Source organism: Asterias rubens, chromosome 2, assembly GCF_902459465.1.
Source record: "Asterias rubens chromosome 2, eAstRub1.3, whole genome shotgun sequence".
NCBI lineage: Eukaryota > Metazoa > Echinodermata > Asteroidea > Forcipulatida > Asteriidae > Asterias > Asterias rubens.
Genome location: NC_047063.1, coordinates 15,703,362 through 15,775,450, shown reverse-complemented (window position 1 = coordinate 15,775,450; position 72,089 = coordinate 15,703,362). Strand labels below are relative to the sequence as shown.

Sequence of the window (72,089 nt, the reverse complement as noted above, 5' to 3'; positions counted from 1 at the left end):
AAATTAATAAGCATGGAATTCCTCCAATGTTGCTCAATTTATAAGAAACCTAAATATTTCTTTCTTCCAGCAATAACTGTGTCAGCTAACAACAAAAATCATTGTGAAAGTTTATCATTCTTTTGATTAAAAGTTCATTCAACATAATTAGTAATTACCACCAAAAAGAATTTACTAGTATAAGTCCAAAGGCTCACTTTCTGTTATAAAACTCATAACCAGTTCCAATTCTCCATAGAAATATGTCCATAAATGGCCTGACAAAGGCTAATGACACCACAACACACATATGCAACAGAAGCAGTCACTATATCATATAATATCCTTCTTGCTGTGAAGGAGTTTCCAACAGCTAATTCTTTTTTCACAAAAACAAAAGCCTCAGTCAACACATGAAACTCAGTTTTTAACAGTCCCTTTTCAAAATTTCAAGAAAACCTGTTAAGGTGAATTTGCTGTTAATGATTCTGGGTAACATAAACCAACTGTCCAATTCACTATTGTGTATCTGATTTTAAAAGCTTCTTATTTCTATTGAATTTCTATTGAATTGCCATGCAGTACACCAAGGTGGTCTTGCAGCAGCAGTGCTTGATGGAACCCCACTTGGACACTGTCACAGATCGGGAAGATCGAAGGACTCGCCAGATGGAGTGGCCTTGCATGGCTGAACTAACTGGGGCGAACCTACAGGGACACCAAATCACCCCTGCACCAGCCACACAACCCAGGAGAAGTAGGCGGTTGTTACGTCAACGGGCAGTAGCCTACGAGAACTGAAGATCATGATGAAGGAAGAAAATCAAAAGGCGTTTTTAAAGTGTCACTTTGGATGGATGTTGGATGCTGGTGGGGCTTAGTGACCACAGTTCCCCCTGGACCTAGATCCTGCCATTGGTGGACTCTTTCAAGAACAAGACTGAGCAGGACACCTCAAGTGATTGCTGAAAAGTAAAGCACAGTTTCTTCTGTGAAGGTACAGAACATTTTGTTTATAAACATTATTGTAAGCATCTGAGTAACAACCCATTTTTTGTTCCACCTTGCAAGGGTGTAATTTAAAAAAACCGAATATGACTTCTTGTGACAGCTGTACTGTCAAATCAATCTTAATTAATGAGTAATTACTAAATTAGGCATTGAGGCATAACTCACATAACTCATTGAGACTGTACTCAATGAGGAATTAATTACTCTAGGGAAATTAGGCTTCATTCATGAGTAAACATTCTAGTAGTTTTTAAACTTTTCACTTGGCAAAACAAAAAATTCCAGTGTATCTTGATTAGGCTGTATTCCCTATACCCACAAATCTTTGTTGCCTTTAAACCACTATTGCATTGGGCAGCAGCAGCTTCGTGTAATGAATGCGCTAGTAAATCGAAACGTGCTACGGTTACATATTGCGCAGCTGGAAAAGTTTCCCATGTAACCCTTTGTGTATGGGTCGGCATTAATTCAGGTTTGTAATGACTCCTGAGGAACCCAATTTCACTGTCATTGGTCAGACCATGTCTCTGACTCAAACCAGTTTGGTTTAAGATTTGCCCTCAATTTGGACATCGCGTGCCGGACCAACGGGTCTGGCAAATGGATTTAGCAGCATTTTACCATGGGTGTTGCAGGCATTATTTAAAAAAATGTTTTTTCCATTGTGATTACATTTAATATTGATTGGAAAGAACCAAAGGAAGATGGAAATAATCTGACTGTGTGAATGGCATGTAGCAATATAATGACTTTTTGTTAATTAAACGACTGAATACTTTGATTTAAAATATCTGATGCTGTATTAATATTCTCCATAAATCATAAGTTATCAGACTTTAAAGTCACTGGACCATTTTGGTCAATGTCATTGTGAATATTTGGACTCAAATGCTCGTCAAAATTGCACACAATGGAGAACAATGGACCTCAGCTGAGGCCTCGATTTAAATTCAAATATTTTAGTAAGAAATTACTTCTTTCTAAAAGACTATGTTACTTCAATGGGAGCTGTTTTTCACAATGTTTTATAGGCTAAGTAGGCTTGTAGTAAGTTTTTATGCTTACAACTTTTTTTTAGTAATTACCAGTAGTGTCTGGTGCCTTTTAAAACAACTCCTTAACAATTGAAATATGAAATTATTATCAGGGAGTGATTTTGTCTAAAGTAAACATTTTCCTAATCACATGTTGTTGAAATGAATGCCAATATTTCCTTAAGCAAGACACCTTACCGTTGCATTGTCCTTTGGATGGTACGTATAAGCCGTTGGTGTCGTGTGTTATGTAACACATGAAAAAGAGAAGGGGGTTTGCCCTGGTGTTCGTGGCTGTGGCTGCTGAATGCGCTGCAGCACCTCGTAAACCCTTACAAGGTGCTACATAATTGGGTCTGAGAATTCATAACTTCAAACCTTTCTTTCTGTAAAAATGTATACCAAGCACCTTGAGTATCTTATTGGTAGATACATGCCCTTTGTAAGACTTCGATATTATTATTCATTATTACTATTATTATTAATTATTGTCAAAACTTTAGGAAAACTGGAAGTTGGAAAATTAGTTTGAAGTCCATATTTATCCAACTGATCTATTTGATGGAGGTATGCATGAAGGGTAAAATGTTATTAGTGAATAAAATGTTCAATTTCACAGACACATTTCCAAAAAATGGTTAGCAGTGTTATATTCTTATTAGCAACTGAATTAGCCTCAAATTGAATTCAAAAGAATTTTTTTATTAAACACATTAAAATGATTGAAATGTCATGCCAAAGTATTTTCACAAAAGCCGTTTTGTACACCAGCAAACTGCATGCATTATGTACTTCAACTGATCTCACTTGGATGGTTCTGGATTCAACTTTTGCTGAAGTTTCCTACTGTTACTTGTTTGAAAAACTTTATATATTTTAATATTACTAGTGTTTTTCATTTTATATTTTGTGCTTCAGCGACTTCCCTATGTGAAGCTACTGCAATACCTTTCAGCATTGATAGGCGTGACAAGGTGTGACATCTGCACAACTATGCAGATTGTTGTGGGTTCGAGTCCCACCCAATTTGTCTATAAATGTTCTAAGGTATTATTTAAGCATAGCTAGGTTCCTCAAGTACAAAACTTCCCACAGCATGTAACTTATCGAATCCAAAGAAAATTCACATTCAAAAGGCTAAGCATAATTTGTACCCCAAAGACAAACATAGTGTACTTCCGATTCAGACTTATGTAAAAAAGTTAGAGAAAATATGCTTAGTTGTTGAAGTACAAAGTTTTTAGAGTTGTGGCTGTATCACTTCATTTATGCTCTGGACTTAAATGAAGCAAATAGTTGTTTTTACATGCATCTAAAATCAAACCTAATGCTTGGGGATCTGTTATTACATATTGCAACAAGAAAAAAGTTCAAATTCACAGACACATTTGAAAAAAAGGTTAGCAGGGTTATATTGTAATTATCAATTGCTGCTGAACAACTTAAAACGAAACCTGGCCCAAAGTGAATCAAAATGGATCAGCAGCCGATGATTCATATCAGGGCCCAAGTGTTAAAAATTAGTACCATTTATCATGGTGTCTTTATAATTTGTATCAGTTAATACTATGTCAAACTTGACATATCCCCCCCTCCTACCCCCACTGCTGATCCATCAATAAATAGGGCTACTAAAAGAAACATGTCTTGATACTGCAATATCTTCTACTGCGTTTCCATGGTTTAACCATCAATAAGACCATTTAGTGTCAGACAAGGCATCTGGACATCTTCTCCATGCATCCTCTTTAGGATATTCAGGAAAATGGAAGACACAGACTCATGAAAGTGTGTATAGCCTGAGAAACATTCAAAGAAATGTAACAAAATGGCATGTCAGCTTTTGTCCTCATCGTATGTTACATTAAGAATCTCAGTCAGATGAAGGCAATCAGATTTCAAGCACAGTCTTTCATGCTCTGGGAACTGTCTCATCTTCATTATAATGAAACCTGCTTGAACTACTGAAGCATCAGTATCCACACCTTAACCATCGATAGCCAGAAGATGCTGCAATCAGAGAGGGCATTTGTTAGAAGTTACTTCATATCATGTGAAGACATTCCAGAAGTTATCTGTTCTCAAAAGTTTTATCTTTGGTGTGACGGGATGCTAATCACATTGCATCTAATAAGTGGTAGAAGTAGATGCAAGAACTGCAACAAATTGCCACCAACATTGGTTGTTTATTTCATGAAGTTCAGTCACAGAGTGGACTGTATGTCATGTTTGATACTGATGGAGGACTGTCGTATCCAATAAGAACAGCAATGAGCAACCAGGGTACCAGTATGTGTTGATGGTGAAATAACCATTGGAAACACAAGCAATTTGAGGCTCCAGACTCAAGTATAGACGCAAGAACTTCATAATTGATACCAACATTGGTTGTTTATTTCATGAAGTCCAGTCACATAGTGGATTGTATGTCATGTTTGATACTGATGGAGGACTGTAATATCAAAGAAGAACAGCAAGGAGCAACCATGATACCAGTAAATGTTGATGTTGAAATAACAATTGGAAACACAAGTAATTTGAGACTCCAGACTCAAGTTTAGATGCAAGAACTTCATAATTGATGCTAACATCGGTTGTTTATTTCATGAAGTTCAGTCAGTGGATTGTGTGTCATGTTTATTACTGATGGAGGACTGTCATATCTACTGTGGTTTAAGAGTAACAAGGATACCAATGTTGATGGTGAAATAGTCATGGGAAACATTTACATTGGAAACACTTATTAGAAAGAATTATAGATGCAAGAATTGCATATTTGCTACCAACGTCTGTCGTTTATTTCATGAAGTCCAGTCACAGAGTGGTCTGTATGTCATGTTTGATACTGATGGAGGACTATCTAATGTAGCTCAAGAGCAATAATGAGCAGCCAAGATATCAATAAGTCTTGATGGTGAAACAGTAACGGAAAAATGTATAAGTGGAGACTCAAGACTGAAGTACAGAAGCAACACTGGGTGTTTATTTCATGAAATCTGTCACAGAGTGGTCTGTTTGTCATGTTTGATACTGATGAGGACTGTCATATCTAATGTTGTTCAACAGCAATAATAAGCAACCAAGATAACAATAAGTGCTAACTTAATTTGGTTTTTAACTATTTTTACCTTTTTAAAAACTTGTTGAACACTTTTTAACTTTTTTAACTTAACACTTTTTTTTACTTTTTTACTTTTTTAACTTTTTAAAAAAACTTTTTAACTTTTCAAAATGTTCAATCTGTGCCCAATTTTTTAGATCTGCCTGAGGCAACCAAAAAGTAGGTATGCACAATGAAGTTGTGTTTACCAGTTCACAAGCAGAAGTGTCACTTCACAATGTTAAACATTTTTACCTATTCAAAATTGTCCATGAAGAATATTGTTTACATGTGAACAATGTTACAACTTGTGCATTACATATTTTTGCTTAAGCTGTGAGTTTTTGTTACCTTGGCTCATTTCCTGCTGGCCAAGTCTTGGGATGTGAGTCAAGATCCACTGTCATAGTAAAGGCTGTGGTGAACTTTAATGTTAAGAAGATATGGTCAAGTTATGTTGCCTCTAGTTCTGAATGCAGAGTGGTAGAATGTAGGTCAAGATCCATAGTCATGGTTAGGACTGTGGTGAAATTTAAAGCTTAGAAGGGTTGATTGTAAATGGTCAAGTTATGTTGGCTCTAGTTATGATGGCCGAATCATAGAATGCGAGTCAAGATCCATAGTCATAGTTTAGCCTGTAGTGGGCAGTAATGTTAATTGAAGCATTGATTGTAAATGGTCATCTTGGCTCAAGTTCTGATGGCCGAATCTTAGAATGTGGGTCAAGATGTCCACACCATTTACAATTAACACTTCTATTAAGATTAAAGTGCACCACAGGCTTAACTATGACTATTGGATCTTGACATGCATTCTGCGATTCAGCCATCACAATTTGAGCTAAGAAAACTTGACCACTAAACGATCAATGCTTCTAACATTAAAGTTCACTACATGCTTAACTATTACTATGGATCTTCACCCACACTTCCTGGCTCAAAATCTGATGGCTGAGTCATAAATGTGGGTCCAAATTCAATGTTACAAGCGAGTGTTGAATTGAATGGTTGGAAGCATTGATTGTAAATTGTCAAGTTATATTCCAGCTTTATTGGAGCTAGGTGTGCCTCAGATGCATATGTGTGATGCAATGTCTTACATTAAATCCAGTCACAGAGTGGTCTGTATGTCATGTTTGATACTGATGGAGGACTATCTAATGTAGCTCAAGGGCAACAATGAGCAAGCAAGATATCAATAAGTGTTGATGGTGAAACAGTTATGGGAAACATGTATAAGTTGAGACTTAAGACTGAAGTATAGAAGCAAGAACTTCATAATTGACACTAACATCAATTGTATATTTCATGAGGTCCAGTCACAGAGGTGTCTGTATGTCCTGTTTGATACTGATGGAGGACTGTCTTATCTAATGTAGCTCAAGAGCAATAATGAGCAACCAAGATGTGTTGATGGTGACATAGTTATCTGAAACATGTATAAGTTGAGACTTAAGACTGAAGTATAGAAGCAAGAACTTCATAATTGACACTAACATCAATTGTATATTTCATGAGGTCCAGTCACAGAGTGGTCTGTATGTCCTGTTTGATACTGATGGAGGACTGTCTTATCTAATGTACTAGCTCAAGAGCAATAATGAACAACCAAGATATCAATAAGTGTTGATGGTGTAGTTAAGGGAAACATGTGTAAGTGGAGACTTGAGACTGGCGTAAAGATGTAAGAACTGCGTATTTGCCACCAATGTCTGTTGTTTATTCATGAAGTCCAGTCACACAGTGGTCTGTATGTCATGTTTGATACTGATGGAGGACTGTCTTCTCTAATGTAGCTCAAGTGTTGATGGTAAAATAGTTAAGGGAAACATGTGTAAGTGGAGACTTGAGACTGGCGTAAAGATGCAAGAACTGCATATTTGCCACCAATGTCTGTTGTTTATTTTATGAAGTCCAGTCACTGTGGTCTGTATGTCATGTTCGATGAGGACTCTCATATCCAATGTTGTTCAAGATCAATAATGAGCAACCAAGATACCAATAAGTGTTTACTTAATTTTGTTTTTAACTTTTTAAAACTTTTTAACTTTTTAACTTTTTGTTTTACTTTTTAACTTTTCAAAATGTCCAATCTGGGCCAAGTTTTTCAGATCTGCTTTAAGCACCCCAAAAGTAGCTAATGCACAATAAAATTGTGTTAATCAGTTACACGCGAAAGTGTCATGTCACAATGTTTAAAACTTCCAAAATTGTCCATGTATCATATATACTGACATGTAGGCTACAGTGTTACAACTTGTGCGACACTTATTTTGTGTATCACAACTTATATATAAAATAACAAATCTTTGAAAATTTAGGCTCAATCGGTCATCCGAGTCAGGAGAAAATAACGCGAAAACCCACCCTTGTTTCCGCACGTTTCGTCGTGTCATGACATGTATTTAAAAAAAAACTGAATTATTTTCAAATTGACAATTGTTTTAATGTTTTCTCAAAAAGTCAAGCATTTCATGGAATAATATTTTGAGGGAAGTCTTTCACCATTACCTTCTGTAAACCCTGTAAGTTATTTGTAAATCTGTGAACTTTTAATTTTTGCAGTGAATTTAAATGCTTATAATTGATTGTAAATGGACAGGTTATATCGGCTCACAAAATCTAATAATGGCTGATTCATAAAATGTGGGTCAAGATCTGTATTCATATTTAAGCCTGTGTTGAACCTAAATGATAAGAAGCAATGGTTGTAATTGGTCAAGATATCTTGACTCAAGTTCTGATGGCTGAATCATAGAATTTTGGTCAAGATCAATATTCATAGTAATGCCTGTGGTGAACTTTAATGTTAATAGAAGCGTTGATTGTAAATGGTCATCTTGGCTCAAGTTCTGATGGCCGAATCTTAGAATGTGGGTCAATGTCAACACCATTTACAATTAAGACTTCTATTAAGATTAAAGTTCACCACAGGCTTATCTATGATTATGGATCTTGACCCGCATTCTATGATTCAGCCATCAAAACTTGAGCCAAGAAAACTTGACCATTTACAATCAACACTTCTTAGCACTTAAGTTCACCATATGCTTAACTATGACAATGGGTCTTCACCCACATTCTCTGGCCGAGGTTATTATGGCTGAGTCATAGAATATGGGTCAAAATCCAATGTTATAAGCAAGTGTTGAACTTGAATGCTTAGAAGCATTGGTTGTCAAATATCAAGTTATCTTCCAGATATGGAGATGCAAGTAGCTAAGTCAATGGGTGTGCCTAAGATGCATGTGTGTAACACAATGTCTTACTGGATTAGTATTATTGGAAAAAGGTTTGCAAAGGAGCTCATGCTAACTTAGCTCATGCTGTTACAAAAGAGTTCAAACTATTTTCATTTCCACTGGAGGGAAGGATACTCTCTTTGTTACAAAATTGAAGTTGATAATAGTAAAGACAAGCAAACAAAATTAGCCTGAACACAATTTGGAATTTCCAAACTGTTTGAGTATTTTGTTTTAGCATCAGATATTTTGCTTATCAGCATCCAACTGGTGTGGAGAACAATAATAGTGGATTTTATATTTTTAAATGTTTTTAACTTTTTAAACTTTTCAAAATGTTAAATTTTCATTGATCTGCTTCCAGCACACAAAAGTACTTAAGCACGTTGAAATTATGCTTACCAGACTAAGGGTACCAGCAACAAAATCATGTCACATGGACCAACTGCATGTGACTGGTGTGTCACTCATAGAACACTAGAAAATAAAAAATGTTTAGCGCCATTTCATTCTCAAGTAGCTAAGCACAATGAAATGGAAGTGTTTCCCAGAATGAGGTTACTGGCCGTATGACACATGTCATTTGGACCCATGTGACTGATACACTGTCTGCCCTTCCTAAAAATGTGTTAAGCAGTTTTTTATGCTTTTAAAAGCAGCTTTATGAAATTGGGCAATTGGTTTTTGTCAGTAATTCGTAAGATGTTGAGATGGGTAATGAGGAGGTTGGAGTGAACTTCCTTTTCTAAGAGTTTTAATTGTAAATAAAAGTTTTGATTGTAGATAATAGTAAATATCTGAGCTATCTTGACTCAATTTCTGATGGATAGAATGTTAAGCCTATGGTGAACTTTAATGCTTAGAAGCGTTGATTGTGATTTGGACAGGTTATCTTGACTCACAAGTTGTAATAGCTGATTCATAGAATGTGGGTCAACATCTATAGTCATGGTTAGGACTGTGGTGCACTTAATACTTAGAAGGGTTGATTGTAAATGATCAAGTTATCTTGGCTCAAGTTCTGATGGCCGCATCAAAGAATGTTGGTCAAGATCCATAGTCATAGTAACGCCTGAGGAAAACTTTAATGTTAATAGAAGCGTTGATTGTAAATGGTCATCTTGGCTCTAGTTCTGATGGCCGAATCTTAGAATGTGGGTCAAGATCCACAGCATTTACAATTAAGACTTCTATTAAGATTAAAGTGCACCACAGGCTTATCTATGACTATTGGATCTTGACCCGCATTCTACAATTCAGCCATCAGAACTTGAGGCAAGAAAAATTGACCATTTACAATCAATACTTCTAAGCATTAAAGTTCACCACTTGCTTAACTATGAACATGGATCTTGACCCACAATTTCTGGCTCAAGTTGGCCGAGTCATAGAATATGGGTCAAAATCCAATGTTATAAGCAAGTGATGAACTTTATTGCCTTGAAGCGTTGATTGTTAACTTGTCTGCCAGCTTTGGAGCTGGAAGTAGCTTAATCTTCATTGGGTGTGCCACAGATGCGCATGTGAGACGCAATAACTTATTACAGGATTACTATTATTAGAAAACAGCTTTAGAAAGGAGCTCACACTACTACAAAAAAAGTTGAAACTATTTTTATTTCAATTGTAGGGAAGGATATTCTCTTTTAAACAAAACTGAAGTTGAAAATAGTCAAGACGAGCACACAAAATTAGCCTGAACACAATTTGGAATTTCCAAACTGTTTAAGTACTCTCTAGATATTTTGTTATAGCATCAGATAATAAGCTTATATAATCAGCATCCTACTGGAGTTGAGAACAACAATAGTAGGTTTTAAATTTTTTAATATTTTTAAACTTTTTAACTTTTTAAAAATGTACAAATTTCATAGATTCTGCAGACTAAGTTTTAGCTGTAAATAATCTTCATTGTAAATGGCTACGTTATCTTGGCTCAAGTTCTGATTGCAAAGTTTTGTTGAATTACAGTTTAGAGAGTATAATGGCCAAGTCATCTGAGTATTGGAACTCATGTTCTGATGTTCAAGTTGTCAAAATGTGAGTTTTGATGCAGACATTGAAGTAGCTAGGGGGGTTGGGGGCAAGGGGTCAGGACATGTGCCACAGGTTTTGTTATTTTTATTTTTTGTTCTAAGGTTTATTTTTTGGGGGTGGTGAAAGTGTGTGACAGCACCGTCCTTTCATCTTGTCCCCAGGCGCCGTGAACCCTATCTACTTCAATGGATGCATAGATACTTAAAAAAACTTAGACAAATGTACACAATGACAAAATGTTTAAAAGTGTCACTTGTACAAATTTAATGACAACGCTTTGTACTTCCAAGGTAGTTAATAGTAAGCTGTAGATGATGTTATGTGAGAAGGGGTTATATGTTTGTTGCAACTGAGTCAGATGTTTTTAGTAATGTTTTGGAGATGCCCAGTAAATAAACAACATGTTGGAACATTGACGTTTGTACATGTACTATAGTGTGCATGTATGGAACTTTTGTTTTATTAGTTGGCAAGGATATTTATCCAACACTGATGATCGTCAACATCCTCTGTGACTACTCACTGTGCCTCAGCGATAACTAAGAACTGTATTTTATTTATGAACATGTGTCAAGTCACTTTTCCGACTACACATTGGTCGTACAGGTCAGATTCAAAACACTGATTCCAGGATGTTGTTGACAACATGGTTTGTGCAGTTTCTATCTTCTATAAAATTCTATCTTCAGTCAATGTTCAAAACTTCAGAGAGGACAACATTGATGTACATGTATGAGCTTCTTCATCTAAGGAGACTTGAATGAGGCAATGGTGCTTGTGAATCAATACTCACTGTGTGGGGAAACAGCACTGTCTCTACCAAGCTTCTCCCAGTAGTTGACTGGATTGCTGCTCATAAGATGCTTCCTCTTTCTTCCGATGACGCTATTTCTGATGATAAGATGCTGACTCTCTCTTCATCATCATGATCATGTTGCTTGTGCAAAGGTGCTTTTGGATCAGTTAAAAGCACCGTTTTGGGGTGACAGCCACTTTTTTAACTGGTGAAAAGTGAATAATATTTGTCAATGGACAACATTGTTTTATAAGTTTACTTGTTTTATTAGTTTACAAAGTTTGCACTTGAAAGTAGGTTGTTAAAACCCTCGATCGTTCCATATAACTGGGGAGTAGTCAAATGGGATTGAGAGCATGATGGTATTTAACTGTTGGTACATACAGTAACTTTAGGACAAAATTCTTGTTCATGTCATTGTAAATTTGTATACAGATACACAAAATTATGTGCGATGCTTGGCACAAAGCATGATGACAAAGGCATTTCTATAAAGGTCTTCTAAATTGTAGTGTTATAACGCCATTCATACTGTTCATGTATTTCTTGGGAATTTCTTGTTAACTTTGAACAAAATGTTTGTTTTTTAAAGTTTTTTTTATATTATCTTTTTTGTGAAGCCTTTCTTCAGTGGTGAAATGTTGTTCACGAGTCCGCATCCATATTGAGGGTCGTTAAAAATAGATCGTCATCGTCGTCGTTATGCTCGGTTTCGGGCCAATTCGTACTAGCCGGGGCTGCGTTCAACTATTGCTACTTGTACTTTGTGTGGGTGTAGGAACACAAGCCATAATAGACTGCCGTCGTCGTTGTCATTGTGCTCGGTTTAGCGCCAATTAGTACTAGCCGGGGCTGCGTTCAACTATTGCTGCTTGTACTTAAAAATAGATCGCCGTCGTCGTCGTTATGCTCGGTTTGGCGCCTATTCATACTAGCCGGGGCTGCGTTCAACTTTTGCTGCTTGTACTTTGTGTGGGTATAGGAACACAAGCCATAATAGATTGCCGTCGTCGTTGTCATTATGCTCGGTTTGGCGCCAATTCATACTAGCCGGGGCTGCGTTCAACTATTGCTGCTTGTACTTTGTGTGGGTATAGGAACACAGGCCACATTTTTATGTTTTCTTCATCAACTTTGATTTTCAGAACTTGATAGATCAGCTGTCACAAGAAGTCATGTTTGAGCTTTGCTTCTTTTTAGTCCCTCTTGGTGTTTGATAATGTCCTTATTGTAACAACTGTTGTTTTTCATTTAGTTTTAGTAGAAGTATGCTTACTGCATCTAGTGAATTTATGAATGAATAAAATTATTATAATTGTACAAAATAGCACCATGGCAGTACATAAATAAATTTTAACAAGGATGACAATAAATAGGAAAACAAGTTTGATAAACCATTGAAAGGGCAGTGTGAAAATTCAAAGGGTGTTGTGTGAACCCTCTTATACATGCAAGGTGTGTAGGTTTTAAATCATCTCTACCAATGGTCCGCAAACTATCTTAACATGACCGAAAAGTATAGGTATGTACTCGCAATGAGCTCTGCAGAAGGGTTAAGCATGTTTGGGCTTTGGCTTAGTATGTGTCATTTCATGGCCTAAAATTTTGAGGCTCGCCAATTCATCTTTATTTTTGTTCGCTTTCATGTGTTATTGTAATTAATCTGTCAAATGAATGAAACATCACCAACCAACCATAAGATTAGTCTGAGAGAGAGTGAGAACAAATTTTAGACATATTTTTGTTTTCAAAATACTCTTGAGAAAAAATAAAATATGCTGTTTCCAACCTGCTTACCAAACAAAGCGACAATTTTAGATGGCCTGACGTTTCGACCTTATAGGGTCAAAACATCAGGCAATTCAATTTTTTTTTATTTATTACACTTTATATATACAATTTTTCATGTTGCTGTTGAACCCTTTACCAAGAACATTTCTTGTACAGAGAAACATGTTTTTTGTAATCTAAATGGTTACACATCATTTAAGTTGTTTTTATCTTTACATGAAACTCTGACCTGAAGCACAACTGTTTGTTTATTTGCAAACTAAAGAAACGCAATCAGCAACAAGAAGATTCCTAAAATGGGATACACTGAAGGAAGAGAAAGAGATGATTTTTTCTTTGCTCACCTAGACTGACAAGTGTTTTTAAATTTGAATTTATCATCACAAGTATTAAAAAAAACAATTCAAGATTTGACAACAAAATAGTATTCATAAATACCCCAGACAGTTTCACCACTCCTATTGGTGGAGAGCACGTCACGTGGGAGTGTTTAAACAGTTGATAATGACCATGCTGGGGCTTTTTATAACTGGCTGGCTTCCGCGTGTCGGGCCTACGCATACGCAAGTATTATCACGCAGAACGCACAATTCATAGCTATTAGTAATAGACATAATCTAATTCTAAGTGCTCGCACGTACACACACCCACGCGCATCAAACAGATTCTTCACAAAGTTTTTGGAAAAAATACTTCAAACCTTGAACATTCAATTGTCAGAGTGTCTGTTATTGTATTTTTTAAACGTTTTTAACAAAAGGGCATTTATGAATGGGAATAAAAGAGTAGTGACTCGTTCTTAAACATCTGTGCGATAAAGGCTCTTGCCTTCAACTCGGGCCTTTATCACATGGCAACGACCCTGCCGGTTCTAAACGGCCGTTAAAGAACTTGTCGCTACCCTTTTATTCCCTAATTTAGTTACCTTTGGCTACATGTAGATTGCGCTCATATTTGCCCACTTCTTAGAAGGTGCAGCAAATAGACCCTCTTGTAATGGCCGCCATATTTGATGACACGCTGCTAAAGACTCTCAGCCAATGGCTACGTAACACTTTGGACACATTTCAAGGGGTCTGTTGAGTGGAATCCATAATGCAAGCTATTTTAACATCCTTAAACTCTGGTCAATTTAATGCAAAGTGTTTGTGGAGGCTTTGGAAATAAAACCAAAAACTATGGTAAATTTGTTGAGATAAGTAAAAAAACAAATTAAACAGTGTCCAAATTGCAGAGCTGTTTTACAAAAACTTTTTTTCAACAAAAAGTGCTGGGCTGCATGCTCTCTATGATTAAACATGACAACAAAAACACACAATTCCAAAGTTTATTAAGTAATTTTCTCCTTGTGCTGTAGTGAACAGTTTCTGTTGAGTTGCATATTTTGCTTTATTTGTAATGCTTTCTCTTACCTGGCAAGAATTAAGAATTCAGCTCAGATCTAACATTAATGTTCTTGAAGATGTCATAATTTCAGACTTTTTGTAATGAGTAGTCTAGTATGTAGTAGTTATTATACAAATATTACATGGTAAATAGCAAAAATAGTACCTGGCACATGATGATGAATGGACCAGTGAGAACTCGACTCTCTGTCATGAATAGGCCTATGAGGTATAGTAAAATAGGGTAGTACTAGTATAGTTTTCAGTATAGTGCAAGTAGATAAGTAGCAGTATGTAGAAGTAGGATAGTAGTAGGATAGTTTATCAGTAATCATCAGAATTAGAAATATAGATTAGCTGCAGGATAGTTTTCAGTATAGTACAAGTAGATAAGTAGCAGTATGTAGAAGTAGGATATTAGTAGGATAGTTTATCAGTAATCATCAGAATTAGAAATATAGATTAGCTGCAGTATAGTTTTCAGTGTAGTACAAGTAGATAAGTAGCAGTATGTAGAAGTAGGATAGTAGTAGGATAGTTTATCAGTAATCATCAGAAGTAGAAGTTTAGATTAGCTGCAGTATGAATAATAATTACAGTAGGATACTTAATAAGAATCTTCAAGAACATTTTTGTAAAATCTGATCTCTCCTTACAGGTGAGAGAAATAGCTAGAAATATTAAACAAAATATACAACATAAACATGTCACGGGATCTTTTCAATCAGTTTCTTGAAAGCTAAGGAACTGAACACCAAGCTGGCCCCTGTTTAAAAGGTTCCATGTTTGAATGCCATAAACCCCAAACCTACATTAAAAAAACATGTTAAAACTAAAAGCTACATTTAAATTTGCTTCCTAAAGGAGCTCATTCACTTCTTATCAGGCAATGCTACATCAGCCATGGCTGCTTACTGCAGATCTCTGCGCTATAGTCTCATAGATATATAAATTGACACTTCTTTGTGATTAACATTGACTTTGAAGAAAGCATTATTGAAAATGTTGAAGTCTTTTGAACTTGCGTCTATTGAAACAATAACACATCAAGTTATATCACTGAACTAGGAGGGCATACAAAACCATGTGACCAGCCCAGCAAGAAGCCTGTTTTTGGCCTTAGAGAAAATGGCGCTGACTCGTAATACAACAAAGGTCAAACAAGTTAATTCAAACAACCACCATTTTGTTAAAGGACTTTTTGTTTGTAATTTACTTATAAGGATTTATGAGGATAGTGGGACAGCTTGGTCACATGCGTGTAATAGAGCGTGTCATATTGTTGGTAAGACAACGCTCTAGAATTGCAAAGGTTGTGGGATCGAATCCACCTTAAGCACGCTGGTGTACATCAGTGTATATGGGTAATACCAAAATTAATATTTAATATAAATTGTTAACTTCCGTAAATTGTCAATAACTTAAATTGTTTGTTTGTTCGATTGTTTGTTGGGTTGTTTGTTTGTCGTTGGAGTTTCTGTAAGTATGTTTTAGTGTCTTGTGAGAGTTTGTTTGCTTTTGTACGTAAAAATTCATTGTCAAGGTTTGTTTGCTCTGTTTGTTTGTTTGTTTGTTCGTTTGTTCGTTTGTTCGTTTGTTCGTTTGTTCGTTTGTTCGTTTGTTCGTTTGTTTGTTTGTTCGTTTGTTTGTTCGTTTGTTCGTTTGTTTGTTTGTTTGATTGTTCATTTATTTGTTTGTTCGTTGTTCGTTTGTTGTTGGTTCGTTTGTTCGTTTGTTCGTTTGTTCGTTTGTTCGTTTGTTCGTTTGTTTGTTTGTTCGTTTGTTTGTTCGTTTGTTCGTTTGTTTGTTTGTTCGTTTGTTTGTTTGTTTGTTTGTTTGTTTGTTTGTTTGTTTGTTTGTTTGTTTGTTTGTTTGTTTGTTTGTTTGATTGTTCATTTATTTGTTTGTTCGTTGTTCGTTTGTTGTTGGTTCGTTTGTTAGTTTGTTCATTTGATCGTTGTTCGTTTGTTTGTTTGTTCGTTTGTTCACTTGTTGTTGGTTCGTTTGTTAGTTTGATTGTTTGTTCGTTTGATCGTTGTTCGTTTGTGTGTTGGGTCATTTGTTTGTTGTTATTAAAGATTGAATTTTGTTGTTGTATCTGTTTTCAGTATGTATTAGTTTGCTTGTTGTTGCAATTTCTGAGACATTTTTAGTTAGAACTTAATGTTTAGTTAGAGTATCTGTTTGTTTGTTGGGTCGTTTGTTTAGTGGTTCGCTTGTTTGTTTCTTCATTTGTTTGTTTGTTCGTTGGTTGTTTGTTTTATTGTTTGTTCGTTTGTTTGTTTGTTCGTTTTTTTCGTTTTTTCATTTGTTCGTTTGTTTGTTTGTTCGTTTGATCGTTGTTTGATTGTTTGTTGGTTCGGTTGTTCGTTTGTTCGTTTATTTGTTTGTTCGATTGTTCGTTTGTTCGTTTGTTCGTTTGTACTTTTGTTCGTTTGTTCGTTTGTTCATTAGTTCGTTTTCTCGTTTGCTTGTTTGTTCAATTGTGCATTTGTTTTGTTCGTTGTTTGAGTTTCTTTAAGTTTGTTTTGTTTTAATGTCTGTTTTCAGTCCAGTTAGAGTTTGTTTGTTCTTGTATCTGTGTGCTTAATTTCTAAAAATACACGTTTGTTTTTCTATTATTATGTGACTCTTAGAGAATTTTATGGTATTTGAACTGAGTTTTTTTCCAAAAATTGTTTACATTTATCACAATTTGCTTTGAACAATATATTTTATTATTGTAAAATAATTTTTGAAAGTTTGCTTTCATTTTGTGTGAACAATAAAAATAAATAAACATAATTATACTACTTGTGTGTGCCTGTGTTTTATTGACCGAGTCCATGGGAACAATTTATGCATTCACTTATTTATGAGAACAATGTCTGAATTATTATTTCACATTTTGTGGCATAAACTTTTGACAAAGCTATGATAATTAACCATTTTGATGTAAGCCACATTGAAAAGCTAATTCATATTTCTTACTGCCATTTTAACGTGCGTCAAATTGGATTGCTGGATGGGCTGTACTTTAGCTTTAAAACAAATTATACATCGACAAAATAAGCGTAATATTTTAGGGGAAAACAATGGGTGCACACTTTGCTTTTCTAGTGGCATTTCTGGCCAAGATTTGCCATTTTCTTATAGGTAATCCCATGCTCTTTATACAACTTAATTGTATTAGTTAATTCATTTTGGTTAATAAAATAAATTCAATTCAATTTGATTCAACAATTCAATTAAATTCAATTCAAATGGAAATCAATTTAATTCCATTCCATTCAATTTAATTTAATAATTTAATCTAATTAAATAAATTTACAAAGTTATTTCAGTTCCTTAATTTAAAATAATGAGCAATAACTGTTTTAATTTAGTGATAACAAATTACCTTCATAGCTGTATCTAGCTTTGATTAATTAACCAAATTAATTAATTAATTCATTCATTCATTAAACTTGAATTTGCCCTTTACTAATGTTCACCCCCACCCCCCGTAACTTGTCACCTCCCTGTACTGTATGGGTTTTAACTTCCTGAATATTTGTCACCTCCCTGTACTGTGTGGGTTTTAACTTCTTGAATATTACTTGTCACCTCCCTGTACTGTATGGGTTTTAGTTTCTTGAATACCGGTCAAATAGATACTGTCTCAATTCCTGCCCCATGAAAGCCATTTTTAACATGTTTTGTATGCATAGCGCGGTCGTAAATGAACAAGGGACCAGACTAAAAACATATCAGCGATAACTTGTGTTGTTAGGCAGAAAATTCTGGTTCAAACTTTTTGAGAGAAATAAATATTGTAGAATGTCTGCAAAAGGCCGAAATTCCCGCTCGGCTCCTTCGAATGTAAGTAAAAACACTGCTTGTTTTTTTAAAGAAACTCATCACTATTGTGTGACAAGTACTGGATACAAAAGGTACCCGTTTGGTCTCGAAACTATGTAATATTAATAATATTAACTTATTAAAAACTGACGTTTTGCATTGCATTGCATTGCATTGGAGAGCTGTTGATAGTATAAAACGGGTTTCTATAAAACATTGTGGGAAACGACTCCCTCTGAAGTAGGGACGTAGTTTTTGAGACAGAGAGAGGTTATTCCTCACTAAAAAAAATAAAGACTTCTAGCTAGGTAGAAGTCTTTTATTCTTTATCTGAAAGCACTTAAATTCGTCCAACTCCGAGTCCAACAACTTCAACAAGGGTGTTTTTTTCTTTCATAATTTTCTCGCAACTTTGATGACCGATTGAGCCCAAATTTTCACAGGCTTGTTATTTTATGGTTATGATGGGATACACCAAGTGAGAAGACTGGTCTTTGACAATTACCAAACGTGTACCTTCCTTTTATTTAAATTTAATTTAACAAATATTTACTAAATTAGGCCTACTGCAGGGCCACGACCGGTGTCATGACAAAAACTGATAAGTGTCCGCTGAGCACGGACACTATTTGGCATGGGTTACACGACAAATAGTATCCGCCCAACAAATAGTGTAGGGGCGCCATGCTGCGCAATGCTGATTATTTATAATCAAATACAACCAAGAAAGCGTTCAAGAAAATCCAAGCCAAGTTAAAAAATAGACGAACATAACACTTACTCCCAAAAGTAAGATTAGTGCACTTTGAAAAAAATATGGATTGTGCCAAGTTACAAATTATTTATAATAAAATACAACAAATGCTTTCAAACATACAAGTCAGGTCACAAAATATCTCTTTATCTCAAAAGTATGCCACGGATTAGTATTTTACTTAATAGTAATTAAAAAGTGCAGGTTAATAAAATACGAGTTTTGAAGGTGCTAAATGATAAATTATTTGAATATTTATAATCAAATACAAGCAGGAAAGCGTTACAAAAATGTAAAACTAAAAAGTTAGGCAAGGCACGCAATGATGATGTACGCACTGCAGACTCTATGAGCAAGCTTCCGTAAACAATGTGACGTCATAGACACTTGACCAATCAGAAGGCAATATGCTGATGAGCGGACACTTATTGCCAAATGACAGTTTTTGTTGTGACACCGGTCCTACATGTACTTAGCCCCACTTGTGTGGCCAAGGCTAGATTCAGCCAGCCTTGGCCACACAAGTGGGGCTAGTCCTACTAAAAGCTGACAACAAGCCGACAAAGCGGCCAACAAGTCCAGAGCGCCGACAACACGCCGACAACAGGTTTTAAATACCTCAAAAATGTGTGCTTTGTAATATAAAAACAGAAATTCAATGAAAAAACTTCACGAAAAGTGTGAAATTTTTACCAGAAATAAACTTTACTTGCACGGAAAGCGCTCGGACGCCATCTTGGCTTAAAAACCGTGTTTGGACCAGTCCATGACACGGGTAGATTTAGCGCTTATCAACAATGTTCAGAGCTAGGGAGGGCGTCCTGTGAACACCCTCAGTCCACTGCAGGGCTTTACATGACGCCCGGCCCTCTGTTGCTAATTCTGTTTTACCCACATTATAATGGACTGGTCCAAACACGGTTTTTAAGCCAAGATGGCGTCCAACAGCTTTCCGTGTAAGTAAAAATTTTCTCTGGTTAAAAATTTACACTTTTCGTGAAGTTTTTACTTTAAATTTGTGTTTATATTACAAAGCACACATAGTTCTAATTATCTCTGGTTTATTTGCTGTTTTGAGGTATTTAAAATTTGTTGTCGGCGTGTTGTCGGCCCTCTGGACTTGTTGTTGGCGTTGTCGGCTTTTAGTAGGACCCATGACTGCCAACATGGCCAATACTATTGCAACCCAATACTGCTGTGTATAGTGTAGACATGCACATGGTTAAAGGGATGCTGCATTGAAATAAAATAAAACTGTTAATTTTGCTGTCATTTATTTCTGATAATGTATTAAACATCAACAAAATGTATTCCCGACATTATATGACTTGCGTAATTAGCGAATAAGTCATGCCCCCCCTTTTGTGGATTGTTAGCGCCCCCCTACCATCGATGTCATGTCGGGAAATCAAACATATCGTCGGCAAAAAGAGTCTAGTCCCTAACTACACGCGCTTAGGTACCAGGCCACACAGTCCACACGTCTCTATATGCACACAGCCAGGGGGCCCGACGGCTCGGGTAATAGACATGACGTCACGATTATGCAAATGAAGGCTCCCTTTTAGGGGCGGGGCGGGTTCCTCTAATCTCTTGAAAACCATTTTTTAAATACTTGTAATAAAAAATAAAAAACAATATTTCAGGTTTAAAAAGTCATGTTTAATCGTTTAAATGAATAAAAAAAACACTGCAGCCACCCTTTAAATGTACTTCTAGAAATTATAAAAGGCTCCCCCCGTAAGCCTTTAATTATAAGGGGTCTAATATTTTGGGCCTCCTTAACGCTGCGTTTTTAAAATCGGCGTTGATAGATGAAAGTTTTACGACCGTCAGCCACCAATTTCCTTTGTACTAGCATGACTACTACTACTAGTAGAGTACTACACACCCAAAATTTTTCTTACACACTCAATATACAAAAGGCTTGCAATTTGCATTGCCTTTTGCAGTTGCGAAAACGTAACCCTCCTCTCGCCAGCCGCCAGGCTGGAGGGTAACAAGATTCTCTCGAGCAACAAATGACAATCTGGTCCAACACAACTAATTTCGACAGCTAGTCACCAGATTTGCCCCATTTTTACCACATTAAAAAAACATGACACATTTCTAAGGGCACAAACTTAATCCTCAATGTCTAATGAACACTCAAAACACCATTGAGAAAATATTTTTGAAGTAAAAGGACAAAAACTTGCCAGATCCGGGAGCAAATTCACAGGTTCAGATTTTGAACCTGTCGCATCGCTTTGCAAACGTTTCATTTTTTGGTTGGACAAAACCATTTTGTGAAAGGGGTGTTACAAGGCAGTGCATTGCCCGCCGTTCACTCATTATATGGCGCGCATGCACTGCAGCACTTAGTCCCATTATACTTACTTGTGTTGTCGTCCCGTTCCATCAAGAGAGGGCGCTTTACTAAAAACTGTGTTAAAAAGCCAACACCTTGAGCCAAGACTAGGCATACATGGTCGGCAACCAAGATGGCGTAGATTGTTGAGCGGGGAACGGAAAACAAGTTTAAATGGGAATTGTCAACCAAGGATCAAGGGAGAAGCTTTCAGAAATCTTCAGACTGATACAAAAACCGGGATGTCGTGTGTGTAGTTTGCGACAGGAAAATGAAATAATATGCCAGTCGAGGACGGTTCGCACTTGTTGAATTTTTTTTGAACATCTGTCCGTGGAATCCCACAAAAACATTTTGGTAACGAGAAAGAAGAGCACATTGTAATCGTGACATGTAAGAACTGTGGTCTATGTTTCTGTTAATGTTTTGTCTACACTGCAGTTTAAAGTCTGTTAACACGTGTAGCGCTTGCCCAAAATCTGGACATGTTTTTTGATGGGCGGCCCAAAATCCGGACAATTTTCCTCATTTTTTCCTGCGACCTGCTCACATGCCTGTTCTCAATATGCTCAAGGCTTTATGTTTTTGGTCACCAAGGCCAAGCGCTGTACACGCAGGCACCAGCCTTTTGGATTGACAAACTGCCGAGCCAAGGCCGAGTTAGACTTAACCATTCTGTGAAAGGGGTGTAAAAAGGCAGTGCGACAGTGTGTGCAAGCTATCTTGTGAACTACGGGTATGGTAAACGGACAGTGCCCACGCACTGCTGCACTGCCTTGTAACACCCCTTTCACAGAATGGTTTAGTCCGACTCGGCCACAGCTCGGCAGTTCATCGATCTAGCAGGCTTGGTGACCAAAAATACAATATAAAGCGTTGAGCTTATTGAGAAGTCAAAAAAACGGGCGATGCGGCAGAAAAACAACAGTGAGTACCGAGCAGAAAATTGCATTTTTTAAATTCACTCAACAAAAAAGCAATGCAAGCATTATGAATATATATTGAGTGTGTGGGGAAAGTTTTGGTTGTAATAGTACAAAGGAACTTCAGTTATTGGTGGTTATTGGTCGTAAAAATCTATCAACGCTTATTTTAAAAACGTTTAGCGTTAAGGATATTAGACACCTATAAGGCTCATGGGAGCCTTATAGTTTCTAGAAGTAATGGTAATGATGGTAGTGTATGTAGTTAATAATTTGTGTAATTCTAATTTGTGTAAGTATACATTCAAAATGGGGGACTTTTGGGACGCTTGGTGGCAGGTAAAATCCATTGTTTCGGTAACGCGCGCATGCTCAGAACTATGTAAACAATGACAATTTACCTGAGAAGTCTGCTGCTACGGCCCACGTACAGACATAACGTTCCATAGTCTCCCATTATACATCAGAGAAAAAGTTTCTGTAAGGCGCCACCACTTTTTCATTCGATATGAAATAATTTGTTACGGTATATTCAATGAGAATATATCCCTTTTTGTAAAAATAAGTGAAAAAGTGGTAGCGCTTTACGGAAAGTTATCCTACATCCACTTTGAGTTTGACTGTACATGACATTATTTTGTGTAATTTATTAATCTAGATTTTGAACAAGAAGATTCCAGAAAATCCAAGGTACAAAGATGTCAAATCAACATTAGATACCGGTGAGTAGAATTTGAAAAATATTATTGAAATGAAGGAGGTCACATGACTATAATAATGAGTATCGTTCTGCTGCGGACCGGACCGGAACGAAGTTCTAGTGTAGGAGTAAGACTAAAGTAGGTCTATATTAGTACTAAGTAACTTTCTGTATCTGTATCTGTATCTAACTCCCAAGATACTTTGTGTAAGTCACCCGCCAAACCACTATGTCAATATTGGGCAGTTGCACTGCTTAATTACTGCGTCAGCTCTGTGCGCAGGTGGTAAACACGTCACCTGTCTAATCGGAGACTCACCTAGTTCTAAGAACACTCAACGTGATGGATGGTCTCAGTGTCTCTCTAAATAATCTTCATTTTGGAGCACAAAATGTTACCGGTAATACAATTACAATGCGTCATGTTGCATCTTAATCTTAAACATGTGGAGAGGGCTGTCATGCAGTTTTCAAGCTACTTCGTTGGGTATTTTCGTCATTTGGGGCCATTTTTGTGTGTGACAATCATAGAAAATGTTGGTTTTGCATGTGACTTTCAAAAAGTATCTGGGGCGTTAGTAGAAGAACTGATAATGACAAATAATAAAGTAATAATAAAGTTTAAAAAGGAGTAACAGCGCCTCAGTATGATTTTTGTAATAAGTAGAACCTTTTAGATAGAAGTACCTCATTTTGCCTTACCAGAGGGACATTACTGTGCTACTTCAATTCCAAGTGCTACGTTTAAGGGCTGCATTTCTGAAGAGCTCTGCGTACAAAGACTGCGGATTCACAACTGTGTGGTTTGACACGCTCTTCTCACAAAATGACGAACCCTGGGGCAGACAGAAGCCATGTGTGATGTCGGGGCAAGAGGCAGGCCTCAAGTTAACCCTTTTGGAGCTAAATAAATTTCAGAAAGAAAGCTATGTCAGCAAAATATCCATTGCCCTAGATAATGAAAAATTAATGGATTTTGAGGTTCTTGCTTTGAGTTTATTAGCCTGTAATATTATAAACTTACATTTGTAACAAGTGGAGAGCTGTTGATAATATAAAACATTGTGAGAAATGGCTCCCTCTGAAGTAACAGAGTTTTGGAGAAAAAATATTTGAATTTGATTTTGAGACCTCAGAATTAGAATTTGAGGTCCCAAAATCAAGCATCTGAAAGCACAAAACTTGTGCGACAAGGGCGTTTTTTCTTCCATAATTCTCTTGCAACTATGATGACCAATTGAGCTCAAACTTTCACAGGTTTGTCATTTTATGCATGTTGAGATACACCAAGTGGGAAGACTACATATACGAGTACGTGTCCAGTGTCTTTAATATAGTCTTGGACTTAAACTCCTTCAGTTTGCTGTTCTCATTAAAAAGCGAATTAGTCAAATGATTGCTTCCCTCTGCTTTATTATAGGTGCCAGCATGTCTAAATACATGGCCAAGATTGAAGAAATCAGAAAGAGTAAGTTAATTTTTACTTAGCCTATTTTTATTCATCTGTTTTCCTACCCCCCCCCCCCTTCCCCATAGAGTTTCCCATAGACTTAAATATTTCCAATGGAAGTGCCCTTTGCAAAATGAATCTGCCCTTGCCGTTTCTTTGCCTAAGAGGGATAAAGTAGATACTGTACAGCGATAAGTACCCACTACAAAAGATAAAACTCCAGGCCTGCAGTGGGTACCTATCGCTGTATGTATCTACTTTATCCCTCTTAGGCAAATAGAGGGCAAGGGCAGTTTCATTTAGCAAAGGGCACTTCCATTGGAAATATTTAAGTCTATGGGAAACTATTGGGACTGTTGTCTATGAGAAATTACGGGCACCTACTAGTGTAGGTCTATTCGCCCCTTGGGCCTGTGAGTGACCAGAAGAGGGGCCTATTTCCCTCGGCCTTCGGCCTCGGGAAATAGGTCGCTCTTCTGGTCACTCAAAGTCCCTCGTGGGAATAGACGTATACTCGTCACATGTACCTCATTGCCAGTCAATATGTGTATACTAGAAACCCGTACATGTCTTTTCACACGGAAGTAAATATTTTATTGCATATTTCATTTGACTTTGGGCAGATGCCACAACATACGTGTAGACATTTTGTTCAAGCATTGGTCAGTGGCGATTCTTGAGTGTCTTTGAGCAAGGTACTTTATCATAATCACTTCAATCCACCCAGGAGTACAAATGGGTACCAGTGAGAGCTGGGGAGTAACATGCAATAGATGGATTGCAATAGGATGGATTGCAATAGGAGTCATCGGCCGCAATATTTAATGAATTGTGCATGCATAAAGAGCTACCATTGGCTGAGAGTCATGCGCATTGCATACATGCGTGCACTTTCCCATTGTTTTACATCAAAGATGGCGGTCGAAGACTCATATTGCAACCCATCTATTGGCTGGCATCCTGTCTTCTAATGCCAAAGAAACTGGATACTAGTCTTGTTGAGCCACATTGGCCCAATGAACCATCAGACAGAATTTATTTATTTTGTATTTCTCCTTTGTTTTGCTTTTTCTCCTTTGTTTTAGTTATTTTAGTTGTTTTTAAAGATTTTGTTATATCTAATTTTCAGATTACAGATATAAAAAGGATGAGATTTTCAAGAGGATGAAAGTGACCACATTCGTTCAATTGGTAAGCATTAGGTATTCGGTTGGCAGTTTTTTTTTTTTTACACATTGACTGGCAATGAGGTAAATAGTGTACGTCTATTCATCAGAGGGACTTTGAGTGAACAGAAGTGCGACCTTTTTCCGAGGCTGCTTAGAAAGAGAACTATGTTTATCAATAAATTGCTAAGCAAAAACCAAGCAGGTCACTAGTCAAGGGGATATAGAGCTGGTATAACCTAATTCTAGTAAGCAATATTTTGTTGTGCTTAGCTTCTTTTATGTGCAGCTCTATGAAATTGGGCCCTGATTTTAATCTATTACACTGTGCATGTACATTCGAGTAGGACAAACTGGGAGGACAATTTCTGACAGGAAGAATCTTTGTACAAAGCAAGTTAGATATTATCACATTGTGTTACCGCAAACCACAACATGATACCACACCATGCAACCCTCTAAAACACATAAATAGTCTATAATTTCATATTTTGTTGTTGTAAGACCGTTAAGATGTGCATCAGGGACATGAGTTTCATGTCACAAAGGCTGAATTGAGTTTCATGTCACCCATAGGCTGTGTAAGTCTACAAGTATTCAAACGATGGAACCTGTTACTTTGGAGCCCTAGAGCATGTAGAATGTTTAAGCACGTGCAAGATTTACACAGTCTAGGTTTGGTGTTCCCATTAACCACCATCTTCACTCTTTTGTCCCAGTGGGTGTTATGATTCTCAATATAAGATGAGTGATGGTTCATAAAGCTTTGCATATTAATTTTTGTTAGCAATAATTATCATAGCATTTGTTCCTTGTTGTCTACATGGCCAGGCTGGGTGTGTGGATTTTATTTTGAAACTTGCTAAATGCTAAGAATTAAACACATTGTTTTGTGTGTAATATTTGTTTGCTTTTTATAACCTTTAACTTGTTGATGTTTGTTGTGCTTTTTAACTTGTGCGAGCAATGTAATTTCTTGTTTTTGGAGAGAAACATTTCTACAGAGCTTTTGATTGAGAAAAGTGTTTTTCTTTTAGAATAATTAATTTCTTCCCAAGTCTCTTTGGTAAGTAGAAGACTTATCACTCAATTCAAGTCAGGATGTTTCACGTTTTATCAAACTTGATGTTTGTCTGCAGTTTTTCTATTTATTTATAATTGCATGCAAATCATTAAAATACTGGATCACCATGCAAACAGATGATCATCTTTTTGGTATTTGTGTTAAACTTTAGCCTATTTTTGTGACATGTGTTTATTTTTGTTCTTTTGTTTATTTTGCAAGGTTTTACAAGTCCAAGCCTACCAGAGGAAAGAAGAACAAGTGTCACGATATCTAGGTAAGATCAAAGTGTTACTTGAAGATTTTTATTTAAAGGCACTGGACACCAATGGTTATTGTCAAAGACCATTATTCTCACTTGGTGTATCTCATCAAATGCACAAAATAGCAAATCTGTGAAAGTTAGGGCTCAATTGGTCATAGCAGTTGCAAGAGAATTATGAGGGGGGAAAAACGCCCTTATTGCTAGATTTGTGTGTTTTCAGATGCCTAATATAAGGCTTCAGGCCTGAAGTATTTTAATATTTGAGTGAGAAACTACCTCTTTCTCAAAAACTAAGTTACTTCAGAGGGAGCCATTCCTCACAATGTTGTACAAAATTCATTGCTCATTAACAAGTAAGCTTTTGTGCTAACCATTATTTTGTGTAACTAGCATGCAGTGTTCTCCACAGACTTTTTTTTTAGGAGGGCGGCATGTTGTAATCAAAATGGCGTCCGTCAATATGACGTAATCAAAATGGCGCCCATTTTGATATGACGTCAGCGAACATGAAATTAACAAATGCTTGCGAAAACCATTTTCTTAAAATAGTGTATTAACCCCTGGGCCCGACGACGCTACCTATTGATTGACATCCATTTCGGTCGGAACAACCTTATTTAAAAAAACTAAATAAAAACTACAATGTTATACATTTTGCTTTGTGCGCCGCACCAATAACCTCAAAGGGATGATCGACATACCGCACGTCAGAATTTTGAAAGCAGGTGATCGGACGGCCTTCGTGTCCAATTTTCAAAACGAAAAAAAAAAAAAAAAAACCCAAAACCCCACATTTTTGGACGATCTTATCCCCAAGCTATGGCCCTAATTAATACTTTTTCCTTCCAAAACCATTTTCATGAATTAGTGATTACTGGTTCCGTCGTTAAGAACTTGGTTTGCAATAAAATAATCGAGATTCAACGATCGGTCACGCACCAAACAATTTATTTATCAATGACCTTTGCCCCGCATTGCGCACGCCCTCAATGGGCGAAAGTTGACATGTTTGAGCAGGCCTGGAATTACAATTTTTTTAGGGCAAGGCCACTTTGGCCTTGGATATAGGCAAATTTTGAAAGGCACCAAGGCCAGTAGAAAGGGCACCAAGGTCAAAAGTTTCAAAATAAAGAAGGCGCGAAGGCCAGTAAGTTATCGAAGGGGTCATGAGCCTTATTAAACAAGTAAATAAAAAAATTGGCTAGAGGTTTCCCTATGGGTGGTTAACCCAATGGAACAGTTTTTGTTATGAATAAGATATTGATAAATCATATGTTATTCAAGATATTGATAAATCATATCTTACTCATAAAGAAACCAAATGATTTTGTAAAAAGAAGAATTTTTATGAAGGAAAAAAATTATCGTAAGTTAACTTTCTTGCATTTGGGGCATAGTTCTCAAATTCATCTTTTACATCTTCCTCCAAACGCTCTTTTTGCATCTTTATTTTGGCAAATTCCTTCGTAAACATTTCCAAGAGTCATTTCATTCACCAACAATATTTCGTCCATTCACAAACGGAGGATACCATATATGGGCATTTTAACAACAGCGCCCTCTGTTGATCAATGGATTGTGTTAGACTGGTTCCTTGTGAAATTGGGACGTCAGCTAAACGAGCGTGTGGAGTATATGCGATGCAGGTTAGCGCTAGCTCGGGAGTGGAATCTCCGTTGCGCTTGTAACGTTGAATACCATGACTGCTATAGAGTTCCCTGGATTAATATCGTCGGCCGTAAGTAGTCGGCCGAAAACAAATGTTTGTGTCAACAATAAAATCTTGGGCTTGGGTAAAAAAAAAGGCACGACGGCCAACGGGAAAAAAGGGCACGGCAGTTTTGGCTGTGAAAATGGTATTTTTTCGAGGGGCATCACGGCCAGTTGGAAGGGCATTGACAGCCATGGCCGTCGTGGCCGCCGTGTAATTCAAGGCCTGTTTGAGTATACTTCGAGGCTGTACATGTACATTGTACCATTCTGTACATGTGTGCGCCACACTACTGTGTGGCAATTCTTTCTCAGTTTGTGAACGTGCGTATTGTGTTGGAGTCTATCAACGGCCAATCACAGCGTGCGGACTGTTTATGCACTGTGCATGCAGTGGGTATTCCCATGCTAACGGCGACGTCGACGGTGTGCGTGGTGTGTGCAGGGTTGGTTGATGCACTCGGCTTACTAACCATGTGGCCGTGTGTACATCGTGTTTTATTGTTGTTTACGATCGCATTTCGGATGCTGTAGTTTTGAGGTTGGTTTTGGCTTGTCAGGTACTCGTTTGATCTTATTAAATGCAGTCTAAAAATAGTCTCTTTGTCTTTTTTTGGGCAGGGCGGCCAATAATTTTAGCAGGGCGGCCAATTCTTTGGCAGGGCGGCCTAAATTTTAGGAGGGCGGCCCGCCCTCCCAATTTACGGTGTGGAGAACACTGAGCATGAGTGTCCAGGGGTCGATTTCACGAAGAGTTAGGACTCGTCTTATCTCGAGTTAGGGCGAGTCCTAACTTAGGGTTAATCTTAAGGTCTGCATGCTTCAGTGTAGGGTTGGGACTCGTCCTTAGTCCTATGATTAGTCTTAAGTTAGGAAGAGTTTTGTGAAATCGACGGCTGTGCCTTTAAACCATATATTCAAAATGATGCATTCTAGCATCAAACTAAAACTATCGTGAAACCATTTTTGAGAAAAATACCTCAAAGTAAAATAATTTGATTGTTTCTATCTTTTAAACATAAAAGCTTTGTACAGAGTAAATAACATAAACGCAAAGATTATCCTCACAATTTGAAATCCAAATTTGACTTTGCAGAGTCCCAAGCAACAAATCCAGAGCTCACAAACTTTAGGAATGGAGGAGGGGATAGTCCTGTCCCTTCACTGGCTCTGACTGAAGGGGACTTTGGGGAGGAGGGTGAAATATCAACATCAAGGTCAACATTACAGAGGTCAGTACTTGGGTTATACGGTTTTGGTTAATAATTACTGGCTTAGTGTTTGGGTTAGTCAATATAAAGACATTTTCAAACTATTTCAGTTATCACTGTGGAATGGAGGCCCTGGGTCTTTTCTTTTTACCCCATGGTTAACCCGGCTCACCTTCACATGATGTCACTATCAATTGTCACTGTTTTGTATCAAATTTGTGTATTGAAAGATTGTCTAGTTGTGATATATGGAAAAAAATAAACAAACAAAACAAACAAACTTGATTGGTCTCATCTCTACACAGTGTGATTAAAGGCATCGGTGAGTTTGACATTGACAGCAACTCCGTTCCAGCAACACCCGCTTCGGCCGTTCCCAATCCAGAGGAGTCTGAAAGTCCTTACTTACTCTTGGATCTAAGAGACAGTGATGTGTATGACCAATGCCACATCATTACAGGTATGTACACAAAACCCATAGACTGAGAGTTTCTTCAGAAATATAAGCCATGGTACATAATGATTCCCGTATGACCTATAATGTGTTTTCATATATTAGATCACTGAGTCAAATGTTAAAGGCACTGTACACGTTTGGTAAATGTCAAAGACCAGTCTTCTCACTTTTAATATCCCATCATAAGCATAAAATAACAAGCCTGTGTAAATTTGGGCTCCATTGGTCATCGAAGTTGCGAGAAAACTATGAAAGAAAAAGCACCCTTGTTGGACGAATTTGTGTGCTTTCAGATAGGAATAAAAGACTTCTAGCTAGAAGTCTTTTAATATTTTAGTGAGAAATTACCACTTTCTCAAAAACTATGCTACTTCAGAGTTTTATACTATCAACAGCTCTCCAATGCAACTGGACCACTTGCCCGAAGCCAGTGATTTCAGTCGAGCCAGTAAGCTGAAGACGGGATAAATGATCTTTAACTGATGCTTTCGAGTCTTAAAAATATTAAAAATATTCTTCAATCCTGCTGAGTATCACCATTACAAAACAAGGAGATTGTTTTGTTCAAATGAACAGTTTAGATGAAAAAAAAACGTGTTCTCATTATGATTCTGGTCTTGTCCCTGAAGATTCTGAGCTACAAATCCTGCTGTCTTGACATTCTTCAGCCAAATCCCTGAAGATTCTGAGCTACAAATCCTGCAGTCTTGACATTCTTCAGCCAAACTCGAGCCCTGTTAATTGTTATATAATATTTCCCTCCTTTATTAAATTTGACTTATTTTAATTGATTGCTGATTTACATATTTGAATTCAATCTCGGGTTGTTTTGAACAGGTGACCTCCATGTGTACTTTATTTGATTTGTTACGTTATCTGCCTCACTTGAAGAATGTAATGGGAGACTTTTGAGTGCTAGGTGGCAGCAGACTTACCAGGTCACCAAAAGTCTCCCATTTAGAAGTATGTTGTGGCCAAGAGGTCTAATCTATCAGTGTTTGGGTTTAAATCTCAGTTATGATATTATTGTTTTGGTCATGGGCAAGTGCCTCTTGTTACCAACAAGTACAAAATAGAACATGTACCTGCGAGGGTATGTGGGGATATAGTTTCATGCCTGTATGCTTCTTTTTTTGAAAGGGCAAGGGCACCAAGGCATTTTCTCCTTGGTAAAGGGCACCCTATGAGGAAATTGTAAAATTCTACTGGAGCATTTCAAGGGCACCAAGTCAATGACCAGGGGCTATGGAGGCAATTGCCTTTGTTGCCTCAGTGAAGTATGAGGCCTGTTTAAGTTTGTTGATGTGCCTCTTTAGCTGATGGTGCTGCATACTCTAAAGCAGTTGAGATGGCTTTCAGGAATTGTTAGCGTGCAATGAAAATGGGCAAAAAAAACGTAAGAGACCTTCTTTGTTGGCTTGGAAACATAAATAACTATTATTGCTACAGTGCTTTTATTGCTACGTTTGTTCCCTATTCACTGTCAGTTCACAGGTTTTCTGTGCATTTTACATTTTTATTAATGGCTTTTCATTATTGGTAATTTAAATACAATTAGTGTGATTTTCATAACATGATTTTCCTGTCGTTATTTACAATTTTCTTTTTTGTGGTTTTTAATGGTACTTTTTAATGTGTAACTATTTTCTGAGTAATTTATGTAAAATGCTTTAGAGCTTGTTTTTTTAATATAGGCCTACATGTGTACTAAATGATATTATACTATTATTAATATTAATGTTATAAATGTAAAATTTGTGTAATTCAGCCTTTGTGCTGTGGGGACAGTTTTTAATAAACCATTATTTTTCTATCCATTTATCTATCACAGCTAAGAACTATCCGACTGCTATGTTGTCAAGATCCGTCAACAATTTCAGCAAAGACATCATTTCCTATGTATCCTTAATAATAATATCAATCTTTATATCTTTGTTTGACGTGGTTCTAGCCACACTTTAGCTTGGTGAGTCAAAAAGTGATGCTCTTGGAATATACATGTTACAAGTTAACCAAGATATAGGATAAAGGTGCCTGATTTTATTGATAATTTAGAAGTGGATCATATAAATCGCTCTTTGCTAGAAAGATTAAGTAGGGTGTCTATGTTAAGAACAGGGAGTCCAAAAGACACCCAGACAACCCCTTCTGGATTTAGCAACAATATACTATAAGATCATTTCATTTTAACTCAAATTGATTAAGTTTTGCTTTTCTTTGAGTCTTAGGCTTCACAACCAAAACGGAATCATGCCTGCCTCTTTTGTATGTAGAGTTGAATTGGAATGTGAGAGAGAGCACTATATAAGTTAATTTCATTATTATTATTATAGAATATAATGATGTTTTCCTGAACAAGAATTGTATTTACAGAAGAATAAGCCTGGTAAGATCATCGTACTGTATGATGAGGATGAGAGGATTGGTCCAATGGCAGCTACTACGTTTGTGGAGAGAGATTTCAACAACACTTTCCTCTTATCTGGAGGTGAGTCTAGTCATGAATTAAACCAATGTTTGTATGAGAAAGATCGTCCGTTTCTAGCTTGGTATTCATATCCCCTCTGTGGGAGTTTGCCGCGTTCCCTTGATTGTTGATTGGAACAGGCAGGATCAATTTGTCCTGTATTATGATACCCAGGATTTGTTCCAATCACTCTACTTGACCCCAGTGCAATACCTGTACAATGCTATTGGTAACTACTCAAAATAATTATTAGCATAAAACCTTACTAGGTGATGAGTAGTGGGGAGAGGTTGATAGTATAAAACATTTTGAGAAACGACTCCCTCTGAAGTGACGTAGTCTTCGAGAAAGAAGTAATTTTCCACGAATTTGATTTCGAGACCTCAAGTTTAGAATTTGAGGTCTCGAAATCAAGCATCTGAAAGCACACAACTTTGTGTGACAAGGGTGTTTTTTCTTTCATTATTATCTCACAACTGCGATGACCAATTGAGCTCACATTTTCACAGGTTTATTATTTTATGCATATATTGAGATACACCGAATGGGAAGACTTGTCTTTGACAACTACCAATAGTGTCCATTGTCTTTAATCACAATGTTTAATGGCCTTTCTCTCACCAATGCTACGAACTTGGTACCCAGATCTTCGACATTGTCTCAAAATGTGTTAACATACGTTATCAGTGCAAAGTACTATTCTCTAGTGGTTATACATGTTTTTTGTTTATATTGTGTGGTTTCTATGTTTGCTGTATTTACTATGTTCTTTCAAATTGTTGCAGTTGACTGTTTTGCCCGTACTGATATTTTATTTATACTGATATTCTATTTATTTGTGTATGGTCAGTGGATTTTTTTATTTGTTATTTTGGGCATTGTAGAGTGTCATGACCGAGTGGTTAAGAGCATCGTATTCAAGTTCTTGTGCTACATGAAAGTCACTGGAGTGTGGGTTCGAATCCTGGTCGTGACACTTGTGTCCTTGAGCAAGATACTTAACTATCATTGCTTCTCTTCACCCAGGGTGAGGATTATTTTATCATAAACAGTAAGCAGAAAATAAATGTGTTTCTTCAAACAGAGTTTTAGTGCTACATTCTCCAAATTATTATCCAACTTAACCAGGAGTGATTTTTGTTTTGTTTTTCTGTTTAGGTTTGAAGTTAGCCGTTCAGAAGTTTCCAACAGGTCTTGTCACAGGGACGATACCAGCATCATGTAGAGCTCCCCTTCCAACCCAAGCAGGCAAGAAGAAGCCTAAAGAACGCCCTGCTGAACCCATCAGGCCCGCTGAACACACAATGTTTACAGAGGAACATATCCTTTATTTTCAGAATGTCTTGTAAAGCTCCTTAGTGTGTTTATTTATGTCTCGTACTTGACTTGGAGGCGGACTTCACTTGAGGTCTGGAATTACACAGAGGCCACAGAAGTCATTGCCTCTGTTGCCCCTGGTCTTGACCTTGGTGCCCCTGGTCTTGGTGCCCCGTCAAAAGTTTCCCATAGACTTTTCCAATGGAAATGTCCTTTGCAAATGAAAATGGCCTGACCTTCTTATATCTTTCCAATGAATTTCAGGCCTGTGGTGGATTTCACAAAGAGTTAAAAAGACTATTCATAAATACCCCAGACAGTTACCCTACTCCTATTGGTCGAGAGCGCGCCATGTGGGGGTGTTTTAATAGTTGATAAAGACACAGCTGAGGCTTTTTAAGACCGGCTGGCTTTGCGTGTTGGGTGCGTAAGCTCATGTACAACAATTTAAATTACCCGGAGCGCAATTTATGGGTATGATTTACAGCGTGTAAAATGTGTGTACACGTGCATAAAGGAATTTACATAAAGGAATTTATGAATGGGAATAAAAGAGTAGTGAATTTGCAGGGCCGAGGCCGTGCGATAAAGACCCTCGCCTTCAGCTCAGGCCTTAGTCACACGGCCGGTTATAATCGACCATTTTAGAACTCGTCGTCTACTCTTTTATTCTCTTGGTATTATCTCGAGTTAGGACGAGTCTTGGGACTAGCCTTGAAGGCAGTGGATACTTTGGTAATTACTCAAACTAACTGTTAGCATAAAAACTTACTTGGTAACGAGCAATGGAGAGCTGCTGATAGTATAAAACATTGTGAGAAACAGCTCCCTCTGAAGTAACATAGTTTTTTTAGGAAGAAGTAATTTCTCACTCAACAAATAAAATACTTCAGCTGAAGCCTTTTAGTATTATTCTCTGACCAACGTTTATAATCCTGAATATTCAGTGGGGTTCCGGTTTCATCCTCGACCCAGTTTTAAGGGTTTTTCATTTTTGTACAAACTCACCCTGCTGTATGCATCACAACTCTTCATAAGTTCCATGTAATGGGTAATTAGTTATCTCTACTAATTATCTCTACTAAATCATCAACCAATTCTACTTTTTGAGGGGTTTTTTCTTTTAAGAGACTTGAAAGGCAAAGATTGCAAATTATACCTTTGTTTCTTTTAACTGTTTGACTGTTTTGATGCTAGATGTATACAATTAAACTAACAGCGCCCGCATGTAAATGCTGTGCATGACTCTCAGCCATTGATAGCTCTTCGTTGACCTCAGTAAGGGGGATTATTTTAGGCATGTGACATCGTATCAGGGGGTATGATAGCTGTCTATTTATTTATATCTCATTTTAACCGGATGGCTCATTCAGTGGTTACCAGTAAAAATTCAACAGTAAAAAAGAACACGAAATACTTACAGTGTATTTTTAAGAAATGCTTTCTTAAAAATGTCACGTCCATAATTATAATTTTTTTCCTTGACTTTGAATCTTGCACATCTTGACAATCTTCTGATGCATCTGGATAATTGCCTGGCTCCAAGTGACACTGGAAGTAAGTACACACTTGAGTCTCTCTTTCGTTAAGCCGGTCTCTGATTCCTCGCTTTCACATAATTATTATGATCACATCCGAGTACAGCCAAGGGCCCAAGGACAGCCCAGGGCCAGATTGCATAGAGGTGCTTAAGCACAAACAACTAGATAAGTACAACAAAATTATGCCTACCAGAATGCTTACATGTGCAACTTGTGACTGGTATCTTGCTCATTTCTGCTAATTGCTTATCAGAAAGTTGTCAAGCAATATTTTCTGCTCTACCACTTCTACGCCATTGATTCCAGCCTCAATTTGGTCACATTGATTTTGAGTTTGTTGCAAGCAGAACCAGATAGTTGGCACTATAAGTTTCTAGTCTGGCAATACCAAATACGAAGGAAAATGCAGAAAAGTTGCCAATAATTATTTGTAAGTGTCATTTCAAAAATCGGTTTGTCTATGGTGGTTTCTCAAATCACTCTGCAGCCATAAACAATGTGTGGATGCATTTAAATGAAGTGTTTTTTAATTAATAAATCATTCCAATACTTTTTTGCAAAGATAGAAACCATGTACAGTGTATGACGTTTTAATATATTTATATGCCACCGGTAATTAATTATAGTAATTATCCATTTTGTTATCTTCTTCAAAAATTGTATTACCGGCACCTTTGAAGTTATTCAGATACATGTATTTGCTTTGTCGACAATCTTTATTAGAACTTATTTGTTGAGTACATTTGTTGTTTTCACTCTATATTTTTGGTCATTACCGTAATTTTTTGCCCTTAAACTTAATTTGGCTGTTGTTATCTTTTTATAGCTTTTTAATGTTCTTACTTATTTTCTAAATATTAATATTTGCCGGATACCTCTTAAAAAACAGTGGTAAATAATAAATAATAAAAATAATAAAATGATGTCTTTAACGCATAGTGAACCTTCCTTTCAAACCAGGTCGGTTAAGTCGTCCCGCTCCCAGGGCCAGCTCCTCCTCCACTGTTTCCTCATCGGCAAGATCATCATCATCTGCAGTTCATTCTAGCCACTGGAAATAGAACAGCAAGATGAAACCTACCCACTGGAGAGAAAACAGCCAAATGACTATTAACCATGAAGTGGTTGAGACAAAATGAAACACAACCCTCTTGGATTTGGAACAGCCAAAAAAGGTGCACATGCCCCCCTTGGAAATTTTTTTTTTTTTTTAATTGCATTTCATTCAGGCAACTCATGGCCCAATTTTATAGAGCTGCTTTAGCACAAAATATAGCTAAGCATGATACAATTATGCTTACCAGAATAAGGTTACCAGCCAAACTACAATATCACAAGTACAATTTGTGACTGGTATCCTGCTCAATTATTCTTTTCAGAAAATAGTTAAGGGCAATTCCACAGTCAGTCGCATTACACTTTTCAGTGTCATTTCTCGATCTTGGTGCTAGAAGTTCTATGTGAGATATTCTTTCCACTAAGTTTATAGACTGATTTGTACTTGACACCCAAGGCTTCGAATTGATGATATTAGAAATATTGTGGGCTTTATGCTCTGGATGTTATAATGTTGTAAAAAGTGGTCAGTCGCATTACACAAAAAGGACATGGTAAAAAAAAAACTTGTCACAATTCAAAAATGTCCTCTATCAAAAAGCTTGTGAAAAAGTTACTATATGTAACACACAACTCTTATACATGAGTATCCAACAGGATACTTATAAATGGTCAGCAACTTGAACTTTTAGGTTTAGATGGCAAACCATGGTCAGTCGCATTACGGTCAGTCGCATTACAGCTTTCCAGACAATGTAGCAACGCCTACATGGAGCCCAAGCTGAAATCTTATTTGACAAATATGGTTCATTCCTTGTCAACAACTAAAAATAAATTGGTTTTATATGTTAGTTATAACTTCTAAGTGGAAAGAAAATTGTTAAGCATTATTATCTGCTTTAAGCAGCTGTGAAACTGGACCAAGGAGGCTAGTTTGGTGGTCTAGTGGTAAGACACCTGCCGTCGATTTCACAAAGAGTTAGGACATGTCTTATCTCGAGTTAGGACGAGTAACTCGTCCTAACTTAGGATTAATCTTAAGGTCTGAATGCAACAGTGCAGGGTTGGGACTTGTCCTAAGTCATAAGATTAATCCTTAGATAGGAAGAGTTTTGTGAAAGCGATGGCTGCTCTGGCATTGCATAGGGTTTGTATCCCACCTCAGTGATTCGACTGTGGATTTTTTTTCACAAAAAAAACTTGGGAAAGTACTGAGTATATAGTGCTTTAAATGCCTTGATGTAAGGTAAACAAAACAAATTATAAATGTAAACAGGTAGTTGGAACAATATTTCAAACTAAATCCTATCTCACAAATCCACAGTTTCTTGTAAAATGCAGCAGTTACAAATAATGTAATTTCTCTTTAAAAAGACTTGCGAAGAAACTGATTAAAATTGTCATCACTGATCCAAAGAAAAGAAGAAGCAATATTTTAAAGTTTTCATTGCATAAAGTAATGTATGTCAAAATATTTTGTTGATGCACCTTAAAAACGCAAAAAATAGCTAATGGTCTGAATTTTAGAGCCTAACAGAGTCTTTCTTAAAGGCTAAAGTCACTTTAATAAACAAGTACCATGACTCCTAGTGTCAAAACAGGTACTTCCTGTATAAACCAAATGTACTTTTATGTGTACCATTGCATTAATTGAAAGTTGCTGTTTTAGTGAAAGATAGCCCTCACTGTAGATGGTTGTTTTTTGTATTCCCGTTTTGCACTATGTTTGAAGTGAATGAAAGGTACTATTGTTTGTGTGTTACAACTTAATACTAGTTAGGACTGGGGTTATTTTTGAAACTTGGAAAGCCAAACTATCAAAGTTACCTGCCTTGTGTTTGGGTTTAGTAACTTTATTTATTTATTTATTTATTTCTTGTTTATCCTGGGAAATCCATTCAGTAAGAACAACTCACTGATCCCCCATGGATCCCAGCTAATAACAATCTACAGAAGGGCACTTAAGATAAAAAATTAAAAATTTACACAGAAAAACATTGCACTTTCATTTAAAAAAAAAAAACTAGATCCAAGCACACATGAACTACAAATAAAAAAAACATTTTTAAATAGGACGAATAAAATTAAAGGGGAAAAATTACACTTTTTACAGCTAGTTGTCAGGTTGCTGTAGTGGTATCTTTCCTCGCTTTCTAATTCTGGGACCTGGTTCAAATCCCACCGTGGGCACAATGTGGATCGGGTTTTCAGTCCCTACCTGACTGTGTGGGGTTTTCAGTCCCTACCTGACTGTGTGGGGTTTTCCACCTATATCTAAAAACTTCCTTCTTTGTCTTTTTTATATATGGTTCTTGGCTAGTACAGTGATTAAGTTTCACTTTTCTGAGAGTCAAAAATGCAATGAAATGAAACTAATTAAAAATTTCTTCTTGTCACCATTCAAGCAAAACATCTCCATCTAGACTTGATTTTTTTGCGATATGAAAGTCAGCATTGGTTTTTGGAAGATTTTGTATTTTAATTTCCAACAATACTCGGCCTGTAAAAATTAAATCAAACTCATTGACCCGTTTCAGAGAGAAGGGGGGAATTGCCAGGGTTTTGTGCACATTATTCCTATTGGGCTTATTTTGATTGCATCAATTAAAATCGTCTCAGGCAAAAGTGATTTCAAATAGTAAACCACAAGGGAAACTGACTGTGTAAATAAATCATCATTTTGGGGTTGAACAAAGAAAAATGGACTAGAGTGGGATGTGAACTCATGACCTCCGAATTAACATAATTATTTGCACTCTAACAACTGAGCCATCTAGCCCTCTGTTGGCGGTCTCCAAATTTTTGTTTTGGGATGCCTGTCAGAAGACATCCAACCGTTAATTGTCATTTAGCCAGGGATCACACCCACGTTTACGGTACAACAAAACTGAACATTTCTTCTTGTTTCCTACCCATCCTGTCATTTGCCTAATTGTGCTAATATACAGAATGTATAAAACAAATTCTGTACTTTGTTGTTGAAAGAAAGTTGAATATTTTTTCTTATTATTTTGTCAGAACTGACACTGGACCAGAATTATTTTTAGACAACATAAAGTATTTATTTATTTTTTGTATTTGCTGAACTTCTAGGAACCTTTGACTTTAAAAGCCTTTACTGATCAGTGTTTTAACACTGACCAGTAAAGTACTTAAAAGAAACTTAAAAGTACTTATTTTCGGGAGGGTTGGGGAGGAATGGACTACAGAACTTGTTCTGTTTGTTGGTTCCAGCCCTGTGCACAAAATCAATAGACTTGGTGAGTGGTCCATTATGTATTTTGCTTATTTTTTAGGAAGTGGTCACTATTGGTAATTACTCAAAATAATTATTAGCATAAAAACTTACTTTGTAATGAGTATTCGGGAGCTATTGATTGTTTAAAATATTGTGAGGAACGGCTCCCTCTGAAGTAACATAGTTTTCAAGAAAGAAGTCATTTTCAGCGAATTTGATTTTGAGACCTCAGAATTAGATTTTGAGGTCTCTATATCAAGCATCTGAATTTCCACAGATTTGTTATTTTATGCATTTGTTGAGATACACCAAGTGAGAAAACTGGTCTTTGACAATTACCAAAGGTGTCCTTGGGTCGAGTTCACAAAGAATCAAGACTAGTCTTATCTCGAGCTAGGAAGAGTTACTCTTCCTAACTTAGGACTAGCTATACGGTTTTAGTATCTCCTAAGGCTGTTCCTAAGTTAGGACTAGTCCTAACTCTTTGTGAAATCCACCGCAGTGCCTTTAAAAACAATTTTCATGAAATAAAATGATTTCATTCAACTTCAACTTCGACTCATTTAACATAATGTGTACTTACTAAAAGGGGTGCTAAGAAGATAGGTAAAGTATCAGTCAAATTCGAGCCATTTTCAATCTTAGATTTGTTATTAAAAAAGAGAATCAAAACTTGTGGTGGAGTCAAAATTACTCTTTCCTTTGGAACTTGGAATGTACTGTTTTGAGTGTATTTGCAGGGATTTAGATGAAAAAGAAGGATTGATGTAGTAAAATTTCTAAATACTCAATAAGAGACTGACGTAATGCATTTAGTGTTCAGCTTGTGGATACTGTGTTTCCAATATATACAGGTGTTAATTTAAACTACATGTACATGTATAGTAACTAATGTCAACATTTAATTCTTTTGATTAGAAAAGTTTCTGCACTAGCTGATGCTTCTAATATATGTTGTTTCCTTTTTCCCAACTTGTTAATAGTGTTTGAGTGAATGTGATAAATACGACCTATGTAGATGTACAGTATATACTGTGCATAGTTGTACATAAATGATAATGTTTTAGTGTCAACTTTGTTGTGAAAATATCAAAATTTTAAAATTAACCCCTTAATAATTCAACGTTGTGGTTGTTGACACATTATCAAAGTTATATTTACTCTTTAAAATAATATCACGAGAGAATCGAACCCCCCAAAATTACAAAGTTGCACATGACTGTTTTTACAGTTTTTGTAAATGGTAAAAACGGTCTTATAGCTTATAAACTCAGTGCTTTTTTTTTGTTTTTACTTCGCAAATAACATTCACAATCAATTAAAATGCACTGGACACTTTATTAATCAAAATAATTGTTGGCATAAAAACTATATTGGTAACGAGCAATGGAGAGCTGTTGATAGTATAAAACATTCTGAGAAACAGCTCCCTCTGAAGTCTCACCAAAATATTTGAATTTAATTTGAGACCTCAGCTGGGGTCTCGAATTCAAGCGTCTGAAAGCACACAACTTGTGCAACAAGGTTGATTTTTTTTCATTGTTCTCTCGCAACTTCGACGTCTAATTGAGTTCAAATTTTCAGAGGTTTGTTATTTCATGCATATGTTGAGAACTAAGTTAGAATACTGTTCTTGGTAACGAGCAATATAAAGCTGTTGATAGTATAAAACATTGTGAGAAACGGCTCCCTCTGAAGTGACACATATTTCGAGAAAGAAGTAGTTTTCCACGAGTTTGATTTCGAGACCTCAGATTTAGAATTTGAGGTCTTGAAATCAACCATCTAAAAGCACACAACTTCTTTCATTATTTCGCAACTTCGACGACCAATTGAACTCTTTTATGCATACGTGGAGATACATTACACCAGGTGACAATTACCAATAGTGTCCAGTGTCTTTAAGCACACGTCGCATTCATACAGTTCTTGTAGTGAAATCACAAAGAGCAAACCAACCTCATCAGCTTAATTTATGCTACAAATCGAATCCCGCCCATGACACTTGTGCCCTTGAGCAAGATGCTTTACTATAATTGCTTCTCTTCACCCAGAGGTATAAATGCGTACATGTACTTTATCATTATTTGAAAAAGCGTTTAGAGTCTACGGCAGCCCGAGCTGTATACTCGCCATGGAGCTGAGAATGACTAAAAGAACGTTATTGGCCCAATGACCAGGGCACTAATGTAAAGCGCATTGATACGCTATTGTAAAAAGCTCTTCATAATAACTACATGTCGTTGTTATAATTATTTAATCTAAAGAATTTATATAAATGCTGTCATGCTTACAGTTGTAGAGTGTGTTTAACTTTTGTGAAATTTTTTCGTCAGACTTGGTGACTTTGTAAATCAGTCCAAGTATTTGTATATTGTATATTTTTTGAGTTTTTCTGTTTGTAATACTCCATATTTCCAAAGATCAACCCACCTATTACTGTTACTATGATCTTGACTTCCACATCATCACAATTTATGATTATTTGTGACTGATATTCTACCAACAGTGTGTTCTTCCATGACTTCTGAACTTATTTTATGTAATAAGTTTCATTTTGCTAACTGATATCTTTTCATGTTGATGTACTTCTGATTGTCGAGACGACACTGTCAAATGTCCGTCCATTCAGTTTAGGTTGTTTAGATGAGTAAGCAACAACAGATGTTTGCTCATAACTATTCATGTCAATAGTTTTTTTAAAACAATGCAATGATTTTAGTGACGAGGATAGAAATTTACTGCAGGACAAGCTTTTGGGGTTAAAGTTTATTTGACTTTTAAAGGCATTGAACACTATTGGTAATTACTCAAAACAAATATTACTTGGTTATGAGTAATGGGGAGCTGTTGATAGTATAATACACTTTGAGAAACAGCTCCCTCTAAATTGACATAGTTTTTTTTTAAGAATAATTTTTCACGAATTTGATTTCGAATTTAAGGTCTCGAAATCAAGCATCTGAAAGCACACAACTTTGTGTGACAATGGTGCTTGTTCTTTCCTTATTATCTCACAACTTTGACAACGAATTGAGCTTAAATTTTAACAGGTTTGCTATTTTATGTATATGTTGAGATACACCAAGTGAGAAGACTAGTCTTTTACAATTACCAATAGTGTCCAGTGTCTTTAAAAGACAAAAAAACTTATGCCAAAAAAGGAGACTTGTACTCATGAGAGAGTTGGTGATTTTTGGCCAAGCTAAAATGGTGGAAACCAGTCACAGATGGCACATAGTATTCTGGTTGGTAGCCTTATTTCGGTGAGCGTAATTTAGTTTATGCTGAAGCTGCCCTTTGAAATTGGGCCATGGGCAAATGAAAAGAGGCCAAGACATTTATGGCCTCCATTTAATTCCAGGCCGGTAAATTCGGCTACGTCACATGCCTATCCTAGATATTTCAAGGAAATTATAACATAAACTTTTTCAATTCAATTCAATTCAATTCAATAAACATTTATTTCGGTATTGTCCTCACATGATATAATACATCATTGGTTTTTCATAAATATTAACAGTGGCAGTTGTAAACAGTAGCCAAAGTTATTTTTTAACTGAGACATGGATAGTTTGAACATTAATTTAAACAGTAGTTTATCAGCCTTATCCTGTTAGCTTCCTTCAAATGCAGAGATGTTATATTTTGGATTTGTGAAGTTGATATTTTCTGTCTTTATTCTACGTACAGCCCGGTTCATACTTCCTGCGAATGCAAATGCGAAGCCAATTTGACGGTAATTTGACATCACAACTATCCTTTCGCAGCGATATTTGCAAGTGAGTTGTGCGGAGCTGAACTGCTGCGAATTTTGTGACGTCAACATGTGGTTCCCATGAAATATGAACCGGGCTTAAGACGATCTGCTGATTTGCTGTATTTCAATTATTCATTGTGCAATGTGTATAAAGTAATAAAGCATTCACAAAAAAGTCAGTGTCGTAGTTTTTGCCGTTACCACCATTGTATAAAAAAACCTTTCACAGTTGACCTCTGTCATCGTTTTTGGCGATTACATGCAGGTATTCCACTCCATTCTACGTATTTAGGGCGGTCAGGTTGGCGTAATGGTATCATTCATCGTGGCCCATTTGACCTCGGTTCGAATCCAAACGACCACTACGTGGTTTAGGTTTTCAGTCCCTACTTTACTGTGTGGGTTTCCCCTAGAATTTAGTTTTATGGGGTTTCCTCCATCCTCTTAAAGGAACACGTTGCCTTGGATCGGACGAGTTGGTCTTTAAAAAGTGTTGGTAATCGTTTTTTTATAAAATGCGTATGGTTGGAGAGATGTTTTAAAAGTAGAATACAATGATCCACACAAGTTTGCCTCGAAATTGCGTGGTTTGCTTTTTACTGTGCGAACTAACGCGGTCGGCCATTTATGGGAGTCAATTGACTCCCATAAATGGCCGACCGTGTTAGACGACGAGGTAAAAGGAAAACCGTGCAATTTCGAGGCATGTTTGTGTGGATCATTGTATACTACTTTTACAACATCTTTCTACCCATATGCATTTTATAACAAACGGTTACAAACGCTTTTCAAAGACCAACTCGACCGATCCAAGGCAACGTGTTCCTTTGAACAAAACTTCCTTCTGTATCTTCTCTCTTTTGTGTTCTTGGCTAAGTATAGTGATAAAGTTTGCTTTTCTGAGAGTCCTTGGCTTCACAACCAGAATCATTTAAAAAGACAACAAATTGTACACAACAAGATCTCTTCAAGGGTCTGAACAACCAGACGCTCATAAAATTTATTTCTATAATCTGTAAATCAATTCACACATTAGGAGCATGTCAAACTATAGATTCTTTCAAACAATTCATAAGTAATAGGACCTGAAACGTTGGAGGGGGGGGGGGGTAGTCTATGGATTTGTCCCCCTAAAAAGCTGTATTGTACCATGCGAAAAACAATATGTATGACCTTTTGTTTAGTTCTAAACTCATGTTAGTAACGCGGTGAACAATAAATGGTCCAACTGTTTTCATGAGAATGTTTTGTTTTACAATGAATCAAGTTTTTGGTCGTGAAGTATAATGTTCATCTAAACAGGGTCCAATATTTCATGCCACTGTTTATCACAGAATCCTGTGCTTACTGCGCCCTGTAAAGCACATCATTTTTAAGATGCAAGCGCAGAATTCTACTGTAAGCAGAGCCATAAAAATTAGGCCAAGCACACCGGGTCATTAAATGAATTTTTACTATCTTTTAAAACAAATATGTCATGGATATGGATTTTATTGCCAAACATTGGATTTCTTTTACATCCAAATTATAATTGTCCCCAAACCCTTCCTTTGTTGACTGCAGGATCTTTCCAACTGTATCAAACTTTTTGTTTAACCGATACTGAAATCTAATTTAAGAAAACCTGAAAAAAGCCTGCAGAATGAACAATAATGTGAAGTCCTATACATAGAATAAAACATTTGCACAAACATTATCCCCTCTAAACAGGGCATGTATCCATCTTTCTTAAATTGACAAACATTTAAAACGTGTTAGAGCTCAGCTTTGTAAATCACACTAACCGTTGGGGGGTTTCATCATCAAACTATAACATTAGGTATTTACTTTCTTCAAATGAATAGATCATTCCAAAGCTGCAGCACCAGAAATGATCTCAATCAACTCTCTAGTGATGACTGACTGTCGGGTACGGTTGAATTTAAGCGTCAACTTTTCGATCATTTCACCTGTAGAATGACAAAAACAAACAACTATTTAATCCGTGGGTTAAAACAATTTGAGAAAACACCTCAAGATGTTTTCTCCTCTCAAAGAGGTCAGGAATATTTCTGTGGCTCCCGTAAAAAAAAAAAAAAAATCAAGATGCGACACCTTCATAACAGACATATCAACAAACTGATACACTGTGAGGGCTCTGTTGTCTTTCACAAGCCTAATATTTCACAGAGATAATGAAAGCGACTGCCTCCATTCCTCTCCTCCCATAATTGCCTTAATTAGTGGTTTGTTTTCTGCCCTTTGTGGTCCCCACTTAAAATGGCATGGGTTTTTCAGTCCCAACCTGACTGTACGGGGTTTCCCTAGATTAAGTTTCCCTCCCACATCTAAACAATGACATTTCTGCTACGGTACATCTTCTCTTTACAAGTATCAAGGAATGATTTCGCCCAGCAATTTTGTATAGAATTTTGCTCTGCTATACAATGGACACCGTTCGCGGAGTATCTTCAGGTCTTAGAGTGAAAGGAATTTTTTTGAGGATTCCTTGGTTTTATTACCATAAAGATAGATAAAAATGAAATATTTTGGGCTCTTGTCTGTACTTACCGGCGTTCTTGGTAGCGCTGTCCATAGCAGTCATTCTTGAGCTCTGTTCACTGCAACTACTTTCCATCATGCAGAAGTACAGGATGCTAGCCAACTGGAACTCATTGTAATTCCTCAAGATATCCTCATCAACATCATCGTACACAGTCATCGTATCTGCACATCAAACAAAGACACACGCTAAGAATTTGATGGGCAGGGTATAATTTCATAAAGCTGTTTAGCAGGAAATATTGCTTAGCAAATTTCTTTGCTAAGCATAAGATAAGCATAGGATGAGTGGGGTATCAGTTGCAACAATGTGAACTTAATGTAATTTTGGCTGGTAACCAATTTCTGTTTGGTGGAGAGCTCGTCACGTGGGGATGTTTAAACGGTTGATGACCAGCTGGAGCTCCGTTTATAACCGATTGTTTTGGGATACTATGTGCTAGTCTTGGCGCAAGCAATTCTCATTGCTGGCGATGCGGACGCTGTCGATGAGTTGGCCGCGCTGTGTGTGAGAGGAAAACAAGTAACGTCTTGCACCAAGACTATGCGCACGAAGCATATCCGAAAACTGTCTCAGTCATAAAAATGCAACACACTGACGTACAGAGCTCAAGCACGTCGGAAAACGGATAAGTTTTACAGAGTTTCTTACTTTATTACGCCTTTAAACCAAAATGGCATTTATGAATGGGAATAAAAGAGTTGTGACTCGTTCTTAAACTCCCGTTTAAAACCTTGTTCAAGAACTCGTCGCTACCCTTTTATTCCTTTATTTTAGATGAAGTTAGCTTTAACTATTCAACTTGAAGTATGAAACACGATTATTAAACAATAAACAGACATGTATTTACCTGCCGATTTCATGGTCTCCATTGACACAAGAGGCTGTACAGATGTATTGTACGATACGACACTCCTGCAAATAAATTACAAAGATCATGATTGATATATTAAGCACAGTATTAATCAAACAAAAATGTAACCCTACTCTTGGTGACATTTGCCAGTGAGTTAAGCAACAATTCTACACTTTTCTACTGCACAGATTGTGTACGATATTGTTACAGTTGTGCATAGGGCCCAATTTCATAGATCTGCTAAAGCACAAAAAGTAGCTAAGCACAACAGAATTATAATAACCAGAATAAGGTTACCAGCCAAACTACCGTGTCACCTTTACAATTTGTAACTGGTATCCTGCTCATTTCTGCTTAGTAGACAATTGTTAAGCAATGTTTTATGTTTGACCAGCTCTATGAAATGGGGTCAAGATCTTACTGTTTCTTTCACCACATAGTGCTGTATCATCCAAAACCACAATGGATGAAACTAAGCGGTCAGATTAATGAAACACAAATTTGATTTGACGGTCAGGTTGACCATCTTCAAAGTTTGAATATTTCTGAACGATATTTCTTATGGATATCTGCACATTTCGACTCATTGGGTTTACTTACCTGAATCTATTGAAGTGAATTTCCCCAGAGTCAAAGTCTCCTAAACTCAGAATCTCTGCTGCAATTTTAGATGCCTCAACAAATGATGGAGACTTGCGGCCGTATTCATTGACAGCAAGGGCCAAGTAGTTCCTGTGCGTTCTGCAATCCAAAAAATAAAATAATAAAAACAGACTTTTTAAGAATAATAAATTTAACACATGTCTGCAATTGGGATTATTTATAATTCTCCTTTTAAACTCTGAAAAGAATTCACAAGACGACAGCAGAGCTGCCAACATTTTGCAAGCAGGGAGAGTAATTTATAATTTATATTCAACATAATTGGGAAAAATTTTCCATAATCACAGAGATTTTCAAAACTGCTTATATGGAGGACTGGTTTAATTTTGGTGTAATTTCAGCAGAATCAAGGAGTTTGCAGCTTTGCCATGGGTCCATTTTCTTTCCCTTTGGTATTTCAAATGTTGAATATTTTGAACACCCAGCTTTCTTATTATCAGCACCCTTTAACAACCATTTATACAACAATCTAGCTCCAGCCCTGTTTGCTCGCCTTGCAGCCAAAGAAGGCAATACAAATCTAAGCCTCCAAGACCAAAGACCATTCTTTGGTGTCCTGAGTTACTCCCAAAACATTAAGATTTCCATGTTCCGGTTTTCAAGTTTTCTTACCTGACCAGTTGGGTGCGGACTTTATCCCCCACACAGACAATCTTAGAATTGACTCCCTCTGGTTTCGCATTGATGGATGCTCGTATAGCCTTGGCAACACTGCTGTGGATACCACCACAGAGACCACGGTCGCTGGATATACCAATGATAAGGTGCTCTGGCTTTCCTAGCTCTGGTTCAAGTTCTGCCTTTTCATACAGTGCTGTGAGGATTGGAACATCGTGTAGTTATAGTTTCCGCCCCATTTAAGTGGATTAAGGAACAAAATACATCCTTTGCTCCACCAATGGACTCAGCAAACCTAAAGCATACCACACCCTTCAAAGTCGATTGTACTGCATGTTTGGTTTGGTTCTGTTGAAATGAGGACTGCAATAGTAAACTGCTTTACATACAAAATCAGAACCAGGGTCAAACAGTTTGGGAGTTTTAGGTGTTGGTTTTTAGGTGTTGGTTTGTGTCAGTATAAGAAAAAGGTTCAAGTAAATCAATCAAGGGAGTTAGTGGTAATGCACCATCAAACCAATAGTTATGGTTATACCAATCTCATTGGTTCAAGTGTCAAGTTCAGTTCTTCTTAAAGATTTTTACAATAATTAGAAGTTCCTTTGCTAAAATGTCATTGGGTCGGGATTAAGGTTGTCTTTTTCAGTACGTGCATTGACTTCTAATTCTACATGATGCCTACATTATATGTATTGCACTTGTTCAGGTCACAATTTTATGGAGCTGCTACAGCTCGAAATATTGCTGAACAATCTTCTGCTTAGCAGAAATGAGCAAGATACCAGTCACATTTAACATCATATACTATTTTGGCTGGTAGCCCTAGTAATACTCTGGTAAGCATACTTTTATTTTGCTCAGCTACTAAGCAGCTCTCAGCTCTGTGTGTGTGTATGTGTAAACAATCAAATGGACCTCTAATCTGACTTCACTTTTAAAAGACCTTATGCATTGACGTCATCCAGCCGCCATCTTAGAGGTAAAATGAGGTCTATTAAATCAACTGAACACACCTGTAGCTCCAACACCATAAGATCTTGCTGGTCGTAGATCCCTTTCTGCCTTGGCATAGCGGGCAGCAGCTATCATCTTCATGGACTTGGTAATCTTCTGAATATTCTTGATGGACTTCAGCCGGGTGGCGACTGCACAAAAATAACAATTCAAAACATTACTGATACAAACATGATTTTAAGGAATTAAAGAACTTAGGGTGTAATAAATGTTAGCATCAAGAGCAGTTATTTGAAACCAATATTGAAGCCGCAAAAGAAGTAAAATAAATTAAATGGTTCTGGGATGTATTGTTACAGGTCACATTTCTACTTACTCCTACACAGCACTGGAAATTTGCCAACGGTGGGAACGATTAAGGTGATGTTCACTGTAAACAAAACTCATGTTACCTTCAGCGCTGTGCAACCATGGTACATGTACATGCGTTTTTGTACAAAATCATGTGAGTGGTTCTTGACCAATGAAACTTCAAAATTTGTAACAGATGTATAAATAACAAGGACAATTGTATTCCAATACTTACTGAGTTTAAGGGTTGCCATGGCTGCTTCAGTTGATCTGCAAGAGGAAAATATCCAGTCCATACAAAATTAGAATATAAATAGAATAGCAATTTATTTGCACTTATTTACTGACTACATCACATGCTAGACTCAGCGTTCGAAAAAGTAGAGTCAAGACAAACGTCTGACCAACAAAATTTGAAAGGAACTATTGATTGGCCAAACACCAAACAGCAAACTATCATTTCAACGCTGTTATTTTTTTTTTAGAATAAAAATGAATGTTAAAAAGAATTGCATTTTTAGGACAAAAAAAACCAAAAAAACTAAGCCTCTTAACAGATATTTTTTTGGTTTATTAATTAAAAATGTGGTAAAAAATAATAGTGCTTATAGACAGTGGTTCTCATTCCTGGGTGCAGGACCCAACTTAGTAAATTTTCACATTTGATAATTAAAGCATGTTGTGCTGACTTGTTGTATTAAATATAATATGGAAAAGTTTCCGTATGAGTGACGCCACCACTTTTTCATACGATATGAAATAAAATAGAATCTAATTCTAATTTACCTCAACTCAATTAACTATTTTATTATTAATGAGATATCCCTTTTTGTAAAAATGAGTGAAAAAGTGGTGGCGCCATACGGGAAGTTATCCCTTAAATTTAACAGCTTGATGAATTAGGGCCCTGACTGAGGTTTATATTATGATTTTTACTCATCTTCCAAAGTTTGATTTCTTACTTTATTAATATTAATATTAATATTAGTTAGTTCTCAACACTCCCGACCGAAGGGCGAAGTGAAAAGAAGGTACCGTTACCGGGCGAAAAGACTCAAGATAAACATGCTTTGTTTCACTAATTAGTATCTCAAAGGAAACATATAAATTAATTAAAGTTTACTTGAACTACTCAAGTATACACAAACAAGAACAAAAGGGGTTTAATGGCTCTTCAAACCTAACAAACAGATACCTTTTCCACCGTAAAACACGGCAACTTTTCACCTAATCGGGTCCTCTCGCCGGCATCAAGTCAACAGTACGCATGCGTAACAGAGTTCAACGAGCACCCTAACCTCGATCGAAAATTTGTATTCTTTTACAAAGAAAATTGGTTTGTTTAATTCCCTTACAGTTCGAATGAACATTTTAACAAAACAAAAAAGATCAAATTAAATTCTTAAAAATTACACATTGATTTGAAAATAAATAATGAATAAATCTTCGAAGCACTTAAATTATAAACGTTTATTCAGTTAAACAGCCGTATATTAAATATAGTCGAACATGCCACACCAGCATACGGCTATTTGTTCAGGGATCAAAGCTTACATTTTGGCGCGTTCATACTTTTTGCGGTGATGGAGTCAAGTATTTGGTGAACATGGAAATGAAAACACTTTTTGGCTGAATCATAGATTTTCGTAATACTAAAACATTGAGACAAAATCACAAAGGTGGGAGGATCCCCCGTGTTTACATCTGATGCATTGAGTAAAATCATAAAATATATTAACATCAGATGCCACCATGATCCATGATGCCACTCGCTTGCTGATGGGCGCCCTTGTTCTGCCCATCTCACATTTTGTTTCCTACTTGAAGTATACGCCACATTTTGTTTGCTTTATTTAAAATAAAATAAAGTATAACACAAATGTTATATTTAAAAGTAGCAAAAGATGGATACGTCATGAACAGCAGCCGTCCGTGCAGCTGAAGGATCCCCGCTATACCTGTCGAATTACATCACACCATTAATATCATTCTGTATGGGGCTAAAAAATAAACATGCGCCCTGTCGAGCAAGATAATTGTTAAAGCTCGTTATTCTTCCTCAAATAGTTGTTGCTACCTTATTTTTGCGATAAAAGAATACCACTTTTAATATATAATTTATTTATTTTAAATAAATTGTAAACTGTTACTTTATACCACATGCCCCCGCCCCAACCCGACCGAAACGACTGTGTCAGCAGTGTGGTGGTTTATGCGCGTGATTTGCGCGAACGTTACCTGTTATTTTTCTATCAACCTAGGGGGCGCTAATATTGAAGGTTTGAAAAAAAATGTCCGATAAGAACTAAGGGCGAGGGCATTACGTGCGTGTGTGGACGGTACACCTCCAAATCAATGGCAGATTTCTAGGCTTTTACGCAGATATCTGTAGATTTTCAAATCTAGTTTGATCCAGTGATTCCAGAGGATTCATACAGTGGTTTTTTATGCCGCGCTTTGTCGTTTTCGAGCAATTTCAGGGTCGGAAGCCATTGTTCAACCGTCTTTGTTCGTACACCGTCTGGATTGTGTCTGCGTGTAGCAAGCATTGGAGTGAATTCATAATCGTGTGCATACACCATACCCATACCACTGCGGTAAAAGCAGGCAGGAGAAACGGCAGGATCACGCACGCACACTACACCGGTAAGGTCAATACATTACCAATATACCGTTGCAATTAATGACAATTTCTCATCGTTCTCTTTAATTGAATAAACCATGTTCGACTGTTATCTCTTGTTCAGTAGCATTGTTTGTCAATTCTCAGTTTGCACGGCGCAAACGGCATGATTAAGGTGTGTAATTCGCCTTCAAATTCATCGGTTTTGGTCGCCGTGTCTTGTGCACATTCCACACACACACACACAACCGTCGCTTCGCAGTTTGGCCATGTTGGTACATGTACATACATATTCATGAGATGGCGCCTAGTATAGTGTCCATTCAATCCAAATGCATTGCCTGCTGTGTACTGCGAATTTCCGCATAGAAAACACGAAGAGCGAGGCTAGTCATGATTCAATTGACGCTAGCTAGCTGTGTGGTGTTAAATTAAAGGGTTCCCGGCCATGCAATCCTTGTGGGATTCAGATAGATTGTACATTATTTATAATAAATGCACCGATTTATCTACACAGACAACAACTACACTGGGAACATTTCATTTTTGTCCACAGGGGCTTGTGTGTGCATGATTGATGATCACTACACACACTGTACATACACACTACATTTATGTACAATGCACTGTATACCATAATAATATGAACACTACACACACACACACAGTTATTCATGGATTGTAAATAGTTTTTGTTACAATACAGTGCAGTTTGAAAAATGATAGAAAACATTAAATTAATAATCTAATGTTTTATTCAGTTGGAATTTAAAAAGTTAAGCTAATTTTAAAGGTGACCATTATTTGCTTGTTTTACAATATTCCCCTACTTAATGTTATGTTTATTTTAAAAATAGGTTGTGTGTTTTGTGAAAATTTGAGCGATTCTCAGTTTATGGGGTATTTAAACTTTTTTAAAGGTGTTACGTTATACCAATTGTATTATAATATTAACAATAAACAATTTAAAAATAAAAAATTTAAAAATCTGGTACTTGGAACCATGATGACTTGCTGTGTGTGATTTAACCTTGGTCAAGAATTTTTGCTAAATTTAGTTATATTTTGTTTTATTTCCACTGCTTTCCATTACTTTGCTACTCATAAAACCTCTAAAAACCAGAAGCTAGAAACAGCTTGCTGCAAACTGATATTTCTTCTGTGTTTTCAGGGTCGGGTAAATTTGTTGTCAAACAATAAAGCATAGAATTTGGAAATATTTTGTGCGCGCTAAAATTTGTAATAATTATTGAGTTGCAAATGGTGATTTTTTTTAGTAGCAATTGGTGCATTTTGTCTCTCACATTTTGCTATGCTGCACAAGTAAAATTGCTCACTGCAGGTACCTTGGTGGAATTTAAACCTCAAAGGGTTCTAACAAAAGTGTATAATTGTTGTTTCTTTTCAGATGTCAATGACTGCACGGCATGCATGGTATCTCTGGTTGTTATAGGCCAGAGTTCCTGCGATGCTTGTGTAGTAACCTACCCATATCAACTACCACCTCTGTTACACCATGCCAGCATTAGACTTTAACGTCAAGTATTTCTGTGAGAATTTGCGTGCAACTAAACCCCCTTACGAGTGTCCAGTCAAAGACTGCGGTAAAATATATAGAAGCCATTCAGGTATTGAATTTCACTTGAACAATTTTGATCATGGAAAACCCGGCGGCAACGGGTACTCAACTCCAATGAAGCGAGGAGGTGGATGGAGGAAACGGGTACCCAATCGGCAGAATCGGCGTTCCCCATCGCCTTCGGTTATCCGATCCCCCACACGGGAAGCCCTGACGTATGCTCAGGCACAGAGACTGGTTGAAGTAGACATTGATGGTCTTGTACACAGGCTGGATATCCACGAGACAATAGACATCCTCACTGAGGATGAGTTTGAGAGTGAGACGAGTGAAGAGGAGAAAAATGAGAAACCCCTGAGTAAGGCTGGCAAGTCATTGGATCAAACCAAGCAGCGGAAGGATGTTGGGAGTGCATCCTCCATGAAGCTCCCAGAGGCCTCTTATAAGATCCTGGACGGCTATGAAGAGCCTCCAGATTTGCCAGATCGTCCACAGGCGTACTTTCGCTTCATTGAGAAATCCCGTGAGGAGCTTGATGAAGAGATCGAGTATGACATGGACGAAGAGGACTATGCCTGGTTGGACATGATGAATGAAAAACGCAGAACAGACGGACTCCCCACAGCGTCTCAGGAGGTCTTTGAAACACTGATGGATCGGCTTGAGAAAGAGTCCTACTTTCAGAGTCAGACATCAGGAAAGACGGACAACAATCAGTTCATCGATGAAGATGCAGTGTGCTGCATCTGTAATGACGGGGAGTGCCAGAACAGCAATGTGATACTATTCTGCGATATGTGCAACCTTGCTGTGCATCAGGAGTGCTACGGTGTGCCGTACATCCCTGAGGGACAGTGGCTGTGTCGTCGTTGCCTTCAGTCGCCGTCCAGAGCGGTGGACTGCGCACTCTGTCCTAATAAAGGTGCTGCGTTCAAACAAACTGACGATGGACGCTGGGCCCATGTTGTGTGTGCTCTTTGGATCCCCGAAGTGGGCTTTGCCAACACAGTATTCTTAGAACCCATAGACAGCATTGATCACATCCCAGCTGCCAGGTGGAAACTCACTTGTTATATCTGTAAGCAGCGAGGTGTTGGCGCTTGCATTCAGTGTCACAAAGCAAACTGCTATACAGCCTTCCACGTGACCTGTGCCCAACAGGCGGGACTCTTTATGAAAATGGAGCCGATACGAGAGACCAACATCAACGGGACGTCCATCAGCATCAGAAAGACAGCCTACTGTGACATTCACACGCCGCCGGAGGTCGAGAAAAAACCAACCATACCTAACGATAAGATCGTTGAGAATGACGAGACGGGCAAGGGAATTTCGGCAAAGAAGGCCAAAGCACAGTCAAGAAAGAACATGAGAAAAGCTAGGAAGATCCTTGCTGAAAAACGAGCTGCTATGCCAGTTGTGTCCATGCCTTGTATACCACCTCAGAGGTAAGAACTCAATACGCTGAATAAACGAGCAAGGAAATCATTGAAGGATAAAAACTCCAACTAGATTCTTTTCTCTGCTCGTAATGTAAAATTTCACATAATGGAGTAACTTCAACAAATTATCCTTGAGTTTCAAGGGGAATTTACTTCCATAATTGATCAGTTTTCAATTTCTCCATTTATTATAAATCATTTTGTAGGCCTATTCCTGCAAAAAGTGATTGAAAGTTCTTACAATGTTATGTACATTGTATATTGTCAATGCTACATTTTCAGTGTTCTCCCTCAGCTGTAGGGGTCCGCTGGCCAAATGCTAGTTAAAGCAACTTTTTACTCTAAGGACCAGTCAAAAAATCTGTCGAAGTCGTCTGGCTGGCTACTTCAGTGTAGACAAGCATCCCTGTTTGAATTCACCAGACAAACTATACTGTCAAAGACCCGTCTTCTCACTTGCTGTATCTCAACATAATGTATGCATAAAATAACAAACCTGTGAAAATTTGAGCTCAATTGGTAGTCGAAGTTGCGAGATAATTATGAAAGAAAAACTACCCTTGTCACGCGAAGTTGTGTGCTTTCGAATGCTTGATTTCGAGACCTCAAAATCTAAATCCGAGTTCTCGAAATCCAATCGCCTCCATTGCCTCCGTGAAGTATCAGGCCTGAGCTGCTTGTTGTCAACCTTCAGTTAACTTTGAAATTTGTTTTACAGGATTGCCAAAATAACAACTAAAGTAAGTTTACAAAAGAAGCAACAGTTTGTTCAACGGCTGATTAGTTACTGGACACTGAAACGGCAATCTCGCAATGGCGTGCCCCTGCTTCGACGTCTACAGGCCCACCACCAGTCGCAACGGAACAAAGACTCGGTACCACCGGTTTGTGTAGCCCCCAGTTTCCTGTCTATCTTTTCAAATAACTTGTTTGTAGTGAAGTCAACAGATAAATGGAATTTTTGTTACATTTTTCTACCAAATATCCAAACAGCAGTTTTGCCTCCTGTTATTTTCTAATGAAGTGTCCATCGTGCAAAAATGATTTGCGCAAAAAAAAATCCAATGTTCTGCCGTCAGGGCTCAAAAGTTAACCCAGACCACCTACATTTGTAGGCCCGTTGTCAGCCTTTTGTTGGGCCAGTAAACGCATGACTGGGCAAGACTTGGACGCAGTCTCGTTTTTTTGCTCACATGTTGACTTTCAGTCTGATAAATAATTTTCAGTTCTGTTGAATGTTGAAAAATACTTAACTCATTTAAAAAAAAAAATTAAACAAATTGTCTTCTTATTTCAGTTCTTGTTTTGAGCTGCAAGCCTTGTTGTGTTGTGGAACCCCCCCCCCCCAAAAAAAAAAAAAAACCAAACAACCCAAAACCACCCGAAAACAACACACAAATGAACCTGGCAGGCTCAAACCTTCATAAGAAAATTTGCTGTTGACAAAATTCCATTCCAATATAATGATCCATTGTTTGTAGATCATTGTAGACACTGTGCATGCTCTTGAATTGTAAAACACACTTCATTGGAATATACAACATGAACAGTACCTTGGCACTCGTTTTCAACATTTTCATCTAGTTTCATCAAATAGTTATATTAGTTTATTTCATCTATTATTATTTGAGGAATGCCTATCTCTCAAGTTTTTGGAAGTTGATATTATTCACAAACTTCACTTTTTAAAAGAGTTTCCACGTTCTTGTTGCATTTCATTTTTTAACTTCACCTTCCACAATACAGTTTGTAGACATTCAGTTGTGTAGTCTCTTGGTGTTCACTCATAGATATCTTAACATTTAGTGCATGAATTAGTGCATGAAGAATTCTGAATTTCTTCTGCTGAAACTGGGGGCAAAATATTGATGTTAATTTTGATGTTGTGGCTACATGTATGTGATTGTCTATTCACTGTTGTTGTTGTTGTTGTTAACTCTTACCGTAAAGAAACCATCAGCTACAAATTCTTCAAATAGAATAATCTTTTATTAGATCATCTTTTGCCAAACTAGACAAATACATTTGTTTAATTGAATTAAACAAATTAGATGAAACAAAACAGAAATCCTTAGATTGAAAATCAGTTATCTTTATAGTACATCTATAAAAAAAAATGTGGATCCCGAACAATCACTGTTAACTAATGTACCCTTTTTTCTTCTTTTCTCTCCCTGGTTGTTTTGTTTTTCACTATTTGTCTACATACTTTCTGAAATGTTTGTTGTTGTTCCATCTTACTTCTTTCTTTGATGATGTGTATCTCGCTGTGTACGTTTGGCCTTATTTTTTGGTCCGTCTCCAACTTTGTCCACCTCTGTTCTTGTCACTGTTGCAACTCACAGCGCGAGAACCAGAAAGCCAACAAGTTGAAAGAGCAGCTCAAGTACTGGCAACGGCTCAGGCAAGACCTAGAGAGAGCTAGGCTCCTTGTGGAGCTCATCCGTAAACGAGAAAAACTGAAACGAGAACAGGTACATCAGAAGTTTATAAACATTTTTGTTAATTGGTTAAACGCTTGTACTTGTGATTTTGTTTTTCCAATTTGGAAAATGTAGGACCTTTAAATTCAGCATAGAAATGGAAAAGCAGAATTTGAAACCTCTTTAACTATTGCTTACATTTTCTAGTGAGTTGAACAATTTGTTTAGCCGTTTCAACTTGTAGAATTTGTTTGGTGGCCTAACTGTGAACGGAACTAACTTTATACGTGTACTGAGTAGATACACATTTACCACATGATATCGCATTAAGCCCGGTTGAAACTTCCTTGGAATGTGAATGCGATACAAATTTTGTCATCACAGGGCTGTTTTCGCAGCGAATGTTTCGCAGAAGTTGAACAGAGTTCGAGTTCGACTGTCAAATTAGTTGATGCGAGTTTGTGACATCAACAATATGTATCACATTCGCATTCACACGAAGTATTCACCAGGCAGGCTTATACAGGCTGGCATGTGGTCAGACAGCAAGTTATTCACCAGGCAGGCTTATACAGGCTGGCATGTGGTCAGACAGCAAGTTATTTACCAGGCAGGCTTATACAGGCTGGCATGTGGTCAGACAGCAAGTTATTCACCAGGCAGGCTTATACAGGCTGGCATGTGGTCAGACAGAAAGTTATTTAAGCAATATGCTTGATAGAGTAATGCATTATTACTCAAAAATTTCCTTTTTGTTTTCTTATAGCCACCTCCTGAGAAGCACCATAGAAGCATTCATAAAGCCTGTCAGCACAAAATCTTGCTAAGCACTGAAAAATCATGCTAAGCAGACACAGTTTACCAGCCTACGTTCTATAAAGTTTATACTGTTTTCACTGGATTACCACTCATTTCTTGCTCTGTAGAGAAATTTGCTTAGCAGCGTTTTAAACAGCTTTATGAAATTGGGCCCACAACAATGATATATGGTTTAAACAGCTTTATGAAATTGGGCCCACAACAATGGTATATGGTTTATTTATTTAAAAACTTCATAGCAGCATACTGCTGAATTGCGACATAATTCACAATCGTTAAAAAAATTACAATAGTTATTAAAAGCAAGCACATCATAACCTGGCACTCAAAGATGTCTAAATAAAATGCTAATCTACTCAGTTTTGATCGACTAATTATTTGTTGTAATTTTTCACAGATCAAGTTGAATCAGATGACAATCGAGATGCAACTGCAGCCGTTTAACATTCTACTCAGGAATACTGTGGAACAGTTAGAGGATAGAGACCCAACTAGGATCTTTGCCGAGCCAGTCTCAGTGGAAGAGGTATGATATCTAATATTCTGAGTAGGCTAAAGCAGGGATTTGATTTCTCTTTTTGTTTTCAAGTAATCTGTTTTTAAACCACCTCCCATCCCCCCCCCCAATTATTATTATTTTTTTTAAGATGAATAAAATGCCCCAAACTGCAGATTAGGGCTTTTAAAACCAAAGATAAGTGTATATTTACTAGTAGACTTCGCGCTTGCAAACAGTTGCACTTTTCGTTCACAGGTTTTTTTTTTTTTTCAACAGCTTGAAGGCCAGCCTCGCCACCATAAGCAGCACGCTGTATCGATACCTCTTGTCACTATCCCCTGGAAGGGAAGCACAGAAAAAACAATGGAAAAACAATGCTGATAGGGTTAGCATAGGTGGCTGCTCTGCTTGCACGCTTTTAAAACAATTTTGAACACTTTTCGGGAACATAGAAAGCGAGCGTCAAAATGCATGAAGTTTTATGCAAACCAAATCTTTTGACCCACCCACCCAAAACAATGTCATTTTTTTAAGTTTTAATTATGCCTTTTCTGAATGGCCCCTCTATACTGGACAAGGCGGTTTATCGTTTAATTAACTGGCACAGGCTTAATTGGACCCCTATGAAACAATCACTTTCAAATTTACCTTCATTTCATGTTTTCTCATTTTCTCTGTGTTCAGGCACCAGACTATTTCCAAGTGATCAAAAGCCCAATGGACTTCCTTACAATGAAAAATAAGGTCCAAGGTCACGAGTATCGGACCATTGATGAATTTGAGGCAGACTTTGATCTGATTGTCAAGAACTGCATGTTGTACAACAGCAAGGACACCGTGTTCTACCGCGCCGCTATCAAACTCAGAGATACGGTATGGACAGATTTGATATTTCTTCATTATCTTCTTTACACAATTTTGCCGTGGGAAACTTATGTACATTTGTTTAAAGGCACTGTGAAAATTTTGACTAAATTTTGTCGAAAGAAAACACACCCTTGTTGCACAGTGCTTGCTTTAAGATGCCTAAAAAAGGCGTCAAGCTTGAGATCTTTTATTATTTAGGTGAGATATTGCCCCTTTCTTAAAAACTGTGTAACTTTAGAGGGAGCCGTTTCTCACAATGTTTTATATTATTACCAAGTAGGTTTTTCTGCTAACAACTATTTTGATTAATGACCAATAGTGTCCAGTGCCTTTGAGATGAAGCTACTATAAAGTGCATTTTACCTTCAAAATCCTTGTTCTGTTTTTTTAGGGTGGGTCAGTCATCCGTAACGCCAAACGCATTGTCGATAAAATCGGCTACGACCCTGTGACTGGGTTCCACACGGACATCCCCCCAAACTTCAAAGAATTGGAATTCGATGTGAACGACTGTAAGTACCTTCTGATTTCGATATGGATGAGGTACGGAGCCTCTAGAATCTGGGAGAGATGGCGAAGCATTGACCTTGAGGGAGTAGGAGATCTATGAAGATTGTACGCTTCCTGTCAGAATGTTTTGGGGGTTTACGGACCTGGAATTTCATCTTTGAGAGGGCAATGCCACTTTCATTTTGAAAAGGGCACTTCCATCCGAAATTCTTAAAGTCTTTGAGAAACTTTTGAAGGGGCACCAAGGCCAAGACCAGGGCAATGGAGGCAATGGCCTCCAGGGAATTTCAAGCCTTGACTAACGATCCCACTCTTGGCGTAACTTTTCAGCGAGTTTACCAGCCCTCTAAAGCCTTTCAAATTTACCGGTTGTGTATTGTGGTTTAAATGTGCAGTAAACTTGCTATTTATTTTGTGTACTGTGTGTTTAGATGCGACCACATGGTTTACCATCTTTCGTTTTAAAACAGGATAATGTTGAATGGTCGGACAGTAGGCTGGTTGTCTGTTTACTGTGAAGATGCATTCACCACATGATATCGTGTTGCAGGCTGGCTTAGTTTGTCTATCATGCAAAACCACAGTGGATAATAGTGAATGGTCAGACAGGAGGAGGGTTGACTTTATTCTGTGTAGATGCATTCACCGCATGATATCGTGTTGCAGGCTGGCTTAGTTCAATCATTCAAAACCACAGTGGATGATATAATTAATTGTCGGACAATAGGAGGGTTGACTTTATACTGTGTTAATTCATTCACCACATGTAATATCGTGTTGGCTTAGTTAAGAACAGTATTGGAGGGTTCTAAAGTTGCTGATTGAACATTAAGTTGGTAATCTTTTCGGTAACCTGTTGCCATAGAGATTGAGCTTATAGTTGTTTCCTTTTTGTGTCGGATTATGTCACCTCCCACGCTGATGCATGATAACGTTGATTGAAAGCATTGTGAAACACAAAGTTTACATTCTGCAAGATGCATTGTAAAAATTTACAGATGGTTCTGTACTTAACTGTGTGATTTTGTAGGGTCAACTTATTAATTTCCTTTTCCAATTTTGAATGTGCTAATTTATTTATTTTGTAAATTACAATTTTGATTTTTTTTGTTTTTAGTTGAAAATGCTTTGTCTCCTGCTCATCGGGCAGACATGACGTTAGAGGACCAACTACGGGAACTGCTTGAAAAGCTCGACATGACGTGTACAATCAAGCACGGTGCTGCGCGTACCTACCGCACCAAGCAGCTTCGCAAAGAGATCAACACGATCCGCAGGAAGCTGGCTCAACAGAGAAATCAGGGGACCAAGGGAGAGTCACTGAACAAGAAGGGAGCAGAGAAGAGAAAAATGTCCACATCTGCAACATCTGCAACGTCTACAGAGGGTTCGTCCAGTAAGTGTCACGGTATCTCGTTGGAAATCTCATTTTCCAGCTCCGGCTTTAGATTGTTCCCCTTGTTATGTGGATTTTGAAGTAAGATGGAGATGATGACCATCTTTGCTTAGTTCCCTGTGTATGCGATTGCTACTGTGAGTGTGGACATAAAAAGGGGACAGACTGCTTCTTCCATACAGCCTCATTTTGGTTACATGTATCCTCAATATAAGAATTAAGAAGATGACACAATGGTAGGGGTTGTTATATGGCGCAAATAGTGCCGCCGTGGTTAAAAATGATTTGTAGAGTGTTGATGATGATGTGGGGATATGTTCTTTAAAACTGATTTCTCACTCTTGATTTCTAGATGAGGATGAAAGCGACTGCCCTGCACCGAGTGACTCAACAGAACCTCCAAAGCTATCTCCATCCAGGCCTGCACCGATCTGCATTCGGAGCAAATCCTCACCCACCAGGGCATCCCCTATGCGCCCCCTACCGAGGACACCAGGCAGAGGGCGTGGTCGGGGTAGACAGAGGGTCTCCCGCTCCATGTCTGAACCTCATACTGGGAGCGATGGGAGTTCTGCACCAACCCTGGAGGTCAATGATGTGTCAGAGGTCGTAGTCACGCCTGCTAAAAGTCCGTCCCATGCGTCTGATAAAAGCCCCTCCCCAGGTGGGGTCAGTAGAAGGACTTCAGTACTGTTGAGTCGGAAAGCGGGTCGCGGTAAACCTGCAGGGAGTCCGGGGTCGAAACGTGGTGGTGGACGTTTGGGTAAGAGGTCTCTCTCTATGGACACAGAGAATGCAACGAAGAGCAACCGTCGTGGAAACCAAGAAGGAAGCCTCCATATAGAAACAGAATATGAAGGCAATGTACCGACGACCTCGTCATCGACTGTTGTCAATGAGAATCACACCAGGAAACGATCACGTAGCCTCAGTGCCAGCAATACAGACTGCAGCCCGGCAAAAAGACTCCTAGAGTCCAGTGTGACAAGTAATTTACCTAATGGCTTTGAAGGGGTGAAACCCACGGGGGAGAGTTTTACTATGTACAGGTCCGGGCACAATCGGACAAGGAGCAGCTCTGACTCTGAGAGCACTTCCAGCACTAACACCACCACCTCTGGCTCTGTGTCTGAGTCTACGTCCACCATGGAAGAGGGACACCGACACCGGCGACATCACAACCGCCTCAACTTACCCGAGGACAGCAGCGGGGACACTTCGTGCGGCGAGAGCACGAGCACCACCAGCCGGAATCGCCACCACGGTGCGGGTCCATTCTTGAGAGAAAAACCAGGTAACAAAGTCATGAAGTAAGAATTGTCACCCCCCAAAAAAGCACAGAATTTTATCCTTATGTGTTCATACAACCGAGAACTCAAGTATAATTTTCACATAATCAAAACTGTCCAGAAAGTAAGTGTTTTGGGACAATAACTTCATTTCATTTTTGCTGATCAGTTAGTAACACAACAATCATGACTGTTACCTGGTGTTTCTTGTGGATGTGGTTGATATTTGTTTTTATGTGATAGAAGCACCCTTGAACTAGTGTGAATACCTTTAGATGCATTTTCTAATTGTGTGGATGATAGTTAATGTACATCTTTTTGTGTGTGACTATACATTTTGATGTGTGGATATACATTTTTATGAAGGTGGATTTCACATTTACGTGTGGATGCACATCTCTGTGTAGATTTTAGTTTTTTATGCGTGGATGCACATCTTAATCTGTGGATCCACACTTTTATAATGTGGGTGCACATTTTGTGTCTGTGGATATATATTTTGTGTGTGGACACACATTTTTTATGTGTGGATAAATATTTTTATCGGTGGATGCATTCTGTATGTGTTGGGTTACATTTTGTCGAGGGTGTGCATAGCACACTTGTTGACTTTTTAGATGCACATTTTTGATTCACTTGTTATGTCTGTGTTATATATACATGTTATGTGCCTCTTGTTTGGCCGAGGTTTTTGTCTCAGTGGTTTTTTTGTTTGATAGTTAGTGAAGAGGTTTTTAGCATTCATTGTCTCTCCAAGCTTGCTTTATATTTGAGCATACTTGAAATCTATGGAACCGTTTTAAAATCCCTAAAGTAAAGATTTAAAAGGTGGTAACTGGCCTGACCTTTCAACCTCAGCAGAGTCTCTTTCTAAGACTCTGAGATAGACTATTAGTCTTGGCAACAGACTACGCTAGCGTTGAAACGTCAGGCAATTATTCACCATGGGTCATTTTGGTTTATATATAACAAACCTATATAATACAGGGTTTGTATGGTGTGGTGCTTGACATATCGTGCCCCAACATTATAAATGCACTAACGACCCCAAAATTTAGCTCACAGAGACTCGTTGAACACAGTACAGCATCACCAAACCAAAGGGACCAGTGCCATTGAGCTGTTAAGCAGCTAAAGATTTAGCGCATCACCAGTCACACCATTTGGGTTGTGAACCTTTTTCCGTTAAGCGCTAGTTTTCTGTGCTTGGCTGTTTTTTGTTCTGCTTATCAGCTTCATGTACTTGAACACTGGACAGTTGAATTCCATTTGGGCCCACTGGTTTGGTGTCTGATTCACTTGAGTTCAATGTTTACTCTGTTGCCGATAAATCCATCACAGATTTGTGTAACGTTTCATGATGTTTGATACACTAACTTGCACTCAAGCTCTTTAGTGAATTTTTCAAAATAATATAATGTTGACGTTGAAACTTAATTTGCCAATAACGCAGTTGGCACCAAGCAGTTGGCACCGTAGCTTTGTTTCTTGAGGTGAACAAAACATACACACCCCAAAATCCAAGCTACCATCTCTTCTTTGGTGAACCCAATTTCTAAACTATCAGCTTTTTAGAATACCATCTGTGGAGCATTGGTTGACTTCCCTCTTTTATTTTTATTGAACGCCAATTCCTTTTGATCAGGTAAGACAAGGAGTACGAGCTGGAACTCTGATGAAGATGATATTCCACTCAGTCCCCTGGACCTGGTCTGGGCAAAGTGTCGAGGCTACCCATCGTACCCTGCTCTGGTAAGTTGAAGTCAAGAACAATTTAAAGATGGATCAGTATATTTCTTACAACTTGTTTTTGTCTAGTCTATCTTTTACAGTGTGTTTTGTAAAAGCATGTCAAAATCGCAGCTAAATTGAAGTGTCAAGAGGGAATTACATTGAAACTTTATTTCACTTAAGAAACTTATGAAAATCCATCAAAGTTACTCTAAACAAACAGTTAGCGTGTTTTGGTTGGCTGAGTGGTCTATGGCATCAAACTGATGGCCGAGAATGTGGGTTTGAATCCCGGTGGTTACATCTGTGTCCTTGAACAGGATGCATGTAACTACAGTTGCCTCTCGTCACCCAGGAGTGAAATTACCTCCTACGCTAGAGGACGTTGATGTGAATGACTAGCAATATCTGTTGCCAATTCGGCTGCCAGTGCCGCACAGGTGTTGAGATGGGCAGCAATGGTTGATGCCCAGTTATCAGTGTAGTAATAGTGTATGTATGACACTTTGATACGAGTTTGTTATATACCGGTACACTGTTTTTTTAAGGTGTTTTACAATTGACATTTCATTTTACTTCATTAACTTCAAAGCAGATAGTCTTTGCATTTGGATGGGATCGACCGTCTGATAGTCGGCTGACACAGCTACTTCCGCTTCCTATTAAAGAAGTAATCTGTTCCAAAATGTGCACACTAAATTTCACCAAGTTCTTCATGCCCAAGCTATCCCTTATACTGTTGATTTGATACATTTACAAAATGGTAACGTCCTGGATGTACACAGACATCTACTCTGCTCCTCTTCGGACTTGACCTTGCTTTCCATTCCTAGATCCAAAAGGACAGGTGGGGACAGAGCCTTCGCAGTTGTTCCACGCTACCTACAAGCTCAGATCAACGGCAATGTTGGCTGTGTGAAAATTACTTCTCAAGACATTTCTGTTCCCACAGCCTTACTTACTCTTTTTGATTTGTTTTCTTGGCTAGTCATTAAATTGTTGTTGTTCATTTGTTTCACTCCTTTTGTTAACTTTGCTCTTATGTGTTATTAGTATTATAAAACAGTTTCCCTTCACTCAAGAAGGACTTGTAGAACTGTGGCACATGTAGTCATTTGTAGCAATAGTTATGGAATTTTCTATTTCTTTCTTGGGAAAACTGATCATAAAGGTTTTTTTCTTCTTGCAGATCATAAATCCTAAGATGCCCAGATCAGGTTTCTTTCATAACGGTGTTCCAATCCCAGTGCCTCCGATGGAAGTGTTGAATCAACGAGTCGTCATTGAGGAACATCTCTACCTTGTGCTCTTCTTCGACAACAAGAGAACATGGTAAGTGAAATAGAAATACTGCATTTTGAAGCTGTTCTTTAAGACCATTCCATTGTTGATAAACAAATCTGGTTGGCACGGACGAATGTTTTAAAAAAAATTCTGCAAACTTTCAATTCAATCAAATACCACCCATTGATGATTGCTTTGTTTCCAACAAATTCAATACTGTTTTTGAATATTTGTTTTGCATTGTTATAAACTGGCAGTTTTTTTTTTTTTTTTTTTTTCATTTTTCATAGTTTTCCTTGGTTGATAAAAACACAGAAGGCTGTGGCGTTTCAATAGAAAGGGGCTATACTATACCACTTTGGTACTCCGGTATTGTGGTCTACTCAAAATTAATTTAGGACTTTGAAAAAGACTGGCGGTTGTTTTGTTGAGAGACTATGGTACATTTATTTCCAAATTTTCTTCCTCTGAATGGTGCTGTGGTGGTAGTTATTCGTTGATGATAAATGAAATAACTTTAGACACTATCAATATCAAAAGTTTGGGTTGCACTGGGAAGAATGTATATTTTTGTCAGAAGAGTTGATTTCTTGTTGCATAATTGGGGTTTGGGGGTTGTTGCAATATTGGGTTTGTGGAACCATGCATATTACATGCACAAGAATGAAAGCACTAATGTGAATGTAACGGTACCTAATTGGCATATTCTGTCCCCCAGAGCTTTGTTCCCACCATTAGGCAAACTGTGTACAACTTCTTCTGATAGTGTCCTCTTTTGATCCATGTTGTTCCCATATGGGGACAGCAACTCCGAGGGACAGATTTCCCTATGACACATTAGCAGCTGCCAGCCTGATATACCAATGATCTGTTCATTAAATATAGCTCTATGCTGCACAGGTTGTACTGACGGCACAGGTTTAGGCCGAATTAATGGCTATGGCTTGGTCACCATGCATACTTGTTTTTGTAACGTCTTAGCAAAAGTGGTTGTCATAGCTGTAGCCACCAATTGGGATACAACAATCCTCTCTACAACCTGACTTGAATTTGTTAATGACAGGGATGAAATTTGTCAGACTTTTATCTGAATTCAGACTTTTTAAGTCAGCCTGGTGAAGAAAATCAGCCGTTACTTTTTCCATAAAAAAAAACAAAATCCTGCTCTTTGATCTACTTCTCTAGTGCTGAGAACACTGTTCCTAAAATCTCAGTGGAATCTATAACTCCAGGGGTTACCATTCAGGTGGAAAAAGCCATAATTTCAACATACATCAGCAGAATTTGTTTCCTACATGTGTGGTTTCAGACCTTTTTGTGCGCAATGACTCTCATCCCTGTAATAAATCTCTTTCTCTCTTGTTTACTTTTATCATGCCGCCGCCAAAGTTTATTTGCAGAGTTTGATTGTATTTGATTCTGTTTTTTTTTTAATAATGCCAAATGTGATTTCTAAATGCACAAAATCTCCCTTATTTAAGAGATGCAAATGTTGGCAGCTCTGTTCATGTTTTTAATCTTAGTGTTTTTTTTGTGCTTTGTTAATTTGTTTTCATTTGTTTTAGGCCTATTACTGTAATAATACTAATAGTGGGTTTACTTTTATCGTGCCCTCTCCAACATTTATTTGCAGAATTTGATTGTATTTGATTCTGTTTGTTTTTTAATTATTCCGAATGTGATTTTAAATACTTTTATAATTGCACAAAATCTTCCTCATTGCGAGATGCAAATGTTGGCAGCTCTGTTCTTGGTTGTTTTAATGTATTTTAATCTTGTAGTGTTTGCTGTGTGCTTTGTTAATTTGTTTTTATTTGTTTTAGGCCTACGTATCACTGTAATAATACTAATAATGGGTTATTCATATTGTTACTAGCCTTGCCAGACTTTAGGTTTGGTTTGTTTTTACATATAGTAAAATAAATATGTATTGATTGCGTTTAATTTTAACTTTCTGAAAAAATATGGTATTCATCTCATAATTTCAATCATGTTGATAATTTCAAACCCAAACAAAATTATTTAATTACAAATTACTAAATGCTTAATTAATATTATGCACGTCTGATTGCTAGTTTGCTAAATTCCTTCTTAATTTTCCTCTCCGTCCAGGCAATGGCTTCCAAGGTCTAAGCTGGAACCACTCGGCGTGGACTCGGGTCTGGACCAAGCCAAGTTGATGGAAGGCCGCAAGTCAGCTGTGCGCAAGTCAGTCCAGCAGGCGTACGACCGTGCCATGAAACACCGCTGTCGGGTGACCGGAGAGGTCATTGAGGGGTCAACTAGTGAATCAAGTGATGGGTTTGGGGATAGATTATAATTAGAAAGGATTAGTGTTCCGTAGTCTTGACATGAATGCTAAATTCCTCTTAACTTAAGGAGTCGTTTTCGTGTTGTAATTTTGTGCATGTATGCAAAACATACCCTGTTTGTATGAAGTCTTTTTTTGTTTTTAATTCAAGGTGTCTGCAAGATGTCTTCAGTGGTTCTAGCACCTGTTGATGGTGTACATAAGTCCCCATCCTGACCAAGGTATGATCAGGGTATGTTTTGAATGCTGGCAAATGTTGCTTTTCTTAAATGACTTCAGTGGAAGGCTCATGTCACACGAGGCAACCAGCAGGCAACCAGTTCCAGGCAACCTTCAATAAGAAAAGGCAGTCTCAATTGAATGTTCACATATTTTTCTTGGGTATACTATTGTAAAAAAACAAAAACAAAACTTTAGAAAATTACTTCTGTGCTACCAAAGTGGTCCTGTAGCATGCGATTCAGTTGGTTGCCTCCAAGTTGGCTCATGTGACAAAGCCCCTGAGATTGATGTAGACAACTCTGCTCTGTTGCACTGTTCTGCCCCCATTCACACCGACAACTTTTCTGGGTAACTCCAAAGAAAAATGTCGTTGACCTTTTCACACTTCATGTGCTTACTCTGTGGAACCTGTGAGATAGTAGTTTTTCCCCCCCAGGAAATGGTACCTGCTTAGGAGTAGGGTTAGATGAGAGAACCTTAGGGTTAGCATACCGAGTGTGCTCATTGTCAACAGGACAGTTGCATTAAGCGTGAGACAAACATGGAGTCGTGAGAGGTTGACCATTTCCAAGGAACTTCCTGGTTGTTTTGGGCAGGTTTTTTTTCCCATGAGAATTGAGTCGAAAGTGTGAAAATGGCATGAGTCAGAAAGGCTGTTTCTTTATTGGGAGACCATAGTGGAAACTTTTTGATGAAGTTTCTATTGTACCTCCTTGCATATAAGCTAGAGGTCAAACGAGGGGAAAAGTGCATGCATGTACATGTACACGCCACGCGCAACATTCAGCCACTGATATTTGTATTGCTTTTTACCTCAGTGAGGGCGCTGTTTATCTTATGACGTCATATGCAAGGGGTCTGTTTATCTTCTAAGAGTGACTCCTCCCGAAAGTTGGCTTTGAATGTGGCTTCGGCTGAGTTTGAAAGATTTGGTTAAATTGCAGACCGACTTTTTAAAAAGATGCCTAGAGACTGCCACCAAGAGTTTTTCCTTGTCCAGGCAGATAATTTTGTATACTTCAAGCAAATTAACAAACCATTTAACTGCAAGGGTTGTGTGTGGTGGCAAAACTGTGCACATGTTTTGTCAACTCGGTAAATCAAGGTCCTCTTTTTGTTCTCCCTTTTTTAGATCTCCTTGTTTTTTGTTTTGTACATGAAAGTGAAGAGAGGATAATCTCACTCTGTCAAAACCCCCAGATCCCTTTTGTTCCATTTCCTCGGTAGAAAACGGTCACCGAACTGTGTACATGACTACAGTAACCACATGATGACTTATTGCTGGTTGGCATTGTCAATCTATCATCAAAAACACCAATTAATGGTATTGAATGGTCAGACAGTAGGAGGGTTGATGTAATGTGTAGATGCCATCACCAAATTACACCATACTGCAGGTTTGCATATTTTATAATTCAAAACCACACTTGGTGATATGAAATGATCAGATAGTAGGAGGGTTAACATTCAACACTCATTTTAGAATTATTCATTATAAGTAGACCGCCATGTCTGCCTTGGCGCACAGTGAAAGCCAACAGCCACAGCCACATTGAAAGCCATCTGGTAGGATCATCCAGGTAGCTGTAGCCATTCGTGGCTAGATGCTATTTTTGATGGGAACCAATAAAGAAACAAGGTGACAGGACGGAGTCCTGCATTTCTTAGTTTTTGTGTGTTGTAGGATGTTGAGGATGTCAATTTTTCTTTTTAATAAATTGTTTTTAATGTTTACTAGTTTCCAAAACCAAAAAATTAATTACAGAAATTACTTCTAGATGCATTGATGAATTTTTTTTACCGATGACATGATCTGTTTTCTTTTATAGCACCAAATAATATTGTTAAAGACTCTGAATAGAAAAAAAATGGACAGTCAAAATATCAAGGAGTAACTGATCAGTGCTTGTGAACATTTGAAACAGTAACTTGCTTCTTGTTGTAGAACATTTGTGTTAAGCATTTGTGTGCTTCACAAGTTGTGAAGACACTTTGGTTGAGCACTGATTCACAATGCAATGTTACTTGTTTGTAACATTCAGCACTGGCTAGTAAGCAAACCTTTTTCCCTGTTCTTACTGTTTCCTGGGTTGGAAACAGAAAGCGCAGTAAAGCGAACAATCGACTGTTACCTGGGTTGAATGAAATTTTGCCCTGGCTCCTAATATCATAGAATTGTTAGACAGAAAGCATCGCCACCAATTCCTTGAGATTCCACAAGCAATAATTGCCTACCAGTAGTAATCGTTAGTTTCTAAGTGACGAACATAAAATAACTTTGTGTGCTGTGACCGAACTAAAAAATATGACAATTAGAAAATGTATCAAATTAATAACTGCCCGTGTTAAAACCTTTTTTATGAATCACACACAAAACCCCAAAACAACAACAAAGAATCGTCTGGCTAGTGGAAACAAAGCGGCAAATTCATCCACAAATTAGAATGATTGACTTGATGCGAAAACCCCCTTTTGGTATCCCACATGGTTTCATTATAAACAAAATGTAATCCTTTTTACACTCCATACATTTTTTTAATATAGGGTGCGTTCAATTAGCTTCCCTGGGTCAACCCCGTGGTGCTCACTCGGGTGAGCTAAACGAACGATCACTCACCCCTCTCGTATTGACCCACTCCACAAGCAGGGCACTGGGGGCTGACCTGGGTGAGCACCTGGAGTGACCTCAAAGCTATTTTAACGCACTGGGGGGCAGACCGGGGTCGACCCAGGGAAGCTAATCGAACGCACCCATAGACAACTGTTAAATTCTTGTACCAAAAAATGAATTATTTTCAAAATTCCACAAATTTTTAGTTTTAAAAAGTTTATTCAAGAATTTAGTTGACAGGGCCCAATTTTAAAAAGCTGTTGAGCAGAAATACTGCGAATTGGGCAAAAATACTGCCGATCAAATTTGTGTGCTTAGCAAAATATGGGTTGGGCACCAGTCACAACAACAAAAATGTGACAGACTTTTGGTTGGTTACCAGCTTCTGCTAAGTAATATTTGTGTGCTAAGCAGGTTTTTGTGCTTAGGGGCTTTATGAAATTGGGCTTGGTCAATTGATGATGTAAATAAATTGCTCACTTACTTTGACGCACATGTTACAAATGTAAACTAGGGCAAGAGTTTTACGTTTAAATTAATGTTTTCTATTTGTAGTTCTTGTAGAATTGAATTTTGTATATGTTTATATAATGATTATTGTTTGATTTCTCGTAATGTTTTGGTTTGGTTTGTCACTGTTTTTACAACTGACCCAATTCCCTTCCAATGAATGTTGTCTTAATGAATTGTTTTTAAACCTATAGTTGTTGATCAAAAGACTTGATTATTTAATTTCTTACAACTTCCATGTCAGTTTGCACAAAATCACTGAAATTTTGGTTTAGCCATCACAGCAGTTGTTATGGCTGCCATCTTTCACACAATGGTAATCATTGTGCTGGGCACCTGTGTCATTGACTTATCGAGCCACGAACTGC

The 72,089-nt window shown here is 37.6% G+C and overlaps 3 protein-coding genes across 5 annotated transcripts; 2 read left to right on the top strand and 1 right to left on the bottom strand.

Annotated features, from left to right (window-relative positions):
- Positions 1-17,773: 17,773 nt before the first annotated feature.
- On the top strand, positions 17,774-36,812 carry LOC117307055 (centrosomal protein of 41 kDa-like). Its single transcript, XM_033791697.1, has 12 exons — positions 17,774-18,214; positions 22,879-22,942; positions 24,341-24,388; positions 25,500-25,561; positions 26,822-26,876; positions 29,671-29,806; positions 30,091-30,245; positions 32,074-32,141; positions 32,616-32,730; positions 33,868-34,029; positions 35,527-35,583; positions 36,528-36,812. Exons 1-12 carry the CDS (start codon positions 18,173-18,175, stop codon positions 36,626-36,628), a joined length of 1,065 nt encoding a protein of 354 aa, XP_033647588.1. The 5' UTR covers positions 17,774-18,172; the 3' UTR covers positions 36,629-36,812.
- A 7,771-nt stretch (positions 36,813-44,583) lies between these two features.
- LOC117307302 (ATP synthase subunit gamma, mitochondrial-like) lies at positions 44,584-50,885 on the bottom strand. Its single transcript, XM_033792019.1, has 8 exons — positions 50,801-50,885; positions 49,841-49,875; positions 49,314-49,445; positions 48,295-48,496; positions 47,620-47,760; positions 47,014-47,078; positions 46,172-46,327; positions 44,584-45,570 (listed from the first exon to the last, which is right to left on the bottom strand). The coding sequence occupies exons 2-8, from the start codon at positions 49,857-49,859 to the stop codon at positions 45,467-45,469; spliced, it is 819 nt and encodes a 272-aa protein (XP_033647910.1). The 5' UTR covers positions 49,860-49,875; positions 50,801-50,885; the 3' UTR covers positions 44,584-45,466.
- A 1,031-nt stretch (positions 50,886-51,916) lies between these two features.
- LOC117303869 (bromodomain and PHD finger-containing protein 3-like) lies at positions 51,917-71,163 on the top strand. 3 transcript variants are annotated; one of them, XM_033788280.1, is made up of 12 exons: positions 51,917-52,251; positions 53,637-55,255; positions 55,968-56,124; positions 57,595-57,723; positions 58,889-59,017; positions 59,675-59,863; positions 60,249-60,369; positions 61,485-61,763; positions 62,116-63,057; positions 64,698-64,804; positions 65,973-66,115; positions 68,180-71,163. In XM_033788280.1, the coding sequence occupies exons 2-12, from the start codon at positions 53,745-53,747 to the stop codon at positions 68,385-68,387; spliced, it is 3,915 nt and encodes a 1,304-aa protein (XP_033644171.1). In that variant the 5' UTR covers positions 51,917-52,251; positions 53,637-53,744; the 3' UTR covers positions 68,388-71,163. The 3 variants fall into 3 exon arrangements, with proteins under 3 accessions (XP_033644171.1, XP_033644180.1, XP_033644163.1); XM_033788289.1 differs by having other exon boundaries at positions 55,968-56,133; positions 62,116-63,027; XM_033788272.1 differs by having other exon boundaries at positions 55,968-56,133.
- The last annotated feature ends 926 nt before the right edge of the window (positions 71,164-72,089 follow it).

Bases quoted from the DNA above. Each gene is read 5' to 3' on its own strand.
- LOC117307055 (XM_033791697.1), top strand. From the start codon at position 18,173: ATGTCTGCAAAAGGCCGAAATTCCCGCTCGGCTCCTTCGAAT. The intron at 34,030-35,526 runs ATATCCTTTATT...TGAATCTTGCAC, and splicing joins CACAATGTTTACAGAGGAAC to ATCTTGACAATCTTCTGATG. The intron at 35,584-36,527 runs GTAAGTACACAC...CTTTCAAACCAG, and splicing joins GGCTCCAAGTGACACTGGAA to GTCGGTTAAGTCGTCCCGCT.
- LOC117307302 (XM_033792019.1), bottom strand. The intron at 48,497-49,313 runs GTGTGTTCAGTT...CAATCCTCACAG, and splicing joins TTATGGTGTTGGAGCTACAG to CACTGTATGAAAAGGCAGAA. The intron at 45,571-46,171 runs GTAAGTACAGAC...GTCATTCTACAG, and splicing joins CAGCGCTACCAAGAACGCCG to GTGAAATGATCGAAAAGTTG.
- LOC117303869 (XM_033788272.1), top strand. From the start codon at position 53,745: ATGCCAGCATTAGACTTTAACGTCAAGTATTTCTGTGAGAATTTGCGT. The intron at 59,864-60,248 runs GTATGGACAGAT...CTGTTTTTTTAG, and splicing joins CTATCAAACTCAGAGATACG to GGTGGGTCAGTCATCCGTAA. The intron at 64,805-65,972 runs GTAAGTTGAAGT...TTCTTCTTGCAG, and splicing joins ACCCATCGTACCCTGCTCTG to ATCATAAATCCTAAGATGCC.